General features: G+C 42.7%; 2 protein-coding genes across 2 annotated transcripts; one reads left to right on the top strand and one right to left on the bottom strand.

Moving 5' to 3' along the window:
- Positions 1-406: 406 nt before the first annotated feature.
- vkorc1l1 (vitamin K epoxide reductase complex, subunit 1-like 1) lies at positions 407-14,185 on the top strand. The gene is made up of 3 exons (XM_079355304.1): positions 407-710; positions 6,743-6,852; positions 8,964-14,185. The coding sequence occupies exons 1-3, from the start codon at positions 520-522 to the stop codon at positions 9,188-9,190; spliced, it is 528 nt and encodes a 175-aa protein (XP_079211430.1). The 5' UTR covers positions 407-519; the 3' UTR covers positions 9,191-14,185.
- Positions 14,186-15,722: 1,537 nt separating this feature from the next.
- gusb (glucuronidase, beta) lies at positions 15,723-26,472 on the bottom strand. The gene is made up of 12 exons (XM_079355951.1): positions 26,098-26,472; positions 24,656-24,841; positions 24,387-24,568; positions 23,090-23,232; positions 22,772-22,959; positions 22,101-22,253; positions 21,245-21,423; positions 20,709-20,855; positions 19,699-19,783; positions 18,681-18,857; positions 17,827-17,962; positions 15,723-16,703 (listed from the first exon to the last, which is right to left on the bottom strand). The coding sequence occupies exons 1-12, from the start codon at positions 26,311-26,313 to the stop codon at positions 16,552-16,554; spliced, it is 1,944 nt and encodes a 647-aa protein (XP_079212077.1). The 5' UTR covers positions 26,314-26,472; the 3' UTR covers positions 15,723-16,551.
- Positions 26,473-60,948: the final 34,476 nt, after the last annotated feature.

Here is a 60,948-nt window from a genome sequence, read left to right as displayed (position 1 = left end):
CTCCAACGATCCATCACGCATGGAGTGATATATGATGAAATGATATTTGCAGCATTCAATCAATCAATTTTTATTTGTATAGCGTCAATTCATAAAAGTTATCTCGAGACACTTTACAAAAGCAGGTAAAGGACCTGCATTCACATCTAATATATGTGGGACACATGTGTTGAAAGGCTGTGTATATGAAATGAGTCATTTATGTAATAAAAAGCAATGTTCAAAACAATAAAGGGAAAATATTGCAGACATTTATAATGGAATTATTAAGAGACCAATGGTAGAATTATAAAACACATTCAAAGATAAAGAGGAGACTGTTTTGTTTTTTAATTCCATAAAAAATAATGAAACAAATACTTTATGTTTCTGGTCGTATGGCTCTGGGTTCACGGAGAAACACCCTTCCGCCCTTCCTGAAGCTCTGTGACGTCATGACGCTAGTCCACGTCGCGGTCGTGTGTCTCACAGGCGAGCTCGCTGCGTTTGAATGCGTGTCTCCAGCTAGGCCAGAGAGTGATGGCGGCGCCCGTCCTGAGAGTGTCCACCCCTCGGTGGGAGAGAGTAGCCCGGCTCGTCGTCTGTGTGCTGGGCATACTGCTGTCTCTGTATGCCTTCCACGTGGAGCGGGAAAAGGCCCGGGATCCAGGTTACAAGGCCGCGTGCGACGTCAGCAGCTCCATCAGCTGTTCAAAAGTGTTCAGCTCAAGGTAAGGAGCGCTCAATGGAGCTGCCTGCCATTGTGACTGTTTGGGAAGGGAGCAGCTCACGTTGACCGGCTGCCCCCTGCCGCTAAAGCTACCTGCAGAGAGTAAATCCCGCCTTTCTGTGAGCCAGGTGTTGGTTAACTCATCTGTGAGAAACAACTTAACTTTTAGCTTGTTAGCAAAACATTAGCGGTTTAGCTCCGGGATGCTAGCGTAGCCAACCGTTAGCCTGTTAGCTATCAACAGAGAGAAACCATGAGCCGATGAGAAGATGTTTGTCCCTGCTCAATGATCCTGCAGTAAGCTTTCTGTGCGTTTAGCTGCTGCACATCTGCCACAGCTAATAGCCTGTTAGCATGGTGAAGCCATTCATTCAAAATTAAGTGTTTTTATTTGTAATCAAACTGGCTTATTGGTGAGGATTTCTTGGGGTTAATTGTTAACTTGCTGTCATGTCACCCGGGCAGCTATAGTCCAGTCCAAGGGGGTTAAAAGCCGGGCAACCCGAAGGGACAGTGGACACAGCTGTTCCAGAGGTCAGTGTGGAGGACTGGACTATTTTAGGCCACCTTTAAGAGTCAGCACCATCCCGCCATGCAGAGAGGGAAGGTGCCAGTATTTATTTGTTATGATCCCCATTGACTCTGGAGCATTGGTTCTTAACTGGTCTTGCCTCAGGACCAGGGGCGTGTCCAGATTTTTTTAATATGACTGGGGTGGCCCACCTGGGGCGCCGACATGCAGGGGTGGCATAAAGTTCCAGGGTAACCAAGTGCCAACCTCCGGTGTTCAAAAATGTGAAAGTGTGTATGAAAGATAAACTAGTTATCCATAGTTATGTGCTGTGCTAGGCCAGCCTGTCGTTAGGTTGACTGAATGTTAGGCTGAGACAGCATTTACAGCATGGAGACAGCCATCGATGGGACTCCAGCACCCCCTGCATGAACAGACGGGTGACATTAAATATGAATGATTACAGTCTGTGGTTAGGCTCCCCATTAGCTGTACCATAGAGCAGTGGTGGTTAACCAGTCTAGCTTCAGTACTAGGGGTATGTCTCGGCTTTTTTTTTGTCTGGGGTGGCATGAAGTTTGTGGGCACGCTTTTTTCAGGGTGAACTCACACAAGGCAATCCGTACCGTGCAAAAGCACATTTTGCCACCCCAAGGTGCTGTTGGTTTGATTTGTGTGAGTGCTCCCGTCTATAACGAAGCACGTTACACTTCCTCGGCCCTGGCACGGATGAAAGATGTGTGCTTCGGTTCGTAAGTTCATGCATGAGCACAGACAGGAAAGTGTTCTGTCTGTATCTATACATGACTCACAATAAGACACACAAAGTCAGTGAAGTCAATGTCATGTACTGTGTTTTTCACTGATGTGCAAACGTGGACATGAAGAGGTGCTCAGGCCTGGTTAGTCCTGGAGCAGAATGAGTGCAGGCCAGCGGGGGGGGGGCAACTGTGCTTCATGGCGGTAAGGAGCTACCAAGCACAGTGCGCACGCCCCTCAGACTGCTCCAAAGCGGTCATCATGTCTTTGTACATTCAGACTGATTCCAAGACAGCGTAATATATGTGTCCCCCTCTTTGAATTCACATTGTGTTTTGGGGTTGTGGAAGCGCAGCACAGCAGGAGCTCTACATACACACACAGCCCAACATGCACACACACACACTCAGAGCTGTGCTCCCCTATTGGCTCCGCTGGTCTCATCTCTTCTCTGTAGCTCCTCTGTGACTAACTCTGAAGACGGTACAGGGGGAGGATCACTTAGAAGAAGCAGCGTTTGTTTGCATTTAATAGTTTTTTTGTATTTATTGTGATAAATTCAGACATTTGCAATATGTTTATTAATTAATAAATTGCGATTTATTGTGCAGACGACTTCCTTTTTGTTTGACCTGAACCTGTAAAAGTGCTGCACCAGCTTTACTTTGGTAACGCAAGAATTTCAAGGTTAACCCGCCCATTACATCTCACTGAAAAAGAGTCTTTGTAGGTCCAGAACAAACATCCACTGCTCATCTGGAATGCAACCTGTGTGAACACACGATAAGGAAATGTTTCTGAGATGAGAGCACACAGTCACACCTCTGTCATGACTTCGAGCTCCACATGCTGAATATCGTCAGTTGGGTTGTTCTCATGATGCGAGAAGTTTTGTTTTGAAACCATGGCAACAAGAAGATCTATGCACCAAATGTTTGGTTATTTGTTGTTTTTAGTTATAAACGACTTTAAACTCCCTCACGCTGTCGGGATGCACAAACGTAATGTTTACATTGTTGTATGTTTACAGTTGTTTTCGTACTTTTCCAACATACTTTATTTCTGAGGCATTTTCTTTGCATTTTCTGATAGATTAGTTACTCTCCTTTGCAAAAAAATACTTTCTTAGTCTGGTTTCTAGCTCTCTAACTGACAATAATGTAAAGCACTTTATTTGATTGAAGACATTTTTGTTCTTTCCTGTCGTGTGTCTGTCGAAAGATGAAGCCTTGAAAATGAAGGTTAGAGAGCTGCTGTTGTGGAAACTTGAAGGTCTGTCTCCAGTGTTGACATCCACACTTTATTATAAAATCAGAGAAAGTTCAATGAACTTAGATATCTGAACACGACTTGAACACAAGACATAAGACACTTGTGTCATGCTTCATCCTTCAAATCACTTTTCCCAGATATTTGATATCTCGACTTTTTCTAACTGGGCTGCGGTCCCTTTGGTTCTTGTAACGATTCCTCCAGGCTGATCGGTCATGTGGTTGTGGTGACGGTGAAGAAATGAAAGACTTACTGAACAAGCCTCTTATTACTATTCTGCTGCAATGAGCTGAAAGATTATCCATAAAAACCTTAAGAATAAATACAGAATTAATTTTCCATGTCAAGCAAAGATGAATGAGAGACTCAGCAGTTATGATTTGTTGTTTTTTCACTGAATGTGTTGGACAGGTTTGTCTTCTGAGGGACTTCTGATCAGGGAGACTGATCTTTACTTATATAGAGCTTTCACACTTCCTGATATTTTCGTGCTGAGCGTCATGTGTGAACACACACAGCTTAATATTTCTGTCAGACTTCACCTGGAGTTTCTCCTCCTCGTACTTATTCTGCAGAAACTCAGAGTGAGCTGATGCGAGAACGCAGCAGGATATAAACAGGAGAATTCACCTCGAGCGAGTGGGAGGAGGTGGTGATGACGTTTATTCCCTGTGATCGCTGCACGACCATAGACTGTCTGCACGCCATTTCTATGATCTCTGTGCTTTAATGAACCTACTGCATTCTGTTTCCTGATCTCCAGTATGTTCTTCTCCACTCTTAGTTCAGATTGTGAACCAGATCAGGAGGATTTCCGATGCAGTCCTCCTGAATATTTCTACATATTTTCACTTCATTAGGACAGTGCACATTAATCAACACATAGCATCCGTGTAAATGTGCTGGAATTAGCCAAAAGCTAAATCAGGGGTGCATGTGTGAAAAAAACGGCTTCTGTAGCAGGACAGAAACTTTACCTGGTTTTACCTGAGGCTGATGGCGGTTGGACTTTATGTGGGAGCTGTCGATAAATCAATGAACTTATTTCAATCCATGCTTTAGAGAACGATGGGGACTTTAAAGATGTAAGAACAGAGCTTTTTGTTCCTCTACGAAAGGATGTTATCATGGCAGCAGACACAGGAGAAGCGTCCTCTTCAAGACCCACCGTGAGAGTCAGAATTGGGTTTTTATTGCCAAATTCATTTCCACATACAAGGACGTTGCTTTGGTGTATTAGTGCAAGCCACTGTAAAGTCTGTTCAGAAATAAGTTACTGCTCGTCGTTTCAGCAGAGGGACAAAGCTGAGAAAGTCATCTGTAATGTTCTGCTAGTTACACTCAACAGTGACAGCTCAACGTTCCTCAGAGTGCTCAGTTTGCAGATAGTGGTGAGAAACACAAGGGTCATAACAGCTGGCGGCGACACAATATTTGACCAGCAGACATTCTCCCCCCCCCCCCCCCCCCCCTGCTCTTCACACAGCACTTAAAGGTGGAGTCAGTAGAGATGGTGTCAAACGTGGCCCGTCCCCCGGGGTCATGGCCCCCAGAAGCTAAGGCCTACACAGGATGTAGTGTGTACGGCTAGCTAAAGCACAAGCTAGCACAAGCTAGCCGCCGGTGTTTGTCACCTGCCTGTCCAACAGGAAGCAGAACAACTCCACGTCTATGGGTGAAGGCCAACACAAGGTTAACCCTCGTTTTAGAACAAGCTTTGTTTGCTTATATTCTCTTCTTTGCTGCAACGTCCACATCAGTCATATTCACCGCTTTGAATCACGTCCAATCCCTGAACTGTATCCACTCACCAGCTGCGCAGTCATTGGCTAATGGAAACGCACCAGCTCCGCCCAGAAAAATCCCAAGTCAACCAAAAGAAAGCAGAACAGTAAAATCCATTCAGAGGACAGAGTGTCTGCAGACACAGTCAGCAGCTCACATGTACGGAGGCCCAGAAGGGACGATTGAGCTGCAATACTTTAGGAGAAATCTGTCTTTAGGAAAAAGTAGCTGACTTTAAAGAGCGAGTCAAGTCACATTAAAGTGAGTAAAGAAAGGCCGCCCTCTCCTCTGTATCCTCAGTGTGATAATCCATTGAGTTCAGTGTAGATTAGCTTTGTTTGCAACATTTGGTGTCTCCACCTCTAAGGTCCAGATTAATTCATGGATCGGTGGATCAGCAGAAAATAAAAGTTATCTCTGATTGTTGCTGGTCCGAGTTGAACTAACAGTGAGCGATCATAGTCCAAGTTTTTGCGGTGTTTCCAGCTCCTTTGCCTCCCATCAGCCCCCGTCGGCCTTTTTCCGGCCGATTCAACGTGTTGAATCAGGGTCGGTGCAGTTGGTGAGGGGAATCCCTCTGATTGGCTGTTCGGATGTTTCATTTATATCCAGCTATAGACACAGGTTCAGAAAAGACTCTTGAGCCTGCCATGTAGTATCTGTGCTTTCACCCATTTGTCACCTCCACCTCTTTTCTTTTTCCACTAAAAGACCAAGGGCTGACAACACCAGCACCATTTTCAACTTTGAGTCAGACATTATTCTCGATTAGTAGGATACCTATGATGCGAGTGGTGACCAACAGTGGTGTGAAAATGGTCTTCTTGTATCATAACACCGCCTGGTGGCATGGACAGTTGTGTTTTCAAGTGTGACTTTTTGGCCAAGAACAAGGCAACATGGGCTGACGCCTTCACTAGTTCTTTGCCGTCTGCTTGCTGTGTCAGGGCCTTTAAGGTGTTGGCCCCAGCTCAAGGTATCAGGAAGGAGCTTCCTTTTCCCAAGGGAAAATGCAATTCATTGTAGCGGTGTCAGTCATGCAGTGGCTGATGTAAACAGACTGTTGTCATAGAGACAGGATACAGGCAGCTCTTTCATATACAGACATGACATCTCACAGTTATTTGCGTGATGTGTAAATTAGAAAAAAACTATGGCTGTCGTCGGCTGGCTTTTTTCTTTCGCAAACAAAATACAAAAAACGAGAAATACTGAACGGATCGAATCCTGGCTGAGAAGGCGGATTATGCGCAGCTTTGTGTGATTTGCAGCGCAGTTGTCAAAGTACGCAACATACGGTTGGTCACGCTACAAATCTGCTCTCTCTCATTGGCTGCAGGTATCCTGCGACGTGGAGTCAAACATGTTTTATGATTTCTGATGAAAGATGCTCTGTCTCGATCAGGAGCTCGTATATAATCGTAGTGACACGACACATTTAAGGACCGCACTTCTCCGGTCGTTGAAGGTGGCAAATCATGGCCTAAAATCGTCTGGTGGTTTATTTAACGGTAAAAAAAGGACGTCATCTCACTTGAACGTCAGTGTCTGATACTCGGGAGAAGAGTGGACTAAACGCCTTCAAGAAGTCTGAAGGCTTCATTCATTATTTGTTGTCGTCCCCCGCTGTCATTCGGTCTGGTAAATTGCTGTTCTAATGAACTCAAGTGGTCGCCTCCTTCACGCTGCTGTTTCTGTGCTTTCAGGTGGGGTCGAGGATTTGGACTCCTGGGCTCAATTTTTGGAAATGACAGCGCACTGAATCAGCCCAACAGCGTCTACGGGATCGTCTTTTATGCCTTTCAGCTTCTCCTGGGTAAGCCGTCCAGAGTTATTTCTTAGTTCAGCTAACAAACCATCCTAGACTAGTGCTGACTCAGCATTGTGACATAACTTCAGCTGAGTCACATGGCAAAGATATCATACTCGAGGCCATGTTTAAATAGAATCACCTTGTTTAATGTTGTATTTGTGGGAGGGGGCTGTTTTTAAAGCTCGCCCTGCACAAGTCAAATCAATATTTGAGTTTATTGGAATCTGGGGATTTTCCTGCTGAGCCTGAAGAGATCTACATGTTAGTGTTAGAACAGAAAGGATCAGAAAGTGCTGTGTCCTCACGGCAGGGATATGGAGGAGGACAGAGTGTTTCCCTCAGTGTGACTTGTTTTATATTGAAGCTCTTTCCCCCCTCTGGTTACTCGTCCACATTCTCCTCCCTGCAGTGCGTCGATGCTGCTGCTGACAGTCATGCTGGTTTGACATGTTTTCCTGCACAGTGGCCTGAAGGCTTGCTTGGCCACCTGGCACTGGCACAGAACAAGAGGTCCTTTTAGGCAAGCAGTAACCACTCATTTGACTAACACAATAGCAGCCCAGTTAGGCCAAACGGCTACAGCGGCTCAAGATTTCCATATTAAAAGCAAGGCCACTCAGTTTCAGGACTTTCATTGTGCTCATGGCATTTGGGAGTCCAATAATTGTGAGCGGGCGAAAGTCCAGTATAAGCTTTGTCACAGCTTTATTCTATAAATAGTGCCAGCATACAGCTCGGGACGACTGTCATAAAGTGAAAGTAGTCAATTCAGAAAGTGTCACTGCTGCATCAGTAGAGCCTGTGTTCACTAACGCCGTGCTGACAGCGCTCACTACAGCTGTTTTCACGTCTGCACACCTGAAAATATCAAGATGGCGGGGGGTGTCTCCTGAGGTTAGATGTGAAGTAAAGAAGTGAATTCTCCTGATGATATCCTGCTGCGTTCTCACATCAGCTCACTTTGAGCAGGATAAATACGAGGAGGCTGGAGGAGAAACTCTGAGCGAGAAATGTAGCCGTTTGCAGCTCAACTTGCAAAAATCAGCAGCTTTTCAGCAGTTTTTTGCAGGTGTGAAATCACTCCTAGCGTAGATTGAAGCGGCCGGCCTCAAATGTTCAGGAGTGCACATGTGGAAACAGGTTTTGTGACTCAAGCATGAGCAGAAGGAGCTGAGACAGGTGGGTGGTTTGTCTGAGCGGCATAACTCTAAGAAAAAGTCTCTTCGGCTTCATAAGATCATATGAGATTTATGTTGCAGAAAGAGGGAAAGCCTAACTGTCAGATGAGAGTTAATGTGCTCTGATTGCATGGGCTAATAAAAGCCAGACAGCAGAATAACCTCCAGCTCCACAGTTTAAAACCAGCATGTTGCAGAGCCGGAACGATAGGTTCATCACGTTTGACAGCCTTTTCAACGACCACATAGAGAGCTCCAAACGAAGGAAATCTGCAGCTTTATTACTACAAATGTCCCTGTGATGGTCGGTGTCTGCATGGACAAATAGTCAGTTATTATTATTATTAGGTATCTGCTTCATACCTAAACTTCCAATTTCCACATACTCTGTCAGCACTGTGCACTTCACCACTTGAGTCTATGCTCAGGATTAAGCCTGTTTTTGAAGGACCAAGCTGAAAGCACACATCAAGCTGGACAGGAAGTCAGGCAAGCAAACTCACAGCACGTCCAGTCAATTTCAAAATAAAACGCAACAAACCGACTCACTATCACATGTTTTCATCACTTTGTCAACCGAACGAATAACAACTCATCCTGAGAAACACAGAGCAACGTTTTGTCCATTTCCGTCTGATCTTGTAGCGTTCACGCTGACTCACCGGGTCACGGCACGCACTGTCGGACGGAGCTAAGCCGTGGCTCTGACGCAGTTTGTGGAAATTGTGGAGATATTAGTACAGTATGCAGAATCAGCTTTAGAAGTATGACTGCAGCTCATGTGACAGAAAAATATTATGACTAATCTATTCCGAGTTGATGCTGCCTGACATCACGGGAAGCAGAAGTGTGTGTGCAGCCTCGTCAGGTCTTCAGAGTTTCCAGGTTGTTTGTCTTATTTTTGCTCTAAGCTTCAGTTTGTGTGTCTCGCCGTAGGAATGACTGTCAGCGCAATGGCCGCCCTCATTCTCATGACGACTTCCATCTTGTCGGTGGTGGGTTCGCTCTACCTGGGCTACATCCTCTACTTTGTCCTCAAGGACTTGTGCATCATCTGCATCACCACGTATGTGCTGAACTTCATTCTCTTTATTCTCAACTACAAGCGACTGGTTTACTTGAACGAGGCCTGGAAACAGCAGCTGATGGCCAAGCAGGACTGAGCTGTGGAGAGCGGCAAGAAAAATACAATAAACAAACAAACAACAACAACAAAAAAGAAATGTGACCTCTGAACATTTGACTTGCCACCTGGAGACCTTGCTTCCAAAACAATGTTTATTCTGCTGTGTGTTCAAAAAAAATTAAGAAATGTAACTTAAATGTTGGGCCTGACATCTCAATGTTGCGAAACACGGAAGGATTTGTAAGTGAACGATTTTCTTTTAATTTCTTTTTCCTTGTTTAACGTTGTACTCACTCAAGGAAGGGACTGGCTGTGCGAGCGCGTGTGTGTGTGTGAGCGTGTGTGTGTGTTTGTGTTTGTGTGTGAGCGTATGTGTGTGTTTGTGTGTGTGGGAAACCCATCCAAACGAGCAGCGGAAGCAGAATCTACAACACAGGGCAATGGAGGACGGCTCTGTTCTGAACAAAAAAGGATCGCAGAACGGATGAGAAATAAGACTTTGAAGGGGTTTACTTGAAATGTTAGAGAGGTCCTATTACTGCACAGCGGATCTACACTAAAAACTCGGCGCCCAATAAGGGGAAAAACACTCACTAGGTCATCACATAAAGTTTGGTTGGGCGGGCGACGGCGCATCAAGGATGAACGTTTCTTCAGGATAGTTTCTTTCATGTTTACACTTTGTCGGATGTTTCATTTTGAAGACCACTAAAAAGTAAACATGGGACGGTATGACCTGTTGTGCGTAGAACGGTTCGACTGTTTGTTTTGCAATTCTGTAAATAGCTGCTGAGCAATACTCCAGGCTAGATTGTGACTTAGTGTTGACACAAAGGAAAAACCAACAAAAAAAAAAACACCTGATAGAAGAGGAGGAAACACAAGTTGAATTTGGAACAGCGTGGAAAGTGATGGAGGTCAGCGGTGTTTGGACGAGGCTGCGGACGGACGGGCCCGTCCTGTAAACCGGGTCAGGCGTGCGGTTCAGAGCTGTGTGGATTTCTTTGTTGTGAGTGGTTCTCGTTTCATCTGAAGCCACCGACACGAGTCAGAACGATATGTTCTTCCCACCGAGTTTGCATAAAGGCACCCTCACTCGCTCTTTTTTTTTTTCTTATGTATTTGTGTAAATCATTCCTGACCACCACTCGAGTGGGATCCATACAGACTTATGTGCCTAAAGGAGTGTTAAGGTGAATAACCCGTCTTTTTTTCTTTCTTTCTTTTTTCTTTACGGTAGGGGCAGGTCGGAGGGGTTAACCTCATGTCAACACCGATTTTTGCTTGTTGTTTTATGGTCACCGTTTTTGTAAATGAAGAAACCAGTGAAGTGTTTTCTCCCTCCCTGATGAGTCTTTCGAGGTAGCAAAGGCTGCTACACTGTGATCGTCTGCTCGAGGGGTAGAGCGGCGTGGCGGCAGAAGCATCTCTTCTCTGGCTGTTTCGTCTGCTCATCGCGTCTTCTGTTCACTGTCCAGCCTGCATACATTTGATGTCAATTGAACAGCGGCGGTGATCTTGTAAAGCTGAGTTGCTGTTCATTTGCGGGGTTTGTGAACAAAACTTTTGAGAATGTCTCACTTTGAGGAAACTTAAACGTTCTGCCGTGTAGAGGTGGAGTGAGGTGATGGTGGCGCTGCTGGCTCTCTTACGATGATGAGCTGCAGACACTGAAGCGGTTCACTGAGCAGTTCTATCTAACATAGCATGGTTTGTAAACGGATCGGTCTTGGTATCTGTTCCACTTTAGCTCAGCACTGAGCGACAGAGTAGATCTGTGGGTTTTTTTTTTCTTCTCTATCCTCCATCAGAATCCTCAGTTTAAGGCATCTTGCTGGATGGACGGTACACTGCTTTCTCCTGGCTTTAAACGTGTCGGACATCAGACAATCGTACACCTCCAAGTTGTAGAGCAGTCGTAGTAATAACTGTAATAATGTGATTAATCTGTGGTGTCTAACCAGCTTGTTAATAGTCTCCATCACGGCTAGTCTCCATGCCCCGTCTTATTTTACAGCAGTCATCTTCTCCCTGACTTTATGTTTTCATTTTGTTTAAATGTTAATGTTGGCAACTTTCAGGAAAGACATTTCACTCAAGTACTCCCTGTTACTCCACATGAATTCATCTGTTATGAATGAAAACAGGAATCTAAGGTTATGCTGTTTGTTCCCCTGTAGGATGTTGTCACAGAGGTTTCTGTTGTCTTCTTTTAATCATTGCCTGTTACATTGATGTGATCCATTTTCCAAAGCACAGCGAAATCTGCACTTTTTCACTCTCGAACGTTGGCACTTAATCCTCACTGACCTGGATGTGCAATTTTTTTTCTGTTTAGGTTTGAGTGACGACAGTAAAACTAATACATGCCGCACCAATCTGCAGCCTGATGCTAATCCAATTGTATTCTGACCAGGGTGTTAACGAGTTAAACAAGATTAATCAATTAATTGTGCTATTTTGTCCCTTCACGCTCACTGTAGATATTCATCCTCAGTGTGTCCCTGTAGTCTCAGTGATTTAAAAGGACACTGCTGCATCTTTGAATGTCTCATTTCACTTTAACAAACTTTCAGACAGCTCAGCTGACCAGTCCAAAGTCATGTCCACTTGATGACATCACACATTGACCTTTGTTACCATTCCTTTGAGCTGTTTGACCTCACTTTGGTTTTCCTAACCATTTCCTGTTTCTGTGCTTAACTTCCTGTCCTAACCTTACATCCACCAGAAGGGCCTTACTTTATTACAAAATAAAAGCACACAGGAAGTAAAGCACTCTCAGCTTAAGACGGGACAAGAATTCAAAATAAAAGCCTAACTATATTTATTAATGTGAATAACGGAATTTCAAATGTGATTAATCGTGATTAACTCTATTATATTTATGGTTTGAAGGCCTTTATTCTGATGAATAACTAAACCTGAAAGAGAGGACCCTTCTGCATTGCACTCTTATAAAACCGGTCCAAAATCTATAAATAACTGCGGCAATACCTGTCAACTACATGTTCATCTGTGTCTGGACTCGGCTCCACACAGATTTGTTTTGTTTCTAAGTCGGCTGTGATAAACAGCAGAACATTCAAACACTGTTTTGCTTTGGAAAATGGTTGGCAGTTATGTTTGGTTGACATGTACGGTTGTAAACTGGTTAAATATACCAGCAGCACCATTTTACTGACTTTAAAGTGCGGTTTTCCACCGAGTGGTCCGGTTTGGTTCATTTGGGTGAATGAACAACAATTCCAGACATGTAAGCTAGATGTCAGATCAGAATATTTCAACATGTCACGTTTTGTGTTTGTCCTTTATTAAAACTGTCAAACAGGCAGTGGGGATTTATTCAACCAATCAAAGGACTGCAGTGTGTCTAGCTCTGCCCTTTGGGTATAGATCAGTACACTATGCACCCCAACTGAAGTAGGACAGTACAGACGGGTTATTTTGGTACCATTCCCAACTTTGGAAGGTAGAAACGCCAATAAATGTGCCGAACTGAAATGAACCACTCGGTGGAAACGAGGCTCATTGTACTCCATCTGATGATTTCAATGTTTTCATCATTTCCTGACCTGTCATCTGTTATATTTATACATTTTATAGACTAAATAGCGCCCTTTTCCACTAAGCGGTTCAGTATGGTTTGGTACAGTAAACTCTGATCTTGCAATTACTCAGCCGTTGTATGCTTAGTGTGTCTAGCTCCAGCCTTGTACGCTTGGCACCCTTATGAGGGTTGCAAAAACACAGGCCATATGAATGTGGAAACACCATTAAATAAACGGTAATGAACCGGACCACATGGTGGAGACGAGGCTCATGGTGCACCATCTTATAATTTAAATTTCCTGACCCTTTATCCGTCATATTTCCGTCTCACAGTTTTGCCACATAAGGCTAACATCATGTTGTTGTTCATCTCAACTCTGAAGGAGTTTAAAAAACGCTCGTGTTTCTCCTTAAAAGCCTTCTGCATTCACAGTCAAGACGAGACTCCTGTGGATGGATTCACTTGCACTGGTCAAAATATTTTCATCACATGGAGAGATCAAGCTGACATAACCTGCTAGTTACTGTGGCAACGACTGCCAGTCCTGTGAGACTGACAAGTGTTTATGATACCACTCATGTGAATGCCTGTTACACTAAGTTTGTGCGGTTACTTTCAAGAAAAGGGGTCAAAAGTTTTAAACGTTTGGCTGTTTAAGGAAAAAACAAAAAAACAGGATCAAAATGTGAAATGTGAACTCGATCAATCCTGCATTCTCATGAATCTTCACGTAGGCCCGGAGGTTTAACTGCCATGTTAGCTGCATCACCAATGCCAACAAAAGTGCCTTCTGTTTGATCACGAGGCCTCGAGCCAAAGACGAGCAACAGTATTAAGCCTTGCAAAACCAAGAATGGAAACTGTAACGACCTGAACATGTAATCAGATCAATTGGTCATTGTCCAAAGAATTGATTTCCAGTATCGGCTCAACGATCCATTCACAAATTGCCCTGTCAGATCAATGGTTGTTCCCCTTTCCCCTTTGTGACTCCACTTTATAATTCTCCTCTTTGGTTTGTTAGCTAGGACACGTTTGTTAGCTCAGAACACACTCTGTCTAAACTACATGATTGTAATGTTCTTTCTCTCTCGTCGTTAATTATGCCCTTTATCTGTATAGACTGTTAACATTCTGGGTTACTGTTTTTTTTTTTTTTTTTTTAGGTTATAAAAAGTTGAGGGGTTGGAGGGCTCGGGAATCCATGTGTCAGCATTCAATGTTTATTAAATTTCTTTGTGGAGGAAAACTCACCAGGTTTGCTTCTGTATTGCCAAATATGTTTTAAAAATGCTGTATTTTCTTACATGGAAAAGTGTTACATTGAATGGTAGGAAGGTGTAAAAAATAAACCAGAATCTGGCTGAATCCAGCTTACTTTAAGGGAAAACTGTGGAAACGGTCGACATGAGAGCGTTTTTAAATTGTGTCATTGTCATGTGGAAATGATCTACCATTAAAACATTCCCTCTGAAACAAGCTGGCACGTCCACTTCTTCCAGAAAATTGTAATTTTCAAATTGAGCTGACAAATTGAGATTTTCTTTTACAACTCCCTCCTGGCAGGTCTTCTGCTGCATGCATTATCAAACCGCTGCAGACTATTCAAAACGCAGCAGCACGAGTCGCCTTCAACCTCCCCAAAACAGCACGTCACTCCGCTGGTCATCTCCCTCCACAGTTACTGCTCGTAGGGAAATTTTAAAATTTGCTGCTCGCTAACAAAACAGCTACAGAAATGTCTCCACTTTACCTAAACTCTCTCATCCAGTTCTACACTCCCTCCCGCCCACTACGCTCTGCCAATGAAAGACGTCGAATACAACCTTCACAACAGTTTCCAAAGTCTCTATCTAGACCAGTGGTGTCCAAACTTTTTTTCTTGCGGGCCAAAATTGTCGCGTTAGAATTGCTCACGGGCCACAGGGTTTTTTTTTTGTTTTGTTTTGTTTTTTAAATATTGGAAGGAACTTTTTGTATTTTGATCTCTTCAAAAAATAATCTAAATACACAATAACTAATTGCAGTGGGAAACTGTTGTGTTCTAATTTTTTGGAAAGAATAGTCAGGCTTTTATAGGTCTCCCTTGCTAACATGAAAAAGAAAAAAAAAAAGAAAGAAATATGCCATCTTATGAGGCCTCGGACCAAAATCTTGTAATTCTTCGATTGAAGTCAAGGGCCACAAATGGCCCCCGGGCCGCACTTTGGACACCCCTGATCTAGACTCTTCTTCTCAGTCGCCCCCAGTGGTGGAACGATCTACCATACTCTCTTCGATCTGTCCCTTTGCACCTTTAAGAAAAAAGCGAAAGACCCGGCTCCGTCAGAACATTCACTACCTTCATGAAGATAACGATTTTAAGGTTTCTAGACTGATGAGAACTCTTAACAGCCGTCAATGTTGAGCTTTACCTCTGGTCACTTCCTGTCAGCACCCGTGAGTCCAATTAGACTCAAAGCGGTTTGTTTGCACTTACTGATGTTTCCTCATCTCTAGATCCACGCTGTTGGGCAATTTGTTCCTTTGGATTCACGTCATCTCTGTTTACACCCCTGTAACGTTGGAGCTTATTAGAAACATGCAGAGGCCTTTTAGGTATGGTGCAATCACTTCTATCTGAACCAGTTCCATCGCTGCCACTACACCTGTTGGTTTGACCTGATAACTGCTCTCATATCTGGCAAACTGAGGGGCGTCCAAAAAGGCTGTGTGTGGCAGCCTTAAAACCACTTACTTTATCTGGTCCAAAAAAATCAGACTATTCAGCACGTGAATCTAAAGTTACATACTGGACAGCACTTCAACATAGCATGTTTCCTTCATGTCTGATCAGAGTGTAAGTTCACTTTATCATTTCAGTTTCTACACATCTCACTGATGGGACATTTACTGTATGTGTAAGTAAGAGTCTCTGTTCCTGAGTGAACCCAGCACTAAGACTTACGTGTACGAGAGGAGTGGAAACAAATCAACAAATAAAGTTTGGAATAGTATTAAAGAAACTGTGTACATGTTACTTTGTTCAGTCTTTAATATCTTGATTCATGTAAAGAGTTTTATCTGTAGATTTACACAAAAATAAAAACATTCTTTGATCATTTTCAGCATTGTTCACATTCTGATTACAGGAGTTACATTCTTTCAAGCGTCCAGCATTGTTTTGATATCAAACTGTTAAAATAATCTTTAAAACATTTCATTTGAAGTTAAAAAGAGTGAAGTGGAGCTCCAACTCCACCTCGCAAATATGTCGAAGTTCATCCAGTGACGGCAAGTCACTTTATAAACCTTCACTCAGGCGTCTCTTTTGGAACGGATATAAAAAATATATTGTCTATCAAATTTGAATTGCAACATTAGAAAAAACCAGCAGGTACCAAACATCTGTCAGCCTAGCACCGTGTCCATGTAACAACACAAGCGTTGGATGTCTTGCATTGTGTATGATCACCTGCTCGCTCGTCATACTGCATACCTTAAATATCTCCTTCTCTACTCTGAGAATTTCAATTTCCCCTTGAAAACTTGATATCTAGACCTTTATTTTAGTATATACTGAAGTGTGGTGCTTTTATTTTGAAGGTGGACAAACTGAAGTGTGGCACTCACGGTCAGTTTGGACACTGAAATAGTAAATAATAGACTCTGATTTTTTCACTGGTGTCACGTGCTAAGGACACGGCTGTTGTTAAAACCACAGATTATCGGGCTGGTTTAGTTCATTTTACAGAACAGCATTTCTTTAAATGTATTTTAGTGAAACTGTCTTTCCCGTCAGGCGTAGTTTCAGGAGAGCGTCAGTCCTGACTCATGTCCAAGGCACTCACACTGCAGGGGGGGGGTCAGAGCGAGCAGGGGTACTTGGTCCAAACAGGGAGTCTGCCCGTTTCGTTGGCCAGTGTCCAGTATCTCTCCTTCAGGATGAACGCTGCTGACTTAGGCTGCCTCTGACGGCTGAAGATACCCTTCTTGTTTCCCACCACACGAGTGATCCCTGCAGACACAAGAGGGCTCGTCAAGTCCTCTGAAATGTTCAGCCTCCTGTCATGTTACAAGCTTTAATGTTTCATGTTTTAAAAAGGGACCATTTACCATGCTGATCCATATTTAGATACATGAAATGGTACCATGTTGGATGTACACACTAAACCATGGCAACATTAATTTAAACAAGATACACTTGTTGGTGCGATCCCCTGGGGAAGTTTCCTACTGCTCTGAACGAGACATTACTCGCACTTTTCAAAGAAAACGTGTTCTCAAACAGGCCGTTTGATGTTTTTCCCTTAATGACATCACAAAGGGCAGTAGCCCCTCCCCCAGGTGGGTGTTTGTTCTGCCCTCTGAGTTTGCCTTCTCACTATAAACTATAGGACATGAAGCAAGAAAGCCAGAGACACCCAAGCCCTTCCTGAGAGGGGTGTGGTCAGACACAGCTCATTTACATATTTAAAGCTACAGACACAGAAACAGCCTGTTCTGAGCAGATAGAGAGGTTTACAGGCCTGATCAAATACAGGATCAGAGTGGATTTAGAACAAGACACTTAACACACAAGTTTTAAGGGGCTCGGACAGTTAATAAAGATCCTCTGGTGTCTTTGGAAAAGGGGCGTGTCAAGACCTTTTTCACTCAGGTGGTCCAACTTGGGCTCTGGTGTGATATGCACACAAACACACTTCATTAAATTTCAATGATTTATCCTTTCTAACCTCACCAATGAAGTCTACTTTATATCACCAGATAATGGCAACCTTAGCTGAATATTTTAATGACACAAACAGAAGCTGCATGTTTAAAGTACTTGCACATGTGCATGCAATCAGCATGCAGAGTTTTGGTCCCGACATGTTCCCAGTAAGACAACTCATGAACCTGTCTCATGAAACTGACTTTTGCTGAACCTACCAATCGCTTTGTGACTCAACTTGATGACACACCCCTGGACTAGGTGTGGATCATTATATAATGATTACTTGGCAATGAAATCCCAGACTGCATGATTCATTTACAGCATTGTCAGAATATTTAACTGCAGCATTAGCAGCGCCTTCCTACCCTCCTTTATTAACCGTCACATCAAGGCCAACAGGAGCAGTGTATAAAAGTTGTGGTACCTTGAGCCGTCATGAAGTCTGCAAAGTTCCAGATGAGTTCCCCGATGACGTACTGTTTCCTCTTCTGGTCGAAGACGCGGTGGTAGCTCTGCAGGACGGCCTTCTGGTACTCTTCTGTAAACATCATGGGCGGGTCCTGCAGGGGGAAGAGACAGATTGTCAGGGTGGTTTTACATTTAGGGACCCTGGGACCAGATACGAGTACGCTTGACCCCACAGTCCAGTTTGTTTGTTCAGTGTGGAACCAAACACAGTCTGCTTGAAGAGGTGGTTTCAAATACAGTCTGCAGGAGATGTGAATGAATGTGCAAACCGTGCTCAAACAAGGCTACATGATGTCATACTAAACATCTCTCACTTCTAACCGTGCAGCACGGCCCGTTTCGTCCTCTGAACTGCACGGTAGATGTGGAAGTAGAAGAGGGTCGTTGTTGGCGTCTCAGAATTAACACAAACAGCAGGATCTGTTGAGTGGTTGCCATGGTTACCTCTCTGTTTTTGGGGGGATTTGCAAACCAACCATGTGCATGCTGCCCCCTGCTGTATCGGACGATGATATTACTAACGTGAATGCAGAGCAGTGGGGGATGGAAACAATCGTACCCGGGTACGATATGAAACAAAACGTGCCTAACGTGGAGATGTGTTTAAAACGCTGCTGTAGACGGTTGTATGATCAGTAAAATTAATTAGAGTGAAAAATGTGTTTGACGCATTCCTTTTTTTAATGAATTAGTGTGAATGAAGGCGTTCTTTTGACCTCGAAATACCTGTGTGTGTGTGTGTGTGTGTGTGTGTGTGTGTGTGTGTGTGTGTGTGTGTGTGAGTGTGAGTGTGTGTGAGTGATTCCTCACATTGTGGAGCCCGGGCACTGCGTCGGCTCCGTACTCGCTCTGGATGATGGGTTTCTGGTACTTTCCGTACCAGCTCTCAAACTGGGTGTTGAGCTGGATGGGGATGACCTCCAGGTGTCCAGGGTCGTGGTACCAGGAGAAATAACTGTTCACACAGATTACATCCACAAAGGGAGCCTGAGGGACAAGAGACAAGAAGAGAACATTACTTTCATTAATTTAGTGCAGAAGTACTCGAAATCAGTCTTGGTTCAAAACCACTTTTTGAAGGTCTCGGTCGCATCTTGTTCCACATCATTACTACGATTAAAAAGGAAAATGCTCCTTTCTAAAAGTACTAATAACTTTAATCATCCTGAAGTTAGATTTCTATCCCATGGTTACGACCACAATAGTCTCAGGTATATCTTGGTCTACAACATTACTAAAATGTATTTCATTATGAACGTTTAATTCATTTAAAGCCAGAGATAATGAGACATGCGCTACGTTGACTTGCTCTGATATAAATCAAGCCAGGACGTTTTGAGGTGGGGTTTAAAGAGAGGAGAAGAATACTTCTCATGTCATAAGAAGTCTCTCCTTCCTTTGGAGATTCTTATATTTTTATTTTTTCCTTGAGTTTTTGTAACCCTCACTCTGCTCGTACGCTGACCGTCCGTTTAGAGTTGAACACCTGTGTTTACCTGCAGCTTTGACTAACAAGCTGTTGGAGGTAAAAAGCACCTTCAGGCTCTAACCACACCCTGGAGACGTTTTCTAAGGTCAGAACAATGTGAACTATTCTGCAGCAACAACAGAGGGAAATCGGGTCAACAACTAAAGCTTTAGAGTTTAAACAGATAGGTGTAGCCAAACAGCAGTTTGTTTTGGTTTCATGTTGGGGCTCAAAGATGACATCTACTGGATCAAAAAGTTACACATTCTTCCTTCAAATATGGGGAACAGAAACCTAACAAAGTGCTGTGCAGGTTTAAACTCTACTTTGGAGTTCTTGAAGTGTGATGTCAGAACTCACCCCTTTGTCCCGGGCATAGTTACTGTCTGTGATATAAGTGACCGGCCGGGTCGGGTCCAGAGCTTTGGTATGTTTTATTAACGTCCTGGAAGAACAAAAAGTACACACATCGAATCACAATCACAATGATGTCACTTAAAGCTTCAGAAGCACACGTGAGTATGATTCGGTCTGTGACAGTGTCAGTGTGAATGCCGTCTGCACTACGAGCATGTCGTCCTGCACGCGCCCATTATCACGCTGCTCCACTCTTTAAGTGGTTGAGGAGGTTGACGACTGCTCGTACTGCATTCCTCGGATCTCAGTGAAGGGAACGGCTCGGCAACAAATGTTAGATTTAGAAGAACAATCAACGGGATTTAAACATAAGAACCTGAAGGCTGCACGAGATAGTATTGATTGTATGAAGCATTTGTGAGCTGAAAAGAAAAGTACATGCAACACTCTGTTGACAACAGTCACTATATGTCCGACAATGCTCTGTTACTTTTCACTGCATGTTTTATATTTCAGATGGTTTATTTCCTGAGCAGAGAGGATGTGGCTGCAAGATTCGATCCATAGGCGGCTAAACTTCAGGGAGTATCAAACATTTGTAAAAGAGCGCCGGTGACGTGAACAGCGGCTGAAAGAAAACGCAGGGCGCTCAGAAAAAGACGCTGGGAGCTGCAAACTCTCTCTGTCCTCCATAATTTGAAAAAGTTGTGGTGCTGAGGAAACAAAAAACAAAAAATGCTAGGTAGGCTGCATTCAGGCGGACCCATCTGAGAAAAGCTGATTTTCGCCAGCTCAAGTTGGAACAACAACTCTGCCTTCATGTGCTCCTTGGAAAAATCACAGGTTTTGCAGTCGTAATGACCTCATTGGAAAAAAAAAATCAACGAACTTGGAGGCTAAAACTAATGAGTGCAACTTCATCACACTTTACAAAATACTCAACACATTTGCAGATCTGTGAGTTGATGTGTTTGTGCCGACAATAACTCTGCAGTTCAAGTGCGAGTACTCACTTAAAGTAGTATTCAGCAGGAGGCATCTCAGCTGCCGGCTCATTGGCCACAGACCACATGACCACAGAGGGATGGTTCTTGTCCCGCCGTACGAGCTCGTCCATGACGAACAGGTGATGGGTCAGGGAGGCGTTTCCAAAACTGCGGCTGTGTTGGCGAGAGGGGAAAGACACAACAAAGACGACAATCACAGGGTTTAATATCTTTACAAACTGGCTGTGAAGAGATCTCTTCAGAACGAGCACCAGAGAGATGTGCAGCACACACAACCTGGAGTCCTTCAGTTCCTCCAAACTTTTTATAGATCCAACTGAACCAAGCAAGAACTGCGAACACGCTCAGCAAGCTAACACCTTGATATTTAACAGATGCGGTGCTCACAGTCCCAGTTTAGTTTGTATCATGCTAACATTTACTCGTTAGCCTGACATGCTAAGCACGGAGGAGGCTCAAACTGGGAGCGTTGGCAGACCTGCACCTCTGAACCTCAAACACAGCTGAAGGTCACAGAGGATGAAAGGAGCACTCTCACTCACATGTCTTTGATGCCCACCCCCGGGCACTCGTCGATCACCACGATGCCGTGACGGTCGCACATCTGCAGGATCTCCTCGGCGTACGGGTAGTGGCTGGTGCGGAACGAGTTGGCCCCCAACCACTTCAAAAGGTTGAAGTCTTTGACGACCAGCGGCCAGTCGAAGCCTTTACCTCGGATCTGTGACACGGGAGGGAAGGAATGGATTATTCCACTGGGTCTCCCCTTCCCCCAAAACTAATTTCCTGTTTGGAGCGCTCCAGCATATACAGTCTATAAATGTCAGCTCTGCACGAGGTTTCAAAAATATGGTGTTCTACAAAATTCTTAAGAAAAAGGAATTAAACTGAGTCATGATTGATACACAAGTGAAAAAAATTTTTTTCTTACACAGCCTCTGTACTCATGTTTTTTTTTTAATTTTATATTCCTGTTCCACAAATTCTAAACATTGTAGAGAGCTGTCTCCCCGCCCCCTCCTCTCTAGAGTGCATGCTCACGCAGGTTGTCATGTGGTGGACACTGAAGCTTCAGTGTTTAGCCAGCTTATTAAAAAAATTTTTTTCCTTCATGTCTGATCAGAGAGTACGGTTACTTTATCATTTTACTCACTACACAGCTCACTGACTGTACTTTTTTTATGGCATCCAAGCTTATTGAGATCATCCTGAAATAAGATCCTAAAGATCAGTTTTAAAATATGTTTTAGACGCTTGTCTTTTACTACTCGTTAATCTTTAATGACTCTGAAATGTTCTCTCTTTCTCTTTGTGGGGATGTTTCTGAGTTCTTGTGTGGAGCTCTTTGAATTGCCTTCTGGCTGTGTAAGATAAATGCTGCCCTCTGCTGGTACTCACGTCTGCGTCCTCGTGCTTATTGACTCCGTGGAAGTAGAAGGGCTTGTTGTTGATGAGGAACTGGCTGCTGGTGACACTGACCGTGCGGATGCCGACTGGAAGAGAATAAACGTCCTCTGGCGTTGATCCCTTATTGGAGGCTAGAACTCGAACCTTGTTATCAAAGCGGAACATGTCATTAACATTTTGTGTTGCATCACTTTCTGCAGACATTATAATCACAGGAAGTTGACGACGACTGCAGCGTGTTCACATCACAGTGGTGCAGAAAACATTTATGCAATGACAGATAAGACTGATTAACCCCTCGTCCATGAGTCTTTACTTTGCAAACTACAGTTAAGACACAAGTCATCTTACTTTATTGATTGTGTCAGTGTGTATGTCTGCTTGTTCATTTCTAAAAATGTTGCTACTGTCTTTTCTACTTTTTGGTAGTTGTTTTGTTTTTGCTCTGTTAATTCAACATCCTTTGTTGGAATGAAATGTCAACTCGATGAATGAAGCAACTCTTGAAAGAAAAAAGAAAAAAAAAAAAGAAAACAAGCAGAGACTCTATGTAACATGATGCATCAGACGACTAATAAAGTTTCAACTCTTCAATCTCCAGGAAAACAAAGGTGGAAAAGCTCAAATGTGAATTTGACGTCAAGGTAAACATGTCTTCTCACCTCCAGAGAATACAGGTAAGCAGGATTCTCGTGCATCAAGTACGGCCACCACAGCTTGACATCGACAACTGTGAGCACGCCAGATGGCTCGCTGGAGGAGGCCACACAGTGACCATCTTTGTCCATCAATGTGACCTTCAGGGAGGCTGAGGCGGCACCTTGCACCGACACTTTGTATTTCACCAAACCTGGAACACATGGGAGGAACATCAGTCGACATATTCACCCATTTCTTTGCACAATAAGCCTGCCTGTTTTTCAGCTTCGGTGCAGGTGATGTAATGAAGGGGAGTGATGTATTGGTGTCATTATATTCACCGGTGTTATCAGAGAAGTCCGTCACCACGGTGATGTCATCCACGTACGCCTTAGGAGTGGTGTACAGCAGGACAGGACGGTGGATCCCAGCATAGTTGAAGAAATCAAAGTCGATGTTTTGCACAAAGAATCCTTCAGGATACCTGTGGGACGATCACAGACTCGATATTTGAACTCTTACTGACAGGTTGCTTTATGTGTGAGGGTCCGGACGACACGCTGAGTGTGTTTACATGGACTTGAGTTTTCCAGTTTTGATCTGTGAACAGTGTCCCGTTGTGCAAGTTAACATCATATCCTAATTTCAGTAACCGAGATCGGCCCTTATCCCAATTTTGCCACCTGGACATCTCTGAAAGGCAGCAGGATGCTGCGGCGTGGAGAAGCCTTACTGCGGTTTCTAACCTGCGCAGACGCCGCCTCAGTCAAGTGGCGCATCAGCAACACAAAAATGTCTAACCCTGAAATCGCAAAATGCTGTGTGTGCGCCACAGTCCGTCTCTTCAATGGAGGCCCAATGAAGTTAAAGAGGGCCAAGAGTGTCACTTCAGAGAAGAGAAAGGAGAAGTTACAAGAATAAGATGCCACGTCACTTTAAGAGTCACTGCTGATTGGGGCGCCGATAGCTCAGCGGCAGCAACAGCGCGCGTACCATGTTGCGAGGCTTTACTCCTCGCGCGGGCGGCCCGGGTTCGCGTCCGGCCTGTGGCCACTCTCCCGCATGTCTCTCCCCACTCTCTCTCCCTTTCCGACTCTATCTGTCCTATCAATAAAGGCAAAAAGGCCAAAAATAATCCTTTAAAAAAAAAAAAAGAGTCACTGCTGATTGTCTGTTTGAGCAAGAGGTGTGTAACCATGAACACAGCTGACAGTGTTGGGGAGACGTGAACCGACATTTTACTTTTAGAATATTACTACAACACAACATGAGTTATAGTTCCACTTGTATATCACGCCTTTTAGTCTCAGATGTTCAGATTACACTTGAAGTGAATTGGATCAATACAAATAACGATCGATTGATTCAGGTATCAAAGCTTTTTTTTTGTTCTAGAAGTGACTTGGCGAATTGAGTAATCCTGCTTGATGCAAAAGCTTGCCTGGACTCTGGTTTCTGGAGGGCGGGTGTCTGAGTGAAGGACGTCTCAGTCAAAAGATATCATGTCTTCTTTAGCATGAATTAATGTGATCTATCTGTACACGCTGCCATGGTTTCCAGTGACTTAAAGGTTTGTGGGTAGAGGAATAATGTAAGCTAAATGCTTTTCATGTCAACGTAAAAAAGAGCGAGGGTTACTTGGTGCGGTCGTCCATATGTCGGATGGTTCCTGGAGGAAGCGTGTTCAGAGTCAGAGTGTTGTTGACGGCAATAGTGACCCTGCACGCCGTTGAAGGGTCAGCGCGGAGCAAACTGCCGATCTCGGCCTCGAAAGGAAGATGGCCACCATTGTGCTCCGTCACTTTCACCCCGTTCACCCACTGAAAAAGATCAAGACGATGACGACGTTTATTTTAAATAAAGGTCCGCCTCCTCTCTCGAATCTACGAGAAACAGGCAACACTCACCATGACTGAATAGTAGTGAGCACTTCCCACTCGGAGAACTATTCTCGTTCCTTTATCGGCGATCCAGCGAGGCGGCACCACCGCCTCTCGTTCATACCACACCCAGCCAATGAAGTCCCTCAGAGCCGGGTCCTGAGTGATGTCGTTGTAACTGGCAGGAACCGGCATGTCTATCACTGGGCCGGACTGTAGTGTGTGTGGGAGTTTAATTAAAGAAGAAAAGATTAGATTTGCAGCAGGGAAGCTGTTCTGTACTCCGCAGAAATAAGATCATGATAATAAGTAAGGATTTCACGTCAACGTGCTCCTAAAACAGAAGCTGGATTCAAACCCGACTCCATGTGGGGGGGTCTCGTTGCATTTAAAGAGACACACACAAAACAGAGCATTCTGAGAGAGCTTGAGGTCACAAACCTCTGGTGCTTTATTCATGTTAAATTTGAAACAAAGCTCAGCACAGATGTTTCATTTAGACCACAGGGGAAAGGGAGAATATGTTCTCTTTAATGAATGTCCTCTGTATTTTTGGACCGAGAGATCCTGAATACTTTTCTGCCCTCAAACAACCTGATTGTAAATGACTGAAGTTCACTTGGATAGCAATGAAAGGTAACCAAGTAAACTTTGCTTTAAATAACTGAGTCAAACGAGACAAATAAAATTCTACAAGATAGCAAACAATCATCTTAACTACATTGTGTTATTTCTGTCAAAGTACTTTCATCATTTACACAAACTTTATTTTTCTATTTATGACATTTACTGCCTAAAAAGTTAGTTACTTCTTAGCTGCATGTTTCTGTAGAGTTGAACCCGTCTGCTGAGTGGATGCAATATGAGTGGATTTTGACAGAAAATGAGATATAATAATGTCGGCTGCTTAAGAGTTCAAATGTGATTGCATAATGTGAACTTTGTGCTGGCAGTAAAAATGTACAGAGCTCGTGAAGTCCAAAAATGTAAAAGAAAATATATGTATGCACAAGATCATTAGGCATTACTATGAACCATTTCAGTTCCTAGTTTAGAGGCTCTTTAGCTCCTGCTTCAGAGCAGGGACTCTCTCAGGACCATGGCGGATCTCATGCTGTGTCGTTCTCAGGAACTCCTGAGTGGAGAGTTCTTCTTCAAAAAGTCCTCAGAACTGATAGTTTATGTTTTGCGCAACAGTGAATATTTTGTGTGCAAAATGTAATTATATGGTGCACAAGTATGTTTTGGCACCATACAATTATCGTTTCTACAAAACATCATCCAACTTGTGTGCAGAAGATGAGTTATATTGTTCGCAACTTAATAACTATAAGATAATACAAAGAATGATTGCATTAGTTACTTTGTTGGACTTCAGAGGCTGCATGTAAGTGAACTCCCTGAACACATCTTTGATTAAAACCAAGGGAGGTGCTGTGTTGTTATGAGGGCTGCAGTCTTTTGCTCACCTCTGCCAGTGGTCGTTTGTACCAAGCCTCATCAAAGCCCTGCTTCCTGTCCGGGGATTTGTCCGCCCTGAAGCCCCACAGCCCGCTCAGCTCCTTCAGCTCTCTGGAGGAGGACTCCCGGGGGAACAGCATGCCGGAGTCCAGAGGAGACCCCGCTTCAAACACCGCATACAGACACAAAACCCAGAGCAGCCCGGGACTCCCAGGTGCGGCCATCCTGGACTCAAAACCCTCCAAACTGGGAACTTCACTCAACTATTCATGATGCAGCGTCAGTCACGTGACTATTTCCCCTGATCACGTGATCGCTAAGTTCCAGAAGTAAAAATCCCCATTAAATTTCTACATAACGGGTTTAATATAAGCTGTAATGTAATAACACGAGTAATAATATAATAATATAATCATAATATCACGAGTTTCATGAGTTTAAAAATATGGTCCATGTTCTTGTAGGGACACAAGTTTATGTGAAATCAACCTCATCTGAAATAAAAACCGTCTGGAATGGCGCTCTTTATGAAAGAACTACACTTCCCAGTTACGTAGTGCCACAGCGTCGCCTCTGATTGGTGGAGCCTGCTGTTACCATGGAGATATTACTACTCCCGCAAACTTCACCCACAGGATAGAAGTTCGCGGAAGCTGGACAACATAAACTATAATGTATTAATAACAGAATTATTAGCGATAATATAGATTTATAACATTTTAAAAATATAGCATAGAATTGTTTCCCTTTCCAACTTTAACATATTTCCGCCAAATCTACATAGAACCCCTTTAAAGGAAGTTTTGATTTACTGTAAATAATACAAAATATTAATAGCATGTATACAGTGTTTGAAAATTGCCCGGAAAAAAAGATTGTTTATTGATGCAATGCTCATAAACGACACGAGGTGGCGCCAGACTCTCATTTATGAAAAATCCATGATTCAAGATACACTCCGGTTTCTCAAAGAGGCTAAACTGAAGTGAAAGTTTCTCCTGCAAAGAGGCTCCTTTGACAAAGGGTAGCTATTTCATTTGAAGATTTTTTTTTTTAATTTTTCAAAAAAAACAATTAAAAATACGATAAGAATGAAAAATTGTCCTTTATCTTCTTTTTTTTATTTTTAGAAAAGATCAGAATCTGTTGCCAGGTTTGCTCACACACTCGAAGGAGTCTGACTTTGGTGAACTGAGCTCTCTGTGTGCTGAAGTATTTCATTAAATATCAACAATGAACAAAATAACACAAATAAATCAAAGACCAATAAGAGCAAAAATAAGACAACCGTTCAGGGACAAGGACCTGAGATAAACAATAAATGATAATAAAATCTGTAATGATGTAACAGATGTGTTATATACGATTTTTAATATTTAGAGTGTGCAAAGATTTATATCACAGGAGGATACCAAAAATGTATTCACATGATTGAAGTTATTCACCCTAAAATATAAAAGATATGTAGATATTAGGCAGAATATTTGAGTTGGAGTACTAATAAACATCCTATAATGGTGTAAAGGGGTTTTTTATTATTGCTCTTCCTGTTAATTGTAAATCATGTTCACATCCGCAGAATACTTCAGAACATGGGCGGATGGAGGGGTTAGAAATTAGCCGTGGGCCCCTTTTGACCCCTCATGTGCAAACTATGTTCAACAAAACTTAACTCAACCAAACTCTCTCCATTAAGAAGGATGAATACCTTCTAAAAGACCCCTAACTACAGCTTTAAATGTTCTTTAGTGATGTATTGATGAGTGCACTATTTAAAGACACAGTTTTGCTGGTGGTTGGGGTTGGTGCACGAGCCCCATGAACAGAGGCTGTAGTCCTCCTGGTGTGGCTCCTTTCCCACGTGTTGTTCCCCCTGATTTTCCGACTCTATCCACTGTCCCATCTCTCCAATAAAGGCATAAAAAAGTCCCTCAAATATAAACATGTATGAAATGTTTTTATCCATAAAGGACAAAGGAGAATAAAAGAATAGCTGTGTGTCATCGGCCTGAAACTCCAGAGGTCAAAAATGGGAGGTGTCGTGTTCCTGCTGGATGTAAGGCAGCGATCGCTCTGTGACAGACGGAGCTGAAATCACTTTACACAGTATTTCAAGGCGGCTGTGGCTCAGTTGGTCTAGTCAGTCATCTCTGAACTGGAAGGTCAAGGGTTTGATTCCCAGCTCCTGCAGCCACATGTCCGATGTGTCCTTGGGCAAGACACTTAACCACATTGCTCCCTCTGCTTAGTCTGCTATGTATGAATGCATGTGAATGGATGAGTTACTTCTGATGGACTCTTGATGTGTGAAGCACAATGGACATTAAAACCATCCAGGGGGGCTCCAAGGACTGAGTAGTTAGTGCATGCGCCCCATGAACGGAGGCTGGATTCCTCCAGGCGGGAAGCCTGGGTTCGAGTCCGACCTGTGGCTCGTTTCCGCATGTCTTTTCCCACTCTCTCTTGATCCCCCGATTTCTGACTCTATCTATACATCAAATACATAAAAAGCTTAAAGGGATACTTCACCCATTTGCATGAAGCTTTGTATCATTAGAAACATGGTAGTAGTGTTGAATGGTCGTGAATCCAGCCCTCATTTTGCCCTGAGACGAAAAAAATATGTTTTTCTTTGCCTGGAAGTTTTCTTCATGTGATGCAATATGACGCTTTTTGCATCACATGAAGAAAACTTTGAAGCTGAAGTATCCCGTTAAACCAAACATTACAATAAAACTGTCTCAGGTGAGTTGATGTGTTAGTTTGGGATATCAGATAAAACCCAGCTATCTTACATAACATCATTTCTGTGTGTTGATGTCTACAAACCCATGAAGCAGTCGTGGATGTTTTGTGTCGAGTTCAACCTGCACTGTTGTACTGTAAAATAACTGCAGGTCAGATTCTCTCCCATGGTGGCCTCAAGGTTTACCCTGACCATGACCTCCTGAGTCCCTGCCTCGGCCATGCCCGCTTGTAGACCGCTTTAGTTTCGCCCTTCCCTTCCCCATCTGTCTCTCTGTCCCCTCATTTCCTGTCACATATCTGCTTTCCAATCCCCAAAAAAGCAAAACAGCAAAATAAATAAATCAGAAATATTTAGCAGATACAAATGCACCTTTGTCTTCCAGTGTTGAGGGAATGAGACACTTAAAGATATTTTAGTGTATTTGAAGAGAGAGCTGCTCCATATGAGGAGTGAGGGTTCAGTTAACTCACCATGACGACAGACACAAGCGAGTTCAAATCTCTGAGACATAATTTCTGCAGATTTTTTGGGAACTTCTATATAACTGTGTTTTACATAGCAGCTGGGACCGTCAGCATTAATGAGTTAATCACGATTAACCTCATGCTCTTTTGTCCTTTCAGGCTCACCGTAGATAGTCGTCGTCAGTGTCTCCCTGTAATCTCAGTGATGTAAAGGACACTGCTGGAAAGTTAGACATCACATGTTGACCTTTGTTACTGTCTTAGCTGTTTGACCTCACTTTGGGATCCCTAACCACTTCCGGTTTTTGTGCTTAACTTCATGTCCTAACCTCCATCTACCAGAGGGGCCTTACTGTATTTCAAAATAAAAGCACACAGCAAGTAAAGTACTCTCAGCTTAAGACAGAACAACATTTCAAAATAAAAGCATAACCATTTGTGTTGTTAATTCAATAATCTAAAACATGCGATTAAAAATCAGTTTCGATCATTTCACAGTCCTGGTTTGCAAAAGAGTTTTTCAGCATATTTCGACAATGTTACAAAAAGCTCTGCATGTTTTGTTTGAATGTAACTCTTTAGACTCGCTAATGGACAGATTCATGTGTCAGGTTTAGTTTGTAGGTAGGCCTGACTGATATGGGATTTTTGGAGCCAATACTGATATCAATATTGGGGAGAAAAAACGTTGATACTGATAAATACTTAATCTAATATTGATATCTTTCTTAGATTTATTTTTGAACAGTAGAGATGATTAGATTTAGATTTACACATTATGGCGTTGATCTCTCAGTTATCAAACACTTGGAACGTGGAAAAGATTTAGAGTGAAGACAAGATGGTCGCTCGACTGTAAAGTAACTGAGCAAGTAGTAGATTACAGCTCAAAACTCTGCAGAATGATGATGCTTGTTGTAATCATACAGCGCCCCCTGCTGGTGACGAAGCACTGCTAGTGTAATACAGTGAAACTCAAATTTAATGTTGTATGATTGGTGAATGAATCTCGTAATAGCGGCCCATATCTGTGATAAAATAAGATGATATAGATAGTCACGGGATAAGCTGACATCCATAATTAGTCTGGTTCTGGTATGTAGATCACAGGACGTCGATTTATTCTTTGCCCAGTTATGTTTCCCACTCTGAGGGCAAGCTCACTCCCAGAAGCTGCGACCGACTGAAAGACTTTTATCTGTGCATATTATTCTTTTTATTTCTGATTTATGTTCTTCGTTCTCTGTAACCTTCTGACCTCATGGTTCACTTTAAAAAGTCTGTTCTGGTTTATTCTCAGGAACCACGTCTTCTCATGAGCATTCACAATGAATTATTAACTTACCAATCAAAGGGACTGAGTCATATTCATGACTATTTTTACAAAAGTCATGTCAGTTTGCCGTCCGTCTGCAGGATGAACAGGGCAGGTTTGTACTGACATGCCTCACAGAGTGACAGACTCATCCAAACAAGCTGCCAGCGGCCTGAAATTAATGTAAGGTTAATGGTGGGTTCAGTGTTAATTTCCTGTGTGAAGCCCGTCTCCGGTCATTTTCCCACAAATGCTCTTTGGATGTTTTTGTTTTTTAGTACTATAATCTATTTTGGACCTTTTCCTTCGGTTCCCATCTCACTGTCACTGATGTCTTGTTCAACATACCTTCAGGATCATTGGAAAACAGACTCCTGTCTGCTCTGATTGTTGTTCGCCCTGGCGGTAAAGGACACGTTTTGGCAAAGTCCTTCTGGTCTGTTTGTTCTTTACAATGCAACTAATGACTCGACCCTAAAGGCGAGTTGTTTTTACAACAACTGTTTCACATGATGCCCAGAATATTATTGCTCCCCTCTTCGCTGCTGGTCTGCGTTCACATTAGTGACGTTGTCCTGAACCCAAGTACTCAAGTATGGTATAGGCTTGTGTTCGCACTGATCAAATGAACCAGATTTTGTACTTAGACCCAGATCTCTAATGTGAAATCACCTTAAAGTTAGTGTTTGTAATTTTCTTCAGATCCACTTTTTAAGATTTGGGTTGAAATTGTCTTTAAGTCCAGACAGAAATTGATAACTCATGTGCTCAAAGAAAATCCGTCATCTGTAGCAGTTTGTAAGATAATGTCCGCTGCCCCACTATTTGTTTACATCCCAACTGATCCTCCCTCTAACTCACAAGTTAAGCATTTTTTGCAGGAGTGAAATCAAATCTCTTCTCCTGTACCTCAACAACAAACCTCGTTGACTTTTCCAACTTTTTTTCGCACAGCAGATCATCTTTGCCTCCGCGTGACAGACCGTGCCCCTGAAAAAATGCTCAGGGGAGCCGTGGGGTTACCAAAGGGGTCATAACCTTGACCGGCCAAAATAAAATGTCCAAGGTCAATGCCACGGAGGGCTTCGCTTTTGGCGAACATGTCAACGAATATGACTGCAGTGCTGTCTAGAAATTCTCTCTGGACTTTCCAGTCTGATGAACTCGAGCTGTTGTCTTTTACATTGAGGCTGTTTGTGATGGCAGATATGTCAGATTCAGAAGTCGATGTATATTGTCAAGGGGTTACGTAACAGCATTGTGCAAAAGTCACAGAAAGGTGTCTTGACTTTACTCTCAACAATTTCAATTATTGTGTGACCTCTAAAAAGCTTGGGTTATTTTCATTGTATCACACTATTTGACTTCTTCTTACTCATCTCTTATGAATACATTTGTTAATTTCCAAGACATAAGTAGCAGCCTGCAGTAAAACCATCTTTAAAGGGAGTGCATTATTTATGAGTAAGCAGCGGACATGAGCATTTCAGAGGGAGAGATGAGTGAAGAAAAGGGAGACGCAATTCCCTGAACGCCACGATTTGTAGCTGATTTGCTATTTTTAGTCCAACTGCACTTGAGTTAGCGCGACATGAGTGTTGAAAGAAGAAAAAAGAAATTTCTGGGAATGATATGTGTCGACCTGACACCAATGGGAATTAACAAAGAGCCTCAAGAGACATATGAATGTTAAAACCAGGTGTGACAGTCAAGACAGGGGACACTGCTGAGGACAATGAAACTGGAGGCAAAACACACAAGAGCTGGGACGACACAGTCCGATGGTGGAGGTTGGGCGTCAGGGAGAGAAACCAGGGACTGCTAATTAACTGGTGGTGTTGTAGGGCGGATGTACTTGTGCGTTTCCTTTAGTGCTCTCTGCATCCTGTCTCATTGTCTCAGTGGATAAACAGCCTGGAGAAACATATACTACTCGGTGGTACATCTGAAAAGGAATCTGAAAAATAGTCAGTAGCGCGTTCTGTGGACCGATATCAGGGTGTCAGTTTACAACTCTGAATCCACGGACAGGATATTCCTCGGGGGAATTTTTTTTGGCTTTCCGGTATAATATTTATTTTATTAACAATACATTTTACACAATACATACCCACTCCGAATGAAAAAAAACCTTTGAGTTGACCATAGTCAAGACGACCAGGTGAAACCGAGCTGAGGAAGAGAATATGTAAACAGACGAGTTAATATATCTGAGTATAATTTAAATTACATGTTCATCACGTCAGGCTAATGTTCCAGAAGATGGATAAAGAGATCGTAGATTTGGTTGAGTGACTGTGACTAACAGTAATATTAAGATGCTTTTATTGTGAAGCCAGAAGTAGAACTATCCTCCTTTTGCAGAGAGCTACACCATTAGCAACTTTTGATAACTTTACATAAACTAAATTAACACTAATATCAAACATGGAAAGTTATCAGTAGGCTACTAGGTAAGCATAAACGTAATGAACTTGACACGACCTTTATTCGACTACTGTGTAGCTTCATCTCAGTTAGCACGTATGGCGTTGCTGTGCCGTCGGCTAATTAGCGTAACTAGAACATGCTGAACGTCTAAATTCCAGCTCCGCAGGGGTTATTAACTTTACCTCAGCATCAAAGATCAGACAATATTACATTTCAAACTTATTCAGGTAAGTAATCAGTCTTTCCATTCACACACAACTAATTTATGGAGTAATTACTCTGCACACTGTTGGCTCATCTGCCATTGACTGATGCACACTGCTCATTACTACATGATGTAATTTTGCTATATGACCAGTCAGTGACACCTCTCCCCTCGTGAGCATAATAACACCACATTAAACAGAGCAGGAATTAAAAGGTATATAACATAAAGCAAAAACCCTGACATGTAACTTTGGGGCCTTTTCTAAAGGAGTCATATTTGGCTCAGCCACAGCTTGAGCCATGTGAACGTGTCACAAGGAAAAGCCGGTCACTGAGATAGCTCGCCTTGTGCTTTTGTCCTCTTTATGCTTTGTCTGAGCAGGAAAGTCCGTAGTTCAGTGTGGACAACATCTTCAATTTAAACTGTATTAGAGCGATTACCACATTTAAACACGACAGAGAACAGAGGTGTCATCATGTAGTGAAATAATGATCAAATATTAATGTCGTCACACGCTGGCAGGTGATCTAATGAGCCATTGCATCCTATATTTGTCATGAATAGGTGATGAAGTTAGTTGAACATTAATGTGTTTGTAAATGTAAAACAGGTGAAGATGTTGGAAGCAGTCAGATGTGATGGGTTTAGGCGTCTTTTATGTGATTATGACCAAGCTGCTAAAAATAACACAGATTTAGTCACAATCAGTGTTCATAGTTTTATGGAGATTTTAGTGAATACGTCATTTTGCAGAAATGTTGCCAAGCAGCTTACCAGTCTGACTGGTGCATCCAGCTGGATCATCAACAGGTTTGTCATAAAAATGTATTACATTTCCTCAAGGCTGAGGTTAACAAGATGTAGTCTATACCACACTAAGTGAGACCGGGACATACCCAGAATGAAGCGCTCCGAGACAAGATAAAGGGCATAAATATCAGTGAAATATCATCATCCTGTGTGCAGGGGGCGTGTCACTCACTTAGACTGTAACACCTGTCAGGTTGCATCCATTACTGGGGAATAAAATCAAATTGTGAATGAACAGAGATTATTTGTTTTTAAAAAGAGGCCTTTTCCTTTAAATTGCAGTAATGATAGAAAAACAACCAATCAGTGGTGGTCTTGACAATAAAATGTTCCATATAGCCAACATGGAAAAAAGACAACATAAACATAAAATCATTGAAAGGTCACACTTTCTGTAAAATCCACTCCTTTTTTTCTGTCACTCTAAAATGTCTCTAGTCTGTCTACAAACACCCCAATGATGAGAAAAGTCCATCCTCTCCTTCTGTAGCCTGCTCCACTTTTCAGAATATGTGTGCTCAAACAGGCCATTTGAAGATTTTCCCTTCATGACATCACAAAAGGCAGTAATCCCTCTCTCAAGGTCTGTGAAACTCCCACTGCTAGGGGTTTGTTCTTTCCTCTGAGTCTGCCAGAGCTACCCAAGCCCTTCAGAGAGGGGCGTGGTCAGACACCGCTCATTTACATTTAAAGCTACAGACACAGAAACAGCCTGTTCTGAGAGGGCTGAAATATAGGGGTTTATAGACAGGATCAGAGTGGATTTAGAACAAGAAACTTCACAAGTGTGTTTTAAGAAGCAAGATTCTCTGGTTCATGGCACTTGACCCCTGCTGGCAGGCCACTTGCAAATGTAGATGCCACTGAATTTATTGTGCCATGTCGCTGCTAAACTAGCATGCCACATAGCACTTTTGAAGTAGCATATTCATGTGCTCTGGCATGTGTCACTTAATGCCTTTTGATCTCAGCACTATTGACAAATGTTCTACAAACCAAACCAGAACATTTCCACATGCTGAAAATCACGACCCTCGAGTACAGGTTCTACATTCTCACGTAGGATCTGTACATAAAGATTAGTCGAGTTCTATTGTGTATTCTTATGAGTTTGTTTAAAGTGATATCCTGCGATATTATCTCCCTCCAGTTTGGGACAAAAAGAGGAAGTCCAAAAAAGGCCGTCGCAGATCTGAGGGTTCTGTCTGATATCATGATAGTGGCAGATTGTCTGTGTGGGCGCATGCACGGCAGAGTAGGAAGTTATCCCTTAAGTCCCGCTGCGTCTCTCTCTGTGCCAACGTCTCACACTGCCAGATCTCCGGCTGTGATCAGGATCCTGCAGGACAGTTACCATCTCCACGGATCTGCTCGATAATCCACTTTCTATTACCTCAAAATCACCGGCAGTAAGGCTGAGTTTAAGGATTTTTCTGCTGCAGCTGCAGAATGATTACACCGCTCACACCTCAAGGAGCACAGCACATTTTTTAGCATCCAAAGAGTGATGCCATCTGTTAAAGTGTCTGTCAGATCTATGTGGGAAACCAGGATTTATGTAGCGTGATTACTCTGCTATGAATGAATAAAAGTAGTTCCCTCTCCTGTACATGACATGACATAACACTGGTGTGTGCTGATCCCGGAGAATGCAGTAACACAGCAGGTCCTGACGCTCTGACACTGTGTGAGGTGTTAGGGCAGCAGCTGCACACGAACACACCGATCGATTTTTAATTCCAACTTGCTACAATCTCTGCAGCGAGGAAGACATACTGCACGATGGCTTTATCACATCTGACCCTGAGGAGCAAGCAGGGACGTTTTTAAGAAAGAGAAGCTGCGGATAACAATGTCTTACTTCTATCTGCGAGGTGTCAGACAAACAGAATCAATATCTTGCTAGTTCCCGATTTATTTTCCGATGCATAGCTGAGAAACAAAAGCAGCTAAAGATTAACTGTTTCCCTGCGACCTGTTAATGGTCGCCACTGGTCATGTGGCTGTGCAGAAAAACATAATAGTCGTCACGGGAGCAGGGCCGAGCAGAGGTCAGTGACCTTTCCTGTGGGTTTGAGCACCTCATCACTTTTTAGAGACAGGCAGCAGGTGTACCACGACATGCTGCTTACAGTTTTGTTCCATGTGTGCTGGATTAATAAGTGATGAAATAACAACATGCAGGCCCGTTTCCAGCAGAGTGGAAAGGGTGGATATTTTTTAGATTTTTAAATCTGCTACCTGCAGAAGAAGTATCTGAACAGATAATCTTCTCCATAATCTCCATCATCCACTAACTAAAGATATGAAAATCCCAGCACTTCACATACGAAGAGGATTTTGATCAAGAATATCGTGCCCAACGGAGGAACGCACCACCTCATGTGACCTCACATAAACAACGATTCATGCAGCGATTTTTAATGCTTTGCACCCAGAGGAATAAATATAAATAATATGTGGGGTTAAGAAATGTCTGGAGAGATGCAAAAACAACATGGATCGTCTGTTCTTTAGCAAGACAGTCAGAGTTTAAATATTGGGTTGCTTCTTGCTCCTCCCTTGTCTCTGGTAAATGTAGTTACGGACAACCTACGCCAGACCCTTTCGTGATGTTATCACCAAGGTTTCAAATCCAAGTATGTAAAACTTAAAAATACTGGAATCACCCTCGACCGGACTGGTGCTAAAACTTTCTGCTTGCTACCCACCTTTATGAATACTAATGCAATTATGTCACAGTTTACATTCGTATCCCTCAAAGGAAGAACATGCACGCATATCGGAGACGGGTGATTTCTCCCATCCTCCTCCTCCTCACTTTGCCAGATTGACGATGGTGTATGAGCGAGAGAAGAGAGAGAGAGAGAGAGAGAGGTGTAGAAGAGACAGGGAACAGGCTTTCCTCGTGTCTTCTCTCCCTGTTCTCATGTGGAAATCCGAGTGTTGAATAATTCATCATCTGTGGGAGTTGAATAATGAATATGTGCGAGTGATTAAAGGATGAATGCTGAGAGGAGGGCTTCCCCCGCTGAGTGATCTCTCACCTGCTTCATCCAAATTTAAGAAAGGGAATAACACACAGACCGACCTGAGAACAAGAAACATTCACAGAAACACAACACAGCAAGAAATTACACATGAAATACATGGACGATGTTGCAAAATATCAGCAAAAAGGCTTTCAAATCTCCGTGTAGGAGAATCTTACAGTCTAGTTGGAGGACAAAATGTTCAACCTGCAGTCTGTGCTGAATCTGCTGCTCGCTAACACGACATAACGCACATCCACGTGCTCAGCCTCATCCATGTGTCTGCTCTAAACGCCATGAAAACTGTGTGAATGAAGAGAAAAGGAGAATCCGTGTTTAAAACGGTGAATAATACATCGCTGCAGCATCACGCAGGGCTGTGTCTGCACGCTGGGGTATCCTGTGCAGAGAGGGCTGCAAGTGTACAAAGTGGGTGCATCTGGGGTTTATATCCCTCACACACCAACACACACTCATGCACACCCATTGCTTGAATGTGTGCATGTGTCTGTGCTGACAAATATGATTCATGCATGTATGCTTGTTGTTTTTTTTCCCAATGATCATGGCTCATTGATTCCTGGGTTAAAAGTAGCTCTTCACATCCACCCACGCAACACCCGCTGTAAGGCACTGTCTTCTAAATATACACCTCACATGTATGTGGAGAAGCAACACGCCTCCAGGCAAGACAAAGGAGCACGCTGATCTTTTACTTATTAAAGCGATGTTGGAGGATGTGCATGTGTGTGCTGCAGGTTTGAGCCTGACACTCTCATTGAAGCTGTGGCGAAACTCCAGGGAGCCTCGAAAAGTGCAGCGGTTGCTGTATGATGTGGGCTGTTTTAGTTTTCCTGCAGCATGTGTTATGCGTGTGTGAATCTGTATTGAGCTGTGAGAGTGATTCGATCTTTGCAGCACTGAGGGGTTTCCCTTCATAATGACAGAACAGCTGGGTGTCTATTGAGCAGGTGCTGCAGGAATAACTCACACTGACAACACACTCATAATGAAGGAATATGAAGGTGTGAAGGCTCTCAGAGCGGCAGTAAAGGTCACTGACTGCAGTTTATGTGAAAGGATTTCTTGAATAAATTTAGGACTAAATCTTCACTTCCTCTGCAGTGTTGTGGAGGCTGACTTATTGGAAAAGGTCATTTTGCATTTTTTATGTCAGGGTATATTCACACCAGGAAAGTCCTTTAGTTCTCTTTCTTTGGTCTGGACCAAATACAATTTTGGTTTAGTGTGGTTTGTTTTCACATTGCACTTTTCGCTAGATGTCCAGAATTCGTAAACAAAACCACGTGTGATCGTTCAATCATTGAACAAAAAGATCTGGGGCGGGGTAAGGCGGTAATTGCAAAATGAAAGTAAACAATCATCGAGATCTTGCGTGCTGCACTCACCGTCCTATTACACATTTTGAGCAACAATTACATCCGTTTAGTATAGGTACGAAAATATTCTGTTGTGTAAAAAAATGTAGGCCCATGTGTGGGCAATCAACTGGCGTTATGATGAATATGGCCGAGGTTATAAATGCAGTACGTGGCGCAGGGGGAAGGAGGAGGATCAGACTGCTGCAGGGGAAAATAACAAGAAGTGAAGTGCCAGGAAAACACTGCTGCAGCTGCTGTTATGTTCGTAGTCTGTGTGAATTAAAAGTATTGGATAATAAAAGAACAGAGCGATGAAACAACAGTGAAATTGTGTCTGAAAGATAGACCAAAGATTAATTCTGCGTCTTATATTGAAGAAGTAGCAAACAACAACACTGTGCTGCTAACCAAACTATGATTTCCCTTACTGTGTCGGACTGAGGTCCAGCCGCTTTCACACCTCAATCGAACTGTTGCAGGGTTTGTTTGGAAGCAAACCGAGAGCACTTCTTCGGCTGGGTGTCGGTCCGGCTGTTTGGTGCGCACCCGAGTTCGATGGTTTGTATTCACACCTACCCACAAGGTCTGCACCAGGGTTTTAGTTTACTATGTGTGTACTGCTAACTCCAGAACTGTGTCCATACACAAGTGTACTCAGGTGCAGAACAATGTTACTAAACTGAACAGAGGAGGCAGGAGGGAGAAACAATCTTGCTCTGGCGCGGTACGAAACAATTATGCCTGATGTGAAAACACCTTAAAATGAAAGATCTGGAAGCAGATTCTACTGGATGTCATTGTTTTTATCCTGGTTGTTTGAACTGATGACTCCCAGATTCATTAAATCATAACGAGTTAAAGAGGAGCCTGCAGTAATAAGATGCAGTGATCAGAACCATGGATACTAGTATTTATCATGTATACATCAATATGAATAACCAGGTTTGCAGGCACGTTAACACCAGAACCTGAATATGATCAGAACCAGGATCCAGCTCAGAACAGGGACACTCAGGTCCATGTGAACTCAGTCATTTCTTTTTTTTGCTGTTGCAGAACAAAATGTCTGGGGCTAAAAAATCTTGTCGACATCATGGCGATGGAACCAAACAGTAATGTAGGAGGCTGTAAAACCCAATCGAGCTTGAAATGCTGTAAAGCTCTGCCGAGCTGATGAAACGACGTTCACCTCTTTAAAGCTGAAATCTGCAGGCAAGTGCGTTGGCTGTGTGTTTGTCCCTCGTTCTGGATGCTGCGGTCTCCACAGATCAGGGGTCCATGTTTCTGCTGTGGGTCATAGTCCTCCAAGATGGACCAGCATCCTGCGGTGTTCAGCTGGAAAAATAAGTCAGTGTCTTGTATCATCAAAGCGGCACATTCCTGAACTTGACCTGAGACGAAGAATAGATGAAAAGACCGAATAGTGATTTAGGAGGATAAAATGTTTATGAGTACAATTTTGGGACAATGGAAGAAAGGATAACGGTACACGTCAGAGTAAGCACTGTTACGCTTTGTGTTCAGTCATTATGACACGTTCAAGTGCTCCTCAGAGTCAGTCACATAATGCTCTATTAATGACCCTGTGTATCTTTAAAGGAGGGATATTCGGGACAAGTTCTGATCAGCGTTTGTCTCAAAAACACAATCGGGCTCTCAGGCTTCCTCTTCCTGCCTACGAGGAGGTTGAATAAGAGGCGCAAACCAACACAGACACGAGAGGATGTCTGGGGGACTATTTCTCATGAAACCCCTCACACACAAACAAACACACATTCCTCTGCCTGGACAAAGTGCATGCCCCAGACTCGAGGTCTCTGTGTTCGGAGGAGTCGACCACGTGACAGCAGGTGTTGAGTCTGAGCAGCTGCAGTCAGCTCAGTGACAGAGCTCCTCTTAAAGATAAGACGACGCGTCTGTCAGCACCGTTAGGTTCTGAGGATGATGAACTCATCCATACGTTTAAGATACAGACTCCATTATTCTAACCATCCATCATCAATAGCCCTCCTTCCAGTATAGGTGAAAGGTGGGGTAAACCCCTTAATTGGTTGCAAGTGCATCTCAGGGCTGACATATAGAGAGAAACAACCAGCCACACTTAGATTCAAAGTATTGTTGTTGTCAAGACCACACAAACTGAGATCAAAACATACCCGAGAGCAGAGAGCTCAGAGACCGGGACATTTAGGGATCGACTCAATTAGACCGTAAAACCGGGAAGGTTGGGGATTTAACCGCTTACTTCTACTTGCTACTTCTTTTGAAAAGAGGTGTTTTACATCTAATCACAGTAATGAGTGCACAAACTCAAACACGGTCTGATACATACAGCAGCTAAAATATTGTCCATTTCAATAGTTAATTTAAGGGGGAAAAAAGAAAAAATATCTGGCAACCAGATCACAAAAAAGAAAAATAATAACAAAATAAATAATAATAATAAATAAAAACTTGGTCATGAATTCCATGCCACCATCGATTGATAATGCACTGTCCTTTGCATTACGAGTTTGACAGGGCGGCAACAAGAAACAACCGTCTGATGACTGTTGAGTCGAGTAATCACGTCTATCAGAAAAGGACAGTTCACTGTGAAGTATTTATGGAGTTTTGGTTTTAGAAATATTTCTCATCAAACTCACCAATGAACAATGCAATCTACTTGTCACACTTAACCAAGCCAAACAATAAACCTGCTAAACAACAGAACAATAATCTAAATGTGATAACAGGTGGTCTGCAGACCGATCTGAAGAAGAACAAATGAAGACATCACAGAGAGAGACTCACTGAGAGCTCACTGAGGGACTGCTTGACACTTTGTGAAACATGCTTCACCTCCTTGCTCAGACCAATCTGGAGACCCAGACTGATCTCTGCACTCTGTAAGGACTTGTTTTGGGTACTGGGAAGTCACTAATTTAAGTCTGGCTGCGGACCAAAGTATGGAGGTTGGTCTGTGGGCTGAAGAAGTGCCAAGGTGACCTTGAGCAACACCAGCAGTTCTGGTGCGCTCCCTGTGCAGTCCACAGGTCCGGTTTGTGCACGTCTGTAATTTAAACACTCAATATCATAGTGTAAAAAACCCTACCAGCAGCAATGTGTGTATAAATACAATGAAATAATAATCTGGATGATGCTGAAGCTAGATGAGTTTTGCTATGATTGGTTAATTGAAGGAATTGTGTCTTATTTATAACAAGTATTGGACCTAAATCAACCCAATATCACTAAAATATAAACCTATCAATTCTCACATACAACGACTCAGCGGTTTGCTTCCTGTATTGCAGCCTTCGCATTTATTGTTCCTGGCCTTGATGGTGTGTCTTGTGCTTGTGATAAAGGACTCAATCAGTGTTTATGATCACATCAGCACAGAGGGGTCTCCTCTGAGGATTGTTCCAGCGCTCTGCACGGACAGCGGTGGGCGCCAGCGTGCAGCACGCTGATGTAAAGTCTCTGCAGAAGTCGAGCAGAGTGCTAGTTCGTAGGATAACTCACTGATTATTTTACCTGTGTGTTGTGACTCAGCAGCCTTTCTCTCCCTCTCTGCGGCTTCCTGACTGAATAAGAATGGTAGTGTGCCATGACGTGGCACACTTTGTTCCTCATTGTCTCAGGGACGACAAGGTGTCTCTATCGTTTCCCCTTTGGGAGTTTCTGGCTCTGCGTCATTCAAATGTTACCTCTGCTTCTTAAACAGGCCTCCTGCAGTCTCACCTTAGGTCTGTGGAATAAAGAGCCCTCACTGCAGCGTTAGTCACCTGGAAAACTCTGGGAAAGTTTCTAATTATGCTTAAAGTTAGTGACGTGAACCTGACCACCGGAGGGATGCATCGCAAGGCATATCCTGTCCTGGTTTCCAAATCATTGACACATCCTGACGGAAATAAGAAGTGACGTCCAAGTGATGATTTGAGAAAATACTTCAGTGCAAGGTCAGCGCCTCAAAAATGGTCTGCTGCATTAAAAATGTGGGCAAAGTATGTCGGAGGTTGTATAACCCTGCAGGAAAGATGTACAGGGATTAGTACAGATGTGAAGCACAAAGGTAAATGTGAGAGTTGTTAAACGAAAGCAATGATGCTGTGATACAGAGAGTCACAAAGATCAAATAAAAGTGAAGGCAGACTTTTTATTTTAAACCTGCAGAACTTGAAACGTCCAGTGGTCCAGTCCGGTTTTGATGTTGGGTAAAGTAGGTAGAGAAAGGCTGGATCAACCATTAGGGCAAACGGGCAATTGCCCTGTGGCCCGAGAGCTGAAGAGGATCCAGGGTGGTAAGTGCATCAGCAAGACAGCAGGTTAGATTTCACACCTCTTTAGAAAAGTACTGCTTGCATCCAGCTCTGCACCCGCACTAGCACCAGCCACTGGTTCACTTTGGTGGAAAAGGAATAACAGAGCCACACTGCAAGGTGTCACAGCTCTTCTCTGACACTGTGGTAGTGGGGGCTGTAGTGTTGGTTGGTTTTGGGGGGGTGGCAGATTTCAGAAGGGGCACTTTAAATTTGCTGCCCATGGGCATGTTGCTGTGTACATTTGGTCCTGTGTGTGACTGGACGGTGTTTGGTATTGTTTTTACACACTTATTAAGGTTCTTGTCACCTGCTCTGTAGCTCAGAGGGGGAGATGAGCCATCCTCCAATCTGAAGGTCGGTGGTTTAATACCAGCTAGTATTTTTTTGCATTTATTGGTCCCAAGGCAAGAAAAGCATTATGTACGTTCCTTCAAATCCAAACTCTTGTTTACTTGCTGTGATGCTTTTTATAGCAGAAGTTAAATCACAATCACAGACATCATTGGAACAACATGTAGCTCATTCATGATATCTCCAGCACACAGGAACAGAAATTACAAATCCAGACTGTCACAGCTCAGGCACAAACATTACGTAACGCGTGTGTAGAAAAGACCTTGACACAGACTTTCAATGAAAGCATTTGAAACACAGATGGGAAGCGACGTCCCTCTTCTGCGCTCCAGACTGATAAATGATAATCAGCGATGGCTTTTATCTGACAACAATAGCGCGCTGGTCACCATATATCTGCCCACTGAAGACGTGGAAGGAAGTGTACGTTCACAGCAAACTAGGTCACAGTAGGTCACAGAGAGACTGATGTTTAGTGCGTTGGCTCAGTTCTGCTCCATGTAAAATACATCAGTCAGTAAATGTTTATAAATGAAACACTTTTAAAACACTCAGTTATAAAGTTCTTTACAAACAGCAATAGAAATACTCTAATATACATTACATACACACACGTCCATCTTCTACTGTCTGGATGCAAAAGGAACAGTTTAGTCTTTAAAGTGCATTTTTTGCAAATTTGAACCACAAGTAGCCAAAACACAAGACATGAGAAGTTTAGGTTCAGGTTACTTTGGTAAACTTGGTTGCAAATTTAGTAACAAATACTACATGACGGTCGAGTCAATGATGCTGTCTGCATGGGCACCAAATCATCCCGCTTCATCACAAAATTCTAAAATCATTATAATAACTTTACGACCCACAATAAACCCATTCAAATACTCAAAGTTTGATTCGTTGATCGAGTTATATCTAAACTGAAAATATTTTTATGGCTTTAGATTTAGCTAACATGAAAATGGCTGCACGTTATAGCTTACTGTCCTTAAAGAACACACATAAAGAGTCTCCCCATAAAGAGTCAGATTTAGGTTATGGGGTTTGGATCACCTGTAGTGCCGAGGCTATCTGGCCTAAACTTAGACCCTGTGGACTCTCAAATATGAGATGTATGATGTGCTCTATTGAGAAGGGATTGAAGGTCGGGGGTCAGGTTGAAGGTTATGACGAAAAGTGCTCAGGCAATGTGGTGGGAATAGAACCCCGATCATGAGAAAGTCGTGGCCTCCTGCTCAGACTCAACCAAAAAAACAAACGGGGGTGAAACATCTGGATGGGCCTGAAACGTCAACAAGGTTTTAGACTACGGATACAAGAATCCTGTTGATTATCTCATTAAGTTTGACCTTTAATAAATCCACTAACTCCTCGGAATTGAAATTATACTTCAAGCTGGCGTTTTGAGCAGATGATGTATTGCTTTCTTTATCTCCAGTTCTCTCTCCCCCCCCCCAAATTGTAAACAAACCAGATTATGGGTGTCTATCTCACATCCTCCGTCTGGGCTGGGCGCATGTGATGTCACTGTGCCTCCCCGCAGCCTCTATAGACCCATCACCTATGTCATCCTGTGCTTGTAGGGGTCTTGCCCCCGTCCCTCCACACACAATGAGAGGGGGACCTGAGGGGTGGGGATCAATAGTTCATCTCTGTACCATACGTCTGCAACAAAAAACAAACTCCCCGAGACACAGATGATGTTTGGGTGAGTGTGAAAATGGAAAGACATTTTATTTTGAAAAGCCTGTGATGTTTATAAAAGTGTTGTGTGGCAGGTCATGTTAGTCAGAGACATTGAGACTTTCTCAACTGACAGTCGTTTTAAATTGGGAGCTGTGTCTGTTTGTGACTCACATTATACATTGGCGTTTGCGGCGACACTAAAATTAGTTTTGAATTGCTGGACGACGTAGTAGACCCCCTTTATACTCAAGATGAATGTTGGTTGTTCTTTCATCATTTGAAAGTCTTATGGCTTCTTGAAGTCTTGAAGGCTGGATAGCTTAAACCCAGTGATGCAGCACCCTCTCCTGCCCTTAAGGTCCATGCTGGTGCGGCTGGGTTTCCAGGAAGTGAAGCAGCCTGTCAGGAGGCTCTCTGTGGTGCCCCAGTAGACGAGGATATGGAGCCTCAGGCCAAATTTCTTCAGGCATCCAAGGACGAACAGCTTCTGTTGGGCTTTTTAAACAGCCAGGCCGATAGTTGATGCATTAAAATGTATCTTCGCCGTATGCCAGCAGTATCACTATACTTAAAATATGCTGGTATGGCGAGTCCATTTACAACGGAGCTCACTGCAAGCACGCGTCAAATTGGACAGACTAGATCGACCCCGGACAGACCGTCAGACAAGAGTTAATTTTCAAAATAAAAGACACTTTTGCTCTCTTTATCAACATTACATCAAAACAGGCACCAAATCAACAAGTCATCCTCAGATAGACAAAGCAAATTGTTGTATGCACAATTTTGTCTTTACTCCTGCGTGATCTTGTAGTTCTCCCGTGATGTGAGTACAGCTGCTTATGCATGCACTCACGCTCCAGAAACAGACTCTGGGGGCGCACGCCGTACGAAGAAGCAAAACCATGATGCTGATGGAAGTAGGCCCTCAGACGATGTGGAAATTGGCAGTCATCCTCTGTGTAGGAAGTTCAGGGGTCCGTATACAGTTCACAGTGCACTTACTATAGATTAAAACCTCAAACAACCCCCAACTCATTAAAACCAAACTACCCCTTTAAACATTCAGAAACCTTTTAATTTGTTTTGGAAACTCTGCCCTCCTCAGGCGACTTCTATTATTAAATTGAGCTGTTGAATTAATCAGTAAGATCTCTTCAATTGGCTCATTTTTACTGCTGCAGCTTCAGTGGGTTCAGAGTAAGTGAGAAACTCATTCTTGATTTACTGATGTCTCATCCTGCAGTCTTACTGGAAAGTCATAAATCCTCCGCTAGATATTTAAAGTTGATGTCACACTCACCATAACAGCTCAGGTGTTGGTATACTTTTGGGTCAATCATGGGTTGATGGATAAAGACCTTAAGCCGTGGTTGCAGTCTGAAGTTAAACTGGTGCTCAAGCAGGTCACCATGTGATGGACACTGAAGCTTCAGTGTTTAGCCAGCTCTGCATCGATCTGTAAACCCTTTTAGGTCGGGTACAATTACTTCTTTTTGTGGGAGCTCCTGAGCTCTCTTAGGTTCCTCGGGACTGTTGATGAGGATGGCCTGACCAAACAACCCCCCCCCCCTTCTTTCTGCATCTTATCCCATCTCCCCCATCCCATTTCAAGCCCAGCACAGTTTAGCAGATGGCTGTTCCGTCATAAGCCCGGGTCTGCTGAAGATTTCTGCCTGTTAAAGGAAGTTTTTTCTTGCCACGCTATGACGGATTAAGCTGGGCTCTTGTAATATAGCAATAAGTAAGGTCCTTTACCTGCTTTTTGTAAACATAACGATGAGCCTGGTCTTGTTACCTGCTCTTTTGTTAATGTTAACAGACAAACAGTAAGGTCCTTTACCTGCTTTTTGTAAAGTGTCTCGAGATAACGCCTGTTATGAATTGACGCTAAACAAATAAAGATTGATTCTATTTGAACCAGTTCCACTGCCCGCTTCCATCGCTGTAGCACCTGTTGGTTTGACCTGATAACTGCTCTCATAGCTGGCAAACCGAGGGGCATCCAAAACGGCTGTGTGGGGGGGCATTCAAACCAGCAACTGTCTCTGGTCCAAACAAATCCAGACCATTCAGGAGCAGAATCTACAGTTCGATGGAGGACATACTGACTGCTGCAGGAGCAGGACTTCAGCACAGCCTGTTTTACTTAATGTCTGATCAGAGAGTATAAGCTCACTTTATCATTTCACTCACCACACATCTCACTGACTGGATCTTTAATCAGATGGAACAGACCTGTTTTTTTTTTTTTTTTTAAATGTTACATAATCAGAGCACACAGGAGAGCTCTCAGTGATTGCTCATCGCAGTTAACAACACTCACCCTGTGCGGAGGTGTGTTTCTCTCTGAGTGCACACATCGGATCAGAAGATCCTCCTGTGATGATCTGAAAGGCTGACGGCTTCATGAGGACATGGAAAAACGAGAAGGAGCTTCGGGGCAGGTTGGAAGCATCCCTGCAGTGGGAGCAGATCCAGAAAAGAATTGTGGGTAAACACAAATGATCCTCGTCCCACAGGCAATTAAGCTCATCTAATTAAGAATTGCATGTGAAGTGAAAATGAAATTTTAATGAGCTGCTGGAGGTGCCTCAGTATGTGACCTCGCTCCACACTCTCACATGTTGAACACCATTGTACTCATTGTCTCTGTATATTAACACTGAGTTTATTTTGTTTTCTATATGATTGATGATTTCATCGCATATGAGTTCGAGGTCACGTCCAGGGTGCTTGAGACTCGTCCCACAGTGGCGCCCAAGTTCTCATAAATAAACAACATCCCATTTTTCAGCTGGTGACAAAATCTCATCCCATTCAGGAGAATAATTCTCGGCAGGATGTTTGAATGATAAATATTAATAATCCAAAGGCCCGATGTTTTGAGAGCCGAGCATCAGGGACAGAATTCAGGGACAGAAAAACCCAAACAGGCCTCGACAGATGCCAACATGACTGTGGGAAAATATCAGATGTGACACGTTCAGGAACAATAGTGACTCTGACAGAAGTTTACAACTTAATCTAGACACTAAATGGTCCCAGATAGCAGCTGGATATGTACACTCTACGATAAATGTATATTTCTGTATGAAATCAAACATGTTACATCTCTGATTATTAATGTGAATTCTGCTCAGATTGTCAGACCCTCAGGATAAGGTGTCATCATTAGTCATGATTTTTTATAGTTTATTTTTAACTTTATGATCTTTAAATTTCAGCATTCAGGACAAACTCGACTCTTTGTAGCGTGACCACCTGACTCCACCTGACTCCTGCTAGCTGGTGACAAACAAGTCTTTCTATTAAGTCTTTAATTAAAATTATATAGAATGAATAATTTCTTCACCTCAGTTAAATTTAAACTCAAACTCAAGTAGTATTGGTGATTTTGTTTGTTCTTCAACCTTTTGTATGTCTTTTGGGGGAGTACACTTTCATACATTGTAAATATTAATGTTAGAAGACCAAGTGACGTCTGTCCCTACAGGGGGCGCAGGAGTCCCATCGATGGCGGTCTCTGTGTTGGAAATGCTGTCTCAGCCTAACTTTAAGTCAAACTAGCAACAGGCTGAGAGCTGAAGCTGAGGGGGGTTTTAAGCCTCCTGACAAACCATTACACCACGCCCACCGCTCAGAGCTGATTGGTTTTTTAAACCAGGCTATACACATTAATTTCTGCTGTAAAAACAGGCATTTTTAAATGGGTGTGTAAGGGACTTCCTGTGCCTCTGCAGCCAGCCTCTATTGGACACTCATGAGTGGACACTAGAGGCTGGCTGCAGGAGTTTGCACTTCAGCATCGGCTTCATTTTAAAACAGCGTACTTGTAATCTACAGGTTTCTACAACACACAAGCAGTCTTTGAATTTTTCCTGATGCGTTTTGGTTTTGTGTGTGAAAAAAAAAGACAAAGCAGAAATGTGGACGTGTCAGTCATTAACTAACTTCATGAAATAATTCCTTGTTTTCAAATGTGAAACATAATTCTTATTGTCTGAAAGGTGCTTCAAAATTATCTTTGCACATTGTAGAAAGTGCTTACTTAATTAGCTTTGAAGCAAAGGGATGTTTTTTGAACTCGTAAGCAAAACAAAATAATTTTCACCAAAAATTCAAATCCCATTCGTAAGTATCCCCTAAAAGTACAGCTGGTTGGAAAGATGAAATGATTTAAGTAAAAGCTCCATAAGTCTCTATCTTCTTTCTTTCAAACTCATGATAATATTCAACATATCCTGCCTGGATACGTCCATATTTATAAGACGATATTATATAAATAAGTGTTCCTGCAGCTAAAGGTGAGTGACTGTTATTTAAAGCTCTCACTTGTATGCTTCCCTCTGTTTGCCCTGGTTTGTCCTTTGTGTGCATCCACCCATCATCCATTCACAACAAAGTCTAAGAGTGCACAGGAGCTCCACTTCTGCATGGATGCAGCACGCTCCCCCTTTAGAAATGTTTCTCCTCTAAATAACTAATGGTAACACCCATATATAACTGCTCTGGATACAAAAACCTGTCTCTCTGTGAAATGTGTGAGAATAAATAGAGAGACAGCAGCGATCCTGGGGTGTCAGCATGGAGCTCGGCTCTTAGGAGGCTATCTCCTGTAGAAACACTGTACTCTCACTCCCTTGCTGCTTTGAGGTCTAACTTAAGGAGAGTTTCCGTCAGTGCAGACATACTTATTCAGGCACTGTTTTAAACCAGTAAGAATCACTCGAGGCTTCCATGTCTTATTAGGTTTGTGTGATTCCAAAAATCCCCCGATCACCAGCCGCATAGCTGTCTGATGCTGACACAAGCTGTCATGTGCGTAGCATCATATAAGGCAGAATGAGGACACAAAACAAACAGGCGGGTGGGGTATGCAGAGAAAGGATGGGGAACTTCAGCCTGTAGGGTGCCCTCAGATTCCTCACAAAAAAAGTTCTGTTCTTCTCGTTTTCTGATCAGCAAACAGTCAGCAGAAGCGAAGGAGAGAGAGAAGCACCTCGTCATCCTCGGGCAGGCAGGAAAAAGGCTGAATGGAGCTAAAGCAGACATCTGAGAGGATAACAGTGTGCCAAACTGCACAGCACTGGAATCAAGTGATAGCAGCCTGTAGGACAGACAGGAGGACTGAGTGACATGGAGTCTTTTAATATAATACAGTGACAGCATCATGTGTGTCTGCTTGATCGAACAAGACAGATATATTACACCTTTGTTTGTACACAAGGTAAGCCCTCACCGGTTAACTCTATGTATACATGCAGAGGTGTAGTATTTATGTGTGTGTGTGTGTGTGTGTGTGTGTGTGTGTGTGTGTGTGTGTGTGTGTGTGTGTGTGTGTGTGTATGTGTTTGAATGATAGGCCTGGCCTCAAAAGCCCTCAGTAATACTACCCCTCCTAATCTTGCCAATGCATCCTCTCTGAAACCTGAGTACTTGTCCATTTCAGCGTAAAATTTAAAAAAAAAAAAAAAAAAGTTAAATATGATCTGCACCCCGGGGCTGTAGCACACAGACACCCCCTAAACTACGGCAGTTGACAAGGTCAAAAGTGCTGCAGTCACCTGTCAGATTTTCATTTGGCATATTTTCATAGGGCGGCTGTGGCTCAGTTGGTAGAGTCATCGCCTCGAGCTGGGGAGCTGGTTCGATCCCCAGCTCCTGCGAGCAACATGTCCGATGTGTCCTTGGGCAAGACACTTAACCCCAAATTGCTCCCCCTGCTGCGTCTGGGGCGTATGAATGTGGTGTGAATGGATAGATACTGGATGGGCCACATATCCAGCCCATCAGTGTAAATGGGTGTGAATGGGTAGGTGTGATGGGTAGGTGTAAAAGCGCTTTGAGTAGTCGGAAGACTAGAAAAGCGCTATACAAGCTCAAGTCCATTTACCATTTACCATTTGTAAAAATGGCTTCTGTTTAGTTTCACATTTTGTCATTTCAGTGTTCAGTGAAATCCTTTCCTGTTTTATTACGGTGGTGGCCGAGCACACCACCATAGAGAACAAACCAAATGTCGTCATTGTGTAGGCCAACCCAGAAATATAGCATCGCCATGGGTTCGAACAAGAATTCACCTGTGGAATTTTTGTATTAGATTTTGGATCATTGCAGAAAATAAGCAAACATGTTTCTGTTGCGTAGGCGTTTTGTTCCGCAGAGTAATCTTAACAAATTAACACCCCCAACAAGTTTGAAGCGTTAATGCAGCGGAGTGAAGTAAAAAAAGCTAACGTTATGCTACAAATGAACAACACCACTGTTAGTGGAGTTTGACGTCACGACCATTATGCTTCATCCATCTATTCAGTGGTTTTGACAAGCTAGTGAACTCATAGCTTAAAAAGTTGTTATTATCATAATATTTTCAAGAGCACTGAAAAACATGAGCAGAGGCTGTAAGGAGGATTAGTGAGAGAGTTACCGGCGTGATGACGTTTAATCTCCCCGACAACCAATGTAGTCTCATTTAGCCAATTGTTAACAACCACCATTTGAAGGGCGCAGAAAATGTTCAATATTCAGAAGTAGAGGTAGCCTATTACCTCGTAGTTTAGCTCGTCTGACAAAATGTCAACATCTCTTATGCCTGAGGTACAGACCTTATTTCAGGCGTCTAACCACAAACCCATTCAAAATCCCCATTGACATTTGGAGGATAGACCCCATGGCGCTTAAACGTCAATTCACTTCCGGGTTTCAGGACTCATTCTTGTGGCGCCCTATTGATCAGTGTGCAGATGCAATGGATTGTGGGATGGATAGTTTCTTGACTCACATTCAGTTGTTTGTACTCTTGCTCACAAAATCATCATTTAGCCACTAACTCTTAATGTTACCCCTTTAAAAGAGCACAGCAGCCTGTGTTTCTCTTTTCACTGTACTCACATTTCCCTCGTCTTGTCTTTAATGTTTCCTGTGTTATTTTGTAGTTCTTGTCCCTTGTTTCTTGGGTGCATTTGTCTCTTTTTTGCTTCAGACTAAGTGAAATGAGCCAGAAGAATCCAAGTGGTGGCCAAGATAAGAGTCTTTTGAACTCTCTAAAAGCTATGGAAAGGTTTGTCCATGCTCCCCTCATAACCTCCTTTAGCATAGGATACACTGGACCGTCCTTTACCAAAGGAGATGAGACAACGCTGTCCCACAGTTCCTTGTGGCTGCGTCTCGCACATCCAACCATTCACGAAAACTAACAATGACTAAATGATGTTTTATTTAACATATATAATTCACTTAAAAATGCTTAGTGCATTTGTGTAGATAAACATGATTTATATTTTGCATATATGTTACAATTCATTTCATACCCATTTGCTTTTGTCTCCCACCTTACTGAAACCTTCTGTCGCTGTGCCTGGTGAGGAAGTTGTCCTCTTGTTGTAATGGATCACCATGGTGCCAATGAGTAGCAGCAAAAAGTCCAGCAACAGGAAGAAAAAAGAAGGGGAACTCTTTGATATTTCCTCTTTCCTTCCTCCGTTGTCGAGGCGTCAGAGGTGAGGGTTTGTCCACTTTGCCCAGTCTCGGGTTTTTGGCAGGCTGCGTTTAAACCACCGCGGCTCCCTGAGGAAAGGTGGTGTAACAATATATGGATGAAGCCTTTCACCAGCTTCGGGAAAGTTCCGAGCACTCACTGAGTCACACAAATGTCTTCTTGACCTGAGTGTTCCCTTTATATATATAAAACGAATCATTACAATATTCTCTTTAAAAAGATTTCTTGTTAAAGCTCGGCACCTAGTCATTAAAATGTTTTACATTTAAATCAGGAGAGAAGTAAATGAATCAAAGACAAGTGTTTATTTTACTGATGTATTTATTTGTCAGAGTATCCTTGTCACTTAAACTCCACAGGGAGATTTAATGATCCAAGATGTCTGTACATCAAACTGATTACAGCCGTACTGCCAATGACTTTGTGCATTCTACAAACGTGCAAGATGCAATAACACTCCATACCACCAGACGGTGGCAGTCGCATATTTGTCACACAATTTGGTAAACCGAAAGACCTAAGACTTAGACAAACAAAAAGCAGTGTTTTAATCAGTTGAATGATTTCTTCATACTTCGACTTGAGAAAATGTTTTACTTGAAAATAATTAAAGCCAATTTCACACATGCACTTCTGAAAATATCTATAGATAATTTCAGGAGAACTGCCCTCGAAATTCTCTTGACCTGGCTGTTCACACATGCACCTCACATGGGGAGACAGAATGCAGCAGGTTCATTAGAGTACAGAGATTGTAGAGGTGGCGTTCAGGCAGTCTATGGTCGTTCACTGATCACAAAAGTAAACGTCACCACCCCCTCCCACTCGCTCGATGTGAATTTCCCTGTTTATATCCTGCTGCGTTCTCACATTAGCTCACTCTGACTCTGCAGAATAAATACAAGGAGGCTGGAGGAGAAACTCTGGGTAAAGTCAGAAAGAAACAATCACCTGTTTGTGTTCACACATGACGCTCAGAGTGTGAAAGCATCTATGAAACTTTAAAACTAAAATCAAAAAGAAAGTAGGACGGTAACATGAGAAAAACTTTTCATGTTTACGTTATTTGTCGTCACTGTGCCTCGTCCTGGAAACAACATGGCCCCCGTAACACAGGCTTCAAGAAGAACACCTCATTGGGTTGTTTAACTAGCTAGCTGCGTAGACTCCACGGAGGTACCCTGCATGCAGAAGTCTGCTGGCCTCCATGTTGTCCTTTGATTAACTCACCATCGACAGACTGTGGGGCATCATACCTGCTTGCACTATTGTTGTTTGGAGCCTTTTGCAAAAAGACGCCGTGTAGACTGGAGAGTTGCATGAGTCAGTTTTTCCGGATAGTATTATGGAACAAGTGGTTGTGTTTTCTTCTGTGTTTTTAAGGCTGCCTGGTTACAAAAACAAGTTATCTGGAATTTTACATCATTACAGTCTGATGAAACAAAGTAGACAGAAGGAAGTAAAGCATCATCTGTCTGTGTTGAGGTCATGAAACTTCCTGTGAACATGAAAATAAACTTAATTTGGTGTCTGAGAAGCTTTTTTTAAAGGGGCACAATTTCTCACAGGTGAACCCGGTACGTGTTAGCTTGACGCTAACAAATACCGGAATATTTCATTAAGAGGCTAACAGAATTAGCAATGCAGATTATTTGAATTTGGGAAATAAATTGTTTTAAATAAAGGCAGGGTTGGTAATTTTCTCCAGGGCCACTTTTTAAGATTTTGGTTGAAGTTGTCTTTAGATCCTGATAGAAATTAATAACTCATGTTCCCTGAAAAAGGATCATCTGTAAGCCTGTGAAAAGTAACTCCCGCTGAGAGCTGGAGCTAAGGATTTAAGCCTCCTGACAAACCGCCAATCATTTCAGCTACACGCCTTATTGTGAATAAGTCTTGTCCTAATCTAATCGAAACTGATGGGTCATCAAAACATTCATCGCCTGTACAGTGTGTGCCTATTGAGACATGAGCTAATCAGAGCTGTTTGGTTTTTTTGAACCAGGCTGTAAACATGTTAATGTCCGTTGTAAAAACAGACTTTTTTAAATTGCCATGTATGTGACTTCCTGTGCAGTCAGCCTCTAGTGGACACTTGAGGAACTGCAGTACTTTACACTTATGCATCAGCTTCACTTTTAAACTCTGGAGGTTGCTGCTTGATTTTAGCTCGTCAGTCCACAAGCTTCTAAAATGAAGCTTCTTATAAAACAGACATGCGGAGTGCAAAATGCAAAATGATTGTACGTGTGTACAAAGCATCAGAAAGCGTAGGAGTGGATGAACCAGCTTGGAGGAGATCACAGACAATGTGTGGGATGTAACACATTTATTTATTTCTGATCCCTCTTATCGTACCAACATATATGTTTCACTGCTCATCCACCAGCTTACACATGGATAAAACCTGGAGATGGCTTCATCACTGCAGAGTGAAAAGGATGAAAAAAAAGAACTTAATTTCTTTCCGAGGGGCTGCTTGCTGAATTTTACATGAAAAATGTGGAACTAAATCTGAAAAAGGGGGTGAGGACACTTCATCTAATCAGTCACACACCAGTCACCGACAGCAGAAGTGGCCCTTCAGTGTTTTAATTGGACTGAACTGTAATGTCATTAACATTGCAAATTAAGAGGCAGATCTTTGACAACCTATTTAACAAAGTTATTATTGTGGCAGCTAAGACTGAATAATGTTTGCCTGTACTGTAACTCTGACTCTTTGTATCTAAATAAGATTAAAAGTCCACATACATTTGTTGATTTATCAAATAATAGAGTGAAAAATATATTCTAAACAAAAGGTCCAGAACATGAACAATATAGGCCTAATGATGCGCTTCCAACCACACCAATGCAAAACCTAACTAATAATAAACCAAGGTGAAAATAGACATTGTGTCTCTTATAGTTAGGATTTACAGACTCTCAAAACGTTTTCTTGCTTTTGACAAACTGCACTGGCAGAAACTGTAGGATACACTTGGTCGTGTATGCTCACATCAGTCTGTAATGCGGCGTTCTGCACGACTAAAGTCAAGGACATTTCCGTCTCCTGTCTCGTGTTGTCCTCTCCTCCTGCAGTCGTCTGTCTGTCTGAAAGTGGAAACTGTCTGCGCTCTCTTCCTTCAAAATTATAAATATTACTTTTAAAAAGAACAAACTGCTCTGAACCAAACATTTGTTTGATCACGGACCAAAGCACAAAGCTCTTTTTAGTCCCCCTCTTTATTTGCAGTCAGAGCTGAGTGTGTGTGTGTGTGTGTGTGTGTGTGTGTGTGCACCTTTGTATCTGTGTGTGTGTCTGTGTCCGTGTGTGTTTGTGAGCGTGACAGGGAAGGGAGTTGGGTGTGAGGCTGAGTGCCAGGGGTGGATTGTGGGTGGTGGGATGGATGTGGCTGGCGGGTGGTGGGGCTTTGTCGTGATGTACCAGCAGGCAGGAGGCTCTAACTGGTCAGGATGACTCATGAAATTCAATTTAAAAAATGGAAATGAGAATGTCCCTGTTTCTTTGCGGCGTCCCGGTGAACAGGGAGTGTCGACAGCCAGAACAAATAATGTGGCACCAGCAAAAGGGTGGATGGATTTTATTTACGGTCATGTTGCATAGGTAAATAAAGGAGAAAGTATTCGATCACATCCTCTTGTGTGGTTTTTCTAAATTCCAGACATGACTATTGTTCAAGTTCTTTTGAGAGAGGATATGAGTGTGAAGTGATTCTGCAGAATGTGTGACACATTGATATGAACAGATATGAACATGATTATTGGAAATGATCAGGGCAGGATTATAACTCAGCACTTCTGCAGGAAAACTTCCAATAAGTCTGACGCTGTGCGGGAATGTGAGGTCAAGCTGAACTTCACAACAAATATTCTCCTTCCTAAAAGACCCCTCACCCACTGCTGTACCCTGTTCGAGCAGAACAATGCCGCCAAATTACATTGTTGTCAAAAATAGAACGACTTCTCTGTGTTTTCCTCCGGCTCTTTGTGAGCGCTGGTACTTAGTAGCTTTGTTTCAGTTTCTAAATACTTCTGTTCACTCCGGCCGGATCATTCTTCCTGTTGGTGACGTCACCTCAGCCTAAGTCTGCTCTAAGGTCAAGACCCAATATAACGGCAATGATATCGGCATCCATTGTTTACGATGTGCATTTATATCACATCCTTAATTTTCTGTATCTTCTATTCATTTAGACCTTTGCCTATTGCAAAAAGAGTAATATGTAGATATCACCTAAATCAAAAGATAAAGTGACCTTCCTCTCTGATTAAGGAAAGGACTTTGGATTCTGGTCCTGAATGTTCTGGATTTGTTTGGAACAGAGAAGGTAGGCGGTTTTATGTCACCAATAAATGGCCGTTTTGGACGCCCCTCGGTTTGCTAGACATGAAAGCAGTTCAAACCAACAGGTGTTGCAAAGATGGAAGCGAATCCTCTGCATGTTTCTAATATCTGCATGTATCTAATAAGCTGTTTTAACACATATCACAGAACTGAACCAGGATCCTGTGATCAAATGTATCAAAAGCAGCGGTTTGGTTTAACATCACAAGAACAGTCCCCAGAATCAACAGAGAGATATTTAATAAAAAAGTGAAGCCTTTTTTTTTTAAATCAACTGTATCTCTGCTGAATGCAACACTGCGTCTTTAGATAATAAGTTCCACCAAATTATAATCAATCTAGTGAAAGAAAGGTCGATCAAGCCTTGACTTTAAAATCATATTTCCCAAATGCGTGTTTATCTAGTAACTGGTGGCAGTAACCGTCTCTCCTTTCAAACTGACTTTAAAAGTTTTAAAGTCGGAGATCCCCCAGTGAAAAATGTAAAGTCATCTTATGTCAGCTTTCATGTGAAATGAATCACCTTTATCAGTATGACTCCATGCATCATTCTGCCTCCACATAATGCTACCTGGAAACCTCTCCCATTATGTTATTGAGGTGGACTTGATGGTGCATGATGCACGCCTCTGAAAATCTGATTCATGCCTCTGTGACTTGTTGATGATTGACTCCTTGGTCTCTGGTTCTCCTGACTGAATCACTCCATTTTTAGTTTCATTCATTCAAAGCTCCTTGTTGTGGACCCCTGTCCCCCCATGAACTACGGTCTACAGAGGACCAGACTAATCTGGATCTCTTCCCTGAGGCTGCTGCTCCTAAAAGGGATTACAGAAAGTTAACCTTTTCGCTTTGACCGCCTCTCACAAACCAGACTCTCACACCAGGTCTCACAGCTTTACTGACTCCACTTTCACCCGTCTGACACCCAGAGCAGTGAAACTCATTCAAACAAGATGTCTTGCTGTTCCTCAGTTACCTCAGATTGGACCTCTGTGCTGTGACCTCTGACCTCTTCTGCCCTCCACCTCGAGTGTTTTTGACAGGAACTAAAAAACAAACACTTTGATTTACTAATCAAACTATATGTCAGAGGAAAATACATTAGGTCGCCTCACACTCTGTCTCATCTTCTATCACAGCCCTGGATGCAAACTAAAGTCAGCTGCATGGAAAAGAAGATGTCATCAAGTCAAGTTTATTTGTATAGCACATTTAAAATCAGCCTCATCTAAGATGAGGCGTAACAGATCTCAAGCACACACAAAGAAAAACCAAAAACAATGACAGACCTTCTTCATCAAATATCAGATTTATTTTAAGTGATTTCAAAGGCCAGGGAGAAAAGTTTGCTCTTTGTTGTGCTTTGAATGAATGTAATGAGTTAGCACATGAAGGGAGGCAGCTGATTCTAAAGACAGAGGGGCCTGCATCAGAGAAGGCTTTGTCGCCCCTGAGTTTATCCTGAGTTTGAAGGACAATAAGGAGAAAGAGAGACCGCTTGGAGTGATCGTCCTGAAGAGTTCTGATAAATAAGAACGGGGGCTTAACCATAAATAACATTTAAAGATGAATTCTAAAATCAACAGGGAGCCAGTGAAGAGAAGGGAGTCCAGCGGTGACATGCTCCCTTTTATGTGTAGGTGCATTTTGCACAGACTGCAGGTAGAGAGGGATGACTGGCTGACCCCCGTATAGAGGGAGTTACAGTAGTCCAGACAAGGATTGGATGAGTTTTTACACGTCTTGTCAACTTAAAAAGGAGTTGACTTTTACTGCAGTTCATCAATTCGTAGTAGTTTACCTGCTGATGGGAAATGTAGTCTGATGTGATGTCTGTGATAGGCTCCTACAAAGAGCTGTTTATGGTCCCCTGCTGTATTTATTTTATTTTCCTCGATGAGAGCCATCGTGTGTTAAAGGACAAAGCAGCATTCTCCTAACGGCCTTTCTCTTTTGCATTGAGGAAATGAATGTTTGGCCCTTTTTATATTGCTTCCTGTGGATTCTTATCCTCGTAAAAACAGGAGCAGCAGAGGCCGTGGACCCCAACTAGCTGTCGCCGGACAAGCGATGGGATTTCTCTCTAAAGAATCACCACGGAGGCCAAGTCCGTTTGTTGAATGTGTTAGGAATCTTGAGATCAGCCTTTTAGCATCTAATTAACGGACTGCATGATTACACAGAAAGTGTTTTGATTAGTGGTGGAAAGTCTACATACAAAACATTTTATACAAAGTGTACAGTCTGGACTGAGGTTTTCTCTGTTTTGTGTGACCCACCAGAGACAGTTAAAGCACTCCGAGATGCTTTACAGATTGACATAGACGATAAGAACCAAGAGCAGCGACACCAAATGTTGTCCAAATAGAAGGAGCTAAATAAATTAGATAGATAGATAGATAGATAGATAGATAGATAGATAGATAGATAGATAGATAGATAGATAGATAGATAGATAGATACTTTATTGATCCCGAGGGAAATTGAAATTATACATTCTTATTCAGAATTTCAATTCAAGTCCATCCAAACGTTTACATCTTTCCGACTGTTTAGTAATGGCTGCATTAAATCTTTACATAGACTTGACTCGCAGTGGTAAGGAATACTGTGTGTTATTTATTTAAGTGTCCCAAATGCAACAAATACAATAAGTCGGCTGGGGCCAATAAATGTCTGTCTTTTCTATAAAAAAAAAAAAAAGTGATCTACAAGGTGAAGTGATTGAGTGAGTCTACTGCTTATTCCCTCGCTCCGTTTGCTACTTTCCCTTTCTGGCAGGATTCGATTCAATTCAATTCGAAAAACTTTATTGAGAACTGAGAACTGAGAACCCTGAGTTTCACTCAATTCAGGGTTCACTGACTCAGCGTTTGCATTGAACTTGCTTTCTAAAATGGGCCTCTGGACATTATTGGACCAGCCACATTAAAAATAAGAAAAGCGCTTGGTACTATTGTACACTTTCATTTGGGTCAGAAAAGTTGCGTTAGCTACAAATATCTCCTTAGCTCGTGGTAGACGCACACACTGCAGCGTTGATCAACCCTTTTTTATTGCGAGCTTAAGATTCAGGAAGTGGGAGGAGATCCACTTGGAGAGGAGAGTAAAGGTGACACGGCTTGTTTTTCTGTTCACCACATTGACAAAGTTTGGCCCAGTGACCTTTACCTTCAGCTCACTATCTGATGGGCTCCTGTGCCAGTTTTTTTTAGAGAGGGTCACTATCAGTTTGAGGATGGGAGAAGGGCACTCTTTGTCCCGCAGACCCCAAGAGACATGGGTCGCTTGAGGAGAGATTTCGGACTGACAGGTGCTGTCCTGTTGACTACATAGATCAAGGTACTCCCTGTCAGATATGGTAGAACCCAGCCATTGATCTCCAGCCTGTCCTGATGATTAACTTAAGAAGCATTAAGAGGCCAGCTCACAGTAATGAACAGGAGGCTTTCATTCATTTTTTACTCTCTAGTGATGCATGTCTCTTTGAAAGGCTGCTGTCCTCCGAAGCCTGCCCATCACAAAAAGCCTTTTGATTCCTTAATGATGGGGGAAAACACAAGAAAAGGAGTGGGGAGGAGGTTTTTAGGTAGCTTGGGGGAGCGAAAAGGCACCTGCAGCCCTGTCTCTGGAAAAGAAAGGTATGTGTTGTGTTGTAGATTTGAAGCTACAAAAACAGCCTCTGCAAAGTTAAGGACAGGTTAGAAATTAGAAAAGGAATAAAGGATGCAGATCCGTGTTTGTGTTCAGGAAAAGTGAGAGGCTTGTCTGTTTGTCTGAGCTTGCAGACAAACAACTGAGCTACCAGAGTGTATTCTAATATCTGTTTTCAGTGTGCAGAGAGGCGGAGGGGGGCATTGTTTTGATCACCGCTCCATTAGCTTGAATTGCGCCCGTGCAAGCAGAAGACACCGTCATTAAAAAGGCATGAAAGTTTTTTATTCTTTAGTTCTGTTGGAACACATTCTCCACATTATTTATGACACTCTGAAGCATGACAAGCTGACAATCTCATACACTTAGACATCGTAAGTAAGGTCGATCAGTCATGGACAACTTGATGCTTCATGTTTATGGGTTTGCATTCACTACTATATAAACTTTGCATACATAAATAACAATAACTGTGCATCTCATATCAATATACACATTCGGTACATAAATACATGTGTACAATGACACAGCATAGAAATAGAATTTGATGCATTATGAAACGATGGAATTTAAATATACACAGATTCCTTGCTCGTTCCTCACAGTACATCTT

This window comes from Symphodus melops (genome assembly GCF_947650265.1).
Source record: "Symphodus melops genome assembly, chromosome: 11".
Taxonomy (NCBI): domain Eukaryota; kingdom Metazoa; phylum Chordata; class Actinopteri; order Labriformes; family Labridae; genus Symphodus; species Symphodus melops.
The sequence above is the reverse complement of the archived record's forward strand: the minus strand, read 5'-3'. Positions and strand labels throughout refer to the sequence as shown.

What these genes read in the sequence shown, in the direction of transcription:
- gusb (XM_079355951.1), bottom strand. Translation starts at nt 26,313, where the DNA reads ATGGCCGCACCTGGGAGTCCCGGGCTGCTCTGGGTTTTGTGTCTGTAT. An exon ending in CATATGGACGACCGCACCAA is followed by an intron (nt 23,233 to 24,386) that starts GTAACCCTCGCT and finishes ATCGTCCCACAG; the next exon opens with GTATCCTGAAGGATTCTTTG. An exon ending in GGACTTCTCTGATAACACCG is followed by an intron (nt 22,960 to 23,089) that starts GTGAATATAATG and finishes CATGTGTTCCAG; the next exon opens with GTTTGGTGAAATACAAAGTG.
- vkorc1l1 (XM_079355304.1), top strand. Translation starts at nt 520, where the DNA reads ATGGCGGCGCCCGTCCTGAGAGTGTCCACCCCTCGGTGGGAGAGAGTA. An exon ending in TCAAAAGTGTTCAGCTCAAG is followed by an intron (nt 711 to 6,742) that starts GTAAGGAGCGCT and finishes CTGTGCTTTCAG; the next exon opens with GTGGGGTCGAGGATTTGGAC. An exon ending in TGCCTTTCAGCTTCTCCTGG is followed by an intron (nt 6,853 to 8,963) that starts GTAAGCCGTCCA and finishes GTCTCGCCGTAG; the next exon opens with GAATGACTGTCAGCGCAATG.